The 61581-nt window shown below is 39.9% G+C and overlaps 3 protein-coding genes across 3 annotated transcripts; 2 read left to right on the top strand and 1 right to left on the bottom strand.

Moving 5' to 3' along the window:
• Nucleotides 1–1182: 1182 nt before the first annotated feature.
• Nucleotides 1183–29768, top strand: pcsk2 (proprotein convertase subtilisin/kexin type 2). Its single transcript, XM_030771754.1, has 12 exons — nucleotides 1183–1365; nucleotides 4115–4219; nucleotides 8717–8830; nucleotides 9273–9381; nucleotides 9598–9635; nucleotides 14539–14615; nucleotides 15799–15887; nucleotides 17224–17399; nucleotides 19893–20108; nucleotides 23310–23410; nucleotides 25081–25308; nucleotides 29282–29768. The coding sequence occupies exons 1-12, from the start codon at nucleotides 1183–1185 to the stop codon at nucleotides 29766–29768; spliced, it is 1923 nt and encodes a 640-aa protein (XP_030627614.1).
• A 1825-nt stretch (nucleotides 29769–31593) lies between these two features.
• bfsp1 (beaded filament structural protein 1) lies at nucleotides 31594–40951 on the bottom strand. The gene is made up of 8 exons (XM_030772900.1): nucleotides 40581–40951; nucleotides 39648–39708; nucleotides 39077–39172; nucleotides 35400–35492; nucleotides 34581–34694; nucleotides 33498–33718; nucleotides 32888–32979; nucleotides 31594–32591 (listed from the first exon to the last, which is right to left on the bottom strand). Exons 1-8 carry the CDS (start codon nucleotides 40949–40951, stop codon nucleotides 31594–31596), a joined length of 2046 nt encoding a protein of 681 aa, XP_030628760.1.
• Nucleotides 40952–46869: 5918 nt separating this feature from the next.
• On the top strand, nucleotides 46870–49265 carry prokr1b (prokineticin receptor 1b). Its single transcript, XM_030772917.1, has 2 exons — nucleotides 46870–47330; nucleotides 48566–49265. The coding sequence occupies exons 1-2, from the start codon at nucleotides 46870–46872 to the stop codon at nucleotides 49263–49265; spliced, it is 1161 nt and encodes a 386-aa protein (XP_030628777.1).
• The last annotated feature ends 12316 nt before the right edge of the window (nucleotides 49266–61581 follow it).

The following is a 61581-nucleotide window of genomic DNA, read 5'->3' as shown; positions in this document are numbered from 1 at the left end:
AAATGCAATGTTTCCTGAAGACAAGAGGGTAGAGCTCCGTAAACAACATCTCCCTGTTCATCATTAGTGCTTAAAGCTAAAACAATGTTACTGAATGTCTTTCTCACCACATACATACAGAAACACCTTATCATTTACCCATTCTGATGTATGGCAAAACTTTTATCACTTCATTTTTGGAGGCTGGTATCAAGGTACGAATGGAGCTGAAACCTGTTCACCTCAGCGAGTTGAATGCACAGCTGAAAATCAGGCAACAATCCACGTTGTCAGTTTGTGTAGCCACATCTTACTACTGATTGGTTCAATTTGAGTAACAATGTTAATGCTTTTTTTAATGTTATATTGCAGAAGTTTGCTTGAAATTTAGTTGAACTGAGCATGAATATGAATTTAATCGTTGTTCTTTATCCCCTGTTCAGCCAAAGGAGGACTGTTTTAACACGGTATCAGTTAAAGCCTCCTGCACTGTTCCTTCCTCTGAGCAGCTTAGTTAAGTGGAGTATTTGAAAACTTACCATGTTCTAAGTGTCATTAAAGTCTGCATGACACTGCCTCTATAAAACGTAGCACAAAAGGTGTTACACAACTCTCTCTCTCTCTCTCTCTCTCTCTCACACACACACTATGTGCGTGTGCGCGCTCGTGCGTGCGTGAGCAAGGGGGAAAGGGGCGGAGGGCGCTAAAAATAATGACCGAGAAAATCTCTATTAGTGATACAGGTCCCCTTATCGCAAAAGGAGATTGATTTTTAGAGCGGCTGATAACTAGTTGGTTGAGTTAGATGAAGGAATTCTCCAGGGTGCTGAAAGTACCTCTCCACGGCATCCAGGACGATGGCTTAATGCACCCGACAATCGAAAAGAGGAGGGGGCGGCCGTGAGCGGCCACACCCGCCAGAGCTTATTGGGCATCACTCTGTGGAACGTCACATGGACAGGACCCACACGTTTATCCCAATGAATTATAGATGAAAGGGTAGCTAAAAATGCAGATTTGGTCCCGTACATCAACCCTGAACCGCCTGCAACGCTTGTCCAACGGACAGTCTGTCGGTCTTCACTTAGCCCCATTCCTTGACAATGAGATGAATCCACAAAAACCTTGATCAAGTCACCTCATATTTGGAGTATCCCGTTTCGCAGAATTCACTCAACAGCGCATCGACACAACAGAGACACGATGCTTGGATTGTTAAAATATGGGACGACAATCGTTTTGATACTACTTAATGCGTTGGTTCTTATTACTGGCATCGAAGAGGAGGGAATCTTGACCAATCATTTCTTGGTTCAGTTGCACGAAGGTACAAATGAAAAAGCCCAACAACTTGCAAAGGAGCACGGGTTTGAGAGTGCCAGGAAGGTAAGCAATAATCCGACAAAAAGTCCAGCAAAATGCACTGGTTTGGCATAATTAATCGAGGGTCTGGAAATTTCTGATAGAAGAAGAAGAAGAAGATATGTAACATTACTGAAAAGCGCAGTTCGAGTAGTTTTAATACTAAAGCCATTGGTTCTCTTGTGCTGAGCTCGTGTGAACATTTAAGAATATTTTTCATTATTTTCGTGAAGCTATGTATGGTTTGAAAATTAATAAAAACCTTCATGAGTTTAAATATGGAGGTAAAAGAATAATGTCGCGCTAGCCTAATAAGATAACATAGGCCCTCATAAAAAACACAGTTGTGTAAACGGAAGAAGCAAGTGTTTATTAATTGCTTACTGCGACCTTAGATCACTTTGTAATGTATGTCGTTATTGTCACGATTATTTCCGATATCAACGGCTTCAATGAGACCTAAACGTTTCCAGCTCAGGAATTTCTTGTCTGTCAGCAAAATCATTCAAAACTGAATTAATTAAATTACAGACCAGACAATAGCACACTTCATCAAACAAATCTCCACAAGGCTCTACCCCTGACCCTCGGAGGACTTTGCCAGTTTCAAACGATCTTAGAAAATTTGAAGAACTTTACAGTGTTCTGTCTATTTTTCTATCGATATGTGGATGTATATGTCCATCTATCAATTATCTGAATCTATCTATCTATCTATCTATCTATCTATCTATCTATCTATCTATCTATCTATCTATCTATCTATCTATCGTGTCTTTTTGTGCATCTGTCTTTCTATTCTGAGGCTCATACGCTTGGCAGATTGGCTAGTGGTTAGTATCGTTGTTTTTGTTCCATATGGGAATGTAAATAGATTTGTATAGAAGCAGTGCCTTCTAAACAAGTTTTGTCTTCAAGACTCATATGCTGAGATGAAACCACTTGCTGAAAGGACAGAGAATAAATTTTTGGATCATAGTATTCTGAGAGGATCCCTTTGAAGTGTGAATATGATTACTGCCCTTGATATTTTTCTTACAGTCATTTCTTGCCTGCCCTCTGAGTCTTGTCAAGTGAACTGATGTCTCCTAAAATGAATGCACTGAAAATGGGACATCAGCCAGCTTGACTAAAATTACTCCTAATAAAAGTCTTTTTTAATGAGAGAGTGCCCTTGAATTCAACATGGTTTTCAAATTGTTGTCAAGAATATCATCCTTGATGTAAATCTTCTTAGATTTTTATAGAGACGGAGATTAATCCTCCACTGTCTTTTAAAAAGTGAACTTCTCGATTGAATACAGTGTGGACTCACAGATTCAGTCACATTATCAATAAAATATCTTTGATCAGTTTTTTCTTTTTTTGTTTGTTTTCCAGAGGAGGCAAGATATATGAAATTATCTTTGAAGAGAACAGCTGGTTATTTTGTGTTGTTTGCCTGTGTATAGACAAAGACAAGCTGTTTAAGACCTTAATATGTTCCCAGTATCTCACAGCGTGTCTGCTGGTAATGAATACGTCTCATACTTCAGCACACACTGTTTTCTGGCCTACATAAACAGCCGTTTATCCACAAACAGAACAAACCATTACTCCGATGTATCTGCATCATCAAATGTCAAAATCTGACTCTATGTGTGTAACTGGCTGTTGCTTCAATCACTGATGTGTAACAGGGATGAGCAAGACTGCATGTGTGTGGCCCAGCATTTCAAATTTCACCTAATTATGCAGTATGATAAGAGCTGTCTGGTCAGAATGCATAATCTGCTTTGTTTTTCATTTATTCATTTATTTATTTTGCATGCATGCACAGGAGATGGTCACTATAGAGCACTCTGACTTTGTACCTGCCACCTCGTGGACTGTAGTTATTCTCTCTGTTTCCAGAGGATTTTACTCCTTTCTCCTACAGCAGATTTAATTCATATATGTATACCTACACTTATGCCCACACACACACACACACACACACACACACACACACACACATATATATATATATATATATATATATATATATATATATATATATATATATATATACACATACATATATACACACTCACACACACATACATATACACTTACACATATACATACACACTTGTGCCCACACAGACATATACATATACACATACACACACACTCGTGCCCACACACACATATATATACCCGTACACATACACACTCGTGCCAACACACATCAATTTGCTATTCCTCTAGAGACATACTGTATGTCATAAAAGTTATGTAATCTTCTTTGGTTGCATTAAAAGAACACACCTCATTAAACAGTATACGAACTCTCCAATATTCAGTTAATTGGCTTCACCGGTTCACTTACACACAACAATGTAAAGGACTTCCCATTATTCGGGCTTCTGTAGTAGAGAGTATTCAACTCAATTCATGTCTCTTATGCCACACATTTGTTTTTTTTTCCCCCTCCCACTCAGGGCTCATTGTCATGACCAATCTCTGTTACAACCACTGGTGTATGTTTTAAGGGAAATGAACCATAGTAATTAGACATTTAGTCTCTCCCTCTGTCTACTGACTCATAAGGATGAGTGAATGTTGTATTAAAACCAGTGACCCAACATTCCGCTCCCTCATGGAAACATACGGAAAAAATTAGATATGTTCTAAAATGATCCTGCATGGAATACTTATTTTGTCAGTTTGACATGATTTGTTTGTTTGTTTGTTCTACATTTTCTCTGGATTATTCTGATTTGCTGAACTTTCTATCTGCCTTTGCTTGTAGCTTTCCTTTGGAGAGGGGCTTTTTCATTTCTACCCTCGGGACAGCCCTAAAAACAGAAGAAAACGCAGCTTGAAGCATCGCCAGCGTCTGGAGGAGGATCGTCGGGTAATACTACAATTTCACAATGTGTGGTTCCCATAGAAACCAGTCTGATTCCAGTCACTGAAAAACAATGCTTAATGTCAGGAATGATCCTTTATTTGTTTCCAGTGAGAGCATAAACCAGAGTTCAGAACCAGAGTGTAGTTCCTACAGGTTGCTGAGCTAGTTTGCTAGATAGTGCTTAAAACGTGTCAGAGTTCTTAGTTACCTGGAGTGGTATTTTCAGATAAATTTGTATCAGAGTTCTTAGATACCTAGAGTGGTATTTCCAGATCATTTTCACCATCTGTTAGTATGAATGTTTGTTGGAAACCTATTTTCTTTTTCTTTTTTTTTTTTTTGTGATGACTTACTCTGGGGACGCACTGCTGTACCCCTGAGAAAGAAAAATATTTGACTGGCCAAGCCAGTCTGCTTGAAGTTCATGAACGGAAGGAAGAGGCATGCATTTACAAAGCAATTAAAAAACAGCTTAGGAGGTGATTTAAATTTACCTTACCTAATTAATGAACCAGTGTTGTGTTATTACTTTCAAATAATTTGTCAGGGAAATTTGTACATTTGTTCTCTTTTTTTGTTTGTTTGTTTTGTTTTTTCAGCCATGCTGGAGATATTCAGTGGTTTGGCTGAAGGCAGGTAGCTTGCCTACATATAATGCAGACAGGAAAATGTAAAGTTTTTACTTTAATATTTTTTGATAATAGGTTTTAGAGCATTGTGTAGTGATTATTAGGTATGTCAAATCCTCTGGGGGGCGTGAGAGGGGGAGCAGGCGGAGAGGATAAGCAGGATGTGTTCTTTAGTTTTGTTTCAGGGAGGTGTCAATGACAATAAGAATAATCCACTTTGCAATGCTAATCGGGGTAATGGCTATAAAACAGTACAATGTAGAGGGGGGTCTTAACACAAAAAGAGTGTCAGTCATTTTACATAAAGTGTTTGCTTTATTCACATCTTTTACTGTTAGGGTTTTTTTTTACAGCCATCACACACCCTGAAATAATTTAATCTGAATAAGTATAAAACTGTCCAAGAAGATGCCTTTATCTCTGTTTATATCACAAAATCCTGTCATAATATCCCTCAGTATTTATCGATATCAACAACATACATTTGTCTTATTGATAGTTTTTTTTCCTTTGTAGTTTTCACTTGGATTGATTTGTTTCCATTCTTTTTTAATAGATTGCATATGTACTGTGGCTATTCTGATAATGGTTACTTCAATATGTCTACACGGTATTTTAGTGCTATTGACTACTTTATGTTTTTTTTATTTTATTCTATAAACCGCTTGTTTTGTTTCCCATGGTTTTACTGATTTCTGAGCATCAGTAGGAGCCATCATAGAGCTTTCAAATAGGTGGCATTCAGTTTGCTTTGGTGAGATTTCCAGAATCGATGTAAACGGTACAGGGAGCTGTGCACGCTCTCTCTAGCTCTGAAATGATATTCAAGTCAAGTGCTGTCTCAGAGCCAGGCGTATTGATCAGCTTCCTGTTTTCGTTCCCTACCTGGCCAGGTTCACACAGCCCTGTTTACTCTAGGCCGTGCAGAATGTTTGCTCTGCTCTTCATTTTGACGTGACTCTTCCTCTCTGTCCCTTTAAGCTGTTGCATAACCCAGCGTCAAATACGGAGTTTGTTTATGACCTTTTAAATATAAACACAAAGACATTACAGTGTATCCTTATACTCTGTAACGAAAATGTGTGAATGTGCATGTATAATACACATTGGGTTCCATCAGAGGGTGTGCGAATGAGGTTATTGTGTAATTTCTATGTACTTCTCGAGGAAGCGATCCATACGGGCGTTGGTAGACATTGAGTGAGGCACAGAAAGCCCTTTAATGGAGATCTGTTGCGAACATGTCTTTTGAAGCGTGGGGTGCCATTTTGAGCAGATGCGAGGGTCTGAGTCATGAGTGTCTCAGATGATAAGAGATATGACACTCCGCTCTCTGTACAGTCCTCAGTCCCACTGAGAACACCAGGGCGCACATCACGTGACAGATGATCTGAGACATGGGGGGGAGGGGGTTTGGGGGGTTGAGCTGGGAACACTGAAGGATGGTGTCTTAAAGACGGTACTCATCATTGGCTTCCTAATATCTTTCTGACGTTTTCACCTTCTGTCAGGCTTTATGGTTATGAAGCTGATAGTTTATGGAAATTCTTTTAATTTTGATTATGAAAAGCTCTGTCCATACTTTTCCTGTGATATTAAACAAGTGCTGGGAGAGAAATATTTCACTTGTACATTCAAGTCATACCATTCGGTCCAAATAGGAAAAACAGTCCAGACAGTATATTTCCATTTGCTGAGGGCTAATCACTGTAATATGTCATTCAAGTGGTGCTCTATGATTGGCAAATTATGTGAAATCATGGTCTTTATGAAATAAGTGCTGTAATCTGTAAACCCATGGACCTAATTCATATCCTGGGAGCATGGCTCATACCTATGAACTGTTTTTTCATGTTGTCACACAGTTCTGAATCATAATAAAACAGATTGGTTGATTCTGGATGGTATGCTATTCAAAACCTGCCAGCTAAATTGTTCTGTCCTTGAGAATTTAGTGCCATGAAGGACGTGATTTTCTTTTTCCTCTTTCTTTCTTTTTTTTTTTAATAATCAGGCACAGTTTGTGGATTTCTTGTTTCAGGTTTCACCAGAGTGAGAGTGAATCTTGATTACACAGGGAATATAGTTTTACACTGCTCAGAAGAGAGGATGGAAAGTCCATGGGCAATAAAAGTAGAAAGGCACATTTGTCATGAAGTGAAGTGAACTGTTTTTTTTTTTAAAGACAATTTGGGATATGTACATTTATGGCATTCAGAAACTCAAAATGGGTCTTATTTAGATCACTTTTCCAACCATTTGACTGATGCTTTTGTGAGAACATACCACAATTAAGGCTTGTTGTGCTTCCTACTTTTCATGTTCCTCAGAGGCCGTGGACCTCTGTAGGAGGTTTATCCTCAGGTGGCTTTGAACAGCACAGGAAACGACAGGCAGGACTCTCTAAGTGCGGCAGTCACAGATATGAATGCATCTGATTGTGTGACTATGGAGAAGAGTTCTGTATGTATTTGATAAATAATGGCGGTGCGACGAGGTCACTGCACTCATCCGTCTCGCCCCTCAGTCTGGGGTCAGCATGGAGTTTTCTCAGGGAGTTCAATTAATCACCATGGAGCTCCTGCCACTCTATTCTATTCCTCACGCAGCTCCTGTGTTCTGATTGGACGTGAGCATGAAGCAGATGTGATTCAAAGTGTTTTCTTGCTATGCACAATGGAGCTGATTGCGAATCGAAACTGTACCTTAGGTTTCTGTGTTCTTTGCTGTGTTTTATTGTGTCATTTAAAGACAAATAGATGGAGCTGAGAACACACAAAAAGCAATTTTTTCTTTGAGTAGCAGGGATAATGATGACTATGATGATGATGATGATGATGATGATGACGACGACGATGACTATGATGTCGACGATGATGATGATGATGATGATGATGAAAGGAAATTAGGTGTAGTCTTTTTTCTTGTGTCTGATGACTAGGAACACAGTTTATGGACTGCAAAAATAGTCAGGAAATTCAGTGGCTTACCTGGGGAAGCCATGTAAAATGTATTAAAATCCTTGGCTTAGTTCTCCAGGTCAAATAGTCAAGTATTAGGAAAGAAAATATAATTAGGTACTGTGAAAAAAATTGTACAATTAATGTACAAAATGCTCTAAAATTCAGGGCAAATAAGTACAAATATCCAAATAAATATATAAATGAATACTGGAAGGCTCAGGATAGAATACAAATGAGAGAAAGTAAATTGGTTCATTAATTAGTATTAGCATCTGCAGCAGCAAACACAACAAAAACGCCACACTACTGCCGCTCTCTGAACTGTTTTTCATTTCACTCAGAATTCAAATGTATTCTACCTCAATGTAAAGATTACACTTGTGTCCATTTGTGGAGCAGATCCTTCAGTTATGCTTTTACTTGTCAACAGATATTAAATTTAAGCATCCACTTATGTCTTTCCCTCCTGTAATCCTGAACAGACAATTACTGGATGAAATGATCAAAAGAGTATTCAAAACAACAGTCCACACCTTTGATCGGCACAATTTCATCTTTGGGATAAAAGAGAGCGAGAGAATATTCAAATTAAAATGAGTAATTTCAACATTCTTTATTTTAAAAAGTCTGCTGTTAAATGGGCTTATTACACTATACACTGTCTGCCACACACCTGCTTTTATGTTTAAGGTACTGGATACACCAGTGAAGTAAAAATACCAAGATTATTAACAACATCATACCAGTATTAGTATGGAAAAAATTCTCTCTGAGAATGGAAGGTTTCAAAATGAAACTCATCATATCAAAGTCCATTGAGAGGACATAACGGAGGATGCTGTATCTCAAATGTTTAAAAATGTGTTTTCGTTTTCTGTTTTTTTGTTTGTTTGGTTGTTTTTTTGTAGGTGAAAAATGTGTTTCAGCAGGAAGGCTTTGGTCGTCAGAAGAGGGGCTACAGGGATCTCTCTGACTTTGACATTAACATGAATGACCCTCTATTCACCAAGCAGTGGTATCTGGTGAGTAGAGAGTAATTACAGTCTCTGATGGCTGTGTGTTGTCTGACCTTCCATGCGGCAGACTTATTTGAAGGAATCAGATCAGCTGATACTTCTTTATTTGTTTTATTTTCTTCATTAGCAGCCAATGTCAACCTTAGACCTCAAACAGCCATTATCATGAAGTTCATTCAGTTTCCCCAGGGGCTAATCCAGACTGACATTCTTGTCCTTTTTTTTTCTTTCTTTTTTTTTTTGTATTATTTTCAGGGACACATCCTCTTATTTAGCTTGTCAGTTTAAACGCTCCACAGCAGGGTTTCGCCAAAGTGCGATATCAGTGACATTTATTATCCAACCCCCTCCGCCCTGTAAAGCCTCCCACGGGTTGACTAATTTTCTAATGTGTGCACGCCTGGGAACCGCCACTCACGTGACTTGTCCATATTGTCCGACCAAACAGATAAACACGGGCCAGGCTGATGGCACCCCTGGCCTGGACCTGAACGTGGCTGAAGCTTGGAAGTTGGGGTACACTGGGAAAGGAGTAACCATTGCCATCATGGATGATGGTGAGTATGGATCTGTGTCTCAGAGATTCTCTTTTGTTTTCTGTAACAGCTGAGTATGGCCAGCACTTTGCCGAATAGTTTATATCCTATCTATGATGTGATTTATTATGATTATTATGATTATTATTATTATTATTATTATTATTATTATTATTATTATTAATAAAGAGATTGGTCTCTTAAACATGCTGAGGTTATACTTTAATATCTTTTTAGGTATTGACTACTTGCATCCAGATTTGGCTGCAAATTACGTAAGTAACGGCTCTGCTTACTTCTTTTAGCATATCCTTACATTTTATTTTACTTTATTTTATTTTATTTTATTTTATTTTATTTTATTTTATTTTATTTTATTTTATGAAGTAAAAAGTAGTTGTGATGCCCTGGACAATGTCTGTATGCTGTCTGTCATATGCCAGATTCATTCTCTCAGCTGCCATGATGTTGTGTGTTGTGTTTTTTGTTTTTGTTTTTTTTCCTCTGTAAGACATAGCTGAGAAGGCTCTCTGGCAAGCAGGCTGTCTGAGGTTCATGTATACAGCTGGCTAACATCAAAGCTCCATCTGTCAAATTCTTTCTTTCCTTTTTACTAATTTTTGGGTTGTATGTATATATATATGTGTGTGCGTGTGTGTGTGTGTGTGTGTGTATGTATATATGTGTGTGTATATATATATTGTAAATCCATTTTGCTATTGGTTCTATTGGTAACTGATACTACTCTTTCATAGTAGGTAACTGTTTGTCATTCAGATGTGTCTTAACAGAAACGTATTATAACATACCATAGCATGAATTAATACAGAGGGTTTTTTTTTTTTCTCATTATAGGTGATACATTGTAGTTGTGCTCAGTCAAATAAGATGTTAATGAAGGGAGCAGGTTCCCCTGTGAGATGGGACTGTAGAGCACCATGGCAATTAAAACAGGCTGCTGTTCTTCCGTCACGTATTTCACTCTTTAGAGATTTCACAGCCATGCCCCTGTATTCATAATGCATACAATGAAAAACTAGGAATAGTCTCTCTTTCTCTCTCTCTCTCTCTCTCTCTCTCTCTCTCTCTCTCTCTCTCTGTGTCCCCACCTCTCTCTCTCACACACACACATACACACATATGCATGTACGCACACTAGGGAGGGAATGGGCAAACTGTTCAGATCTCAAAGAAAGAGGAAAAAAACCTCTTTTTTCGAGAGGGGAAAAGGAAATAACATCTGTGTTGCTCTGAAAGCATGATCTATGATTGGAGCTGTAATTGTCAGCGTGTGGGCTCAGACTCCCAGTGCCTTTGAACATAGATGTGTCTTAAAAACCCAAAAATAACTTCTCCTTATCTGCGGTAGCGGCTGATGCTTGTACACGCTCCACTGAGCTGATGTCTCCAGCCATGCTGTGAGAGGCAGGAACACTCATTTACTGGGCCCGGGCTTCCTCCTCTGTCCTAGCATACTGCTGCTTTATTCATCACTAAGTTCACCAAATTATGCAGTGCACAGTTTTGCAAAAGATTACAGAAATTTGGGCACAGACAGCAATGAGATAAATATGTTGTCTTGCTCCTCTGATACTGTGATGTGACAACAACATATGAAATATTTGGGGGGGGGGTTTTGTTTGTTTGTTTGTTTTAAATGGAGCTGGGATAATTTGCCAAATATTGGCTGGTGTCTAGGAAAAGAGTGAATTTGTATAATCATATGAAGGCTTTGAGATGGTTCTAGAATTTATTCATAGGCTGATAACTGCACTGCCAGGCAGCAGCCAAATGGAGGCCTGCCAAAAAAGGCTCTCTAATGAAGAACAGAAACGTGAACAAACACTTGGCTGCATAGGTATATAGTTGTTGTTGTTGTTATTGTTGTTGAAGTGCAAATCAAAAATTCAGAACAAATAAAAAATTCGTTCATCTTTATTAGAGTTGCCATGACAATGTTACAGTGTCATTTCGCCGTAATGTCTCTTTTCTAAAATGTCTTAGAAATATTGTAAAGCTCAGGTTTCACAGTTCCGCTACTTAAATGTTTTTCTTTTTTTTACCACTGCAAAAGCCACACAGTTCAGTGCTCTCAATGGATATGTTTTATATTTTAAGTGGGATCTAACTTTCAGTTGGCCAAAAGATTTGGACATGCGTAAGTTATGCGTAAGTGGCAGAGCCATAGATATTCTCTACATTCTATAAGTCTTTGACCACAATGTTTCTGACGAGCATTGCATAGACGTCTTAATGCATACATGAGTAAACATCTTCTTATTCATGTGATCTTAGCTATGATTTTTTTGGTGATCAGGGATTGTGATAATTGATTGTCAAAAAGGGGAAGGGTACGTAAGCATTGAAGACAGTGGTAGATCAGATATTATGAAAATGTATGTTCTTTTAACGGGTGTGCAAATCAAAACACCTTCAGGTACAATAGATGAGTGCTTTCAGTCTTCAGATCTCAACCAATACCCTTTGATTTTTTTATGAAATAGCCCTGGCCATGTCTGTGCATCTTACATGAATTTAAACATACACATTTCAAACAGATACACTGATAATGTCTCATGCTGTAGTGTGTTAGTAATAACCCATCAGTCATAATAAGGGCTCCCATCATACCTCACACAGACCATATCCGTAGGTGTCCATTATCTTTTTGGGAATGGTTGTCAATGGTAGCGAGGTAGCAGGTCCATGGCCAGAGCAGGGTAAAACGGAGCATTTCAGAGGAGCTGTGTGAAAAGAGGGACAGGGAGAAACACATTTCCACAGCTGTGCTGATGGATTACGGAGGGAGGCGTAAAGCACTAAAGCACAGCAAATTGATGTGTCATTTATTTCCATGCAGCACTAACAGACTCTCCACTCCTCACTCTCTGATGAGGGGAGAGTTAGAGGAGGAGAGCATGTTTCCAGCCTGCACTTTCTGATGGAGGGAGAGCTATAGGAGGAGAGCATTCATCTTTTCACTCTGTTCTTTCTGATGGAGGGAGAGTTATAGGAGGAGAGCATTCATCTTTTCACTCTGTTCTTTCTGATGGAGGGAGAGCTATAGGAGGAGAGCATGTTTCCAGCCTGCACTTTCTGATGGAGGGAGAGCTATAGGAGGAGAGCATTCATCTTTTCACTCTGTTCTTTCTGATGGAGGGAGAGCTAGAGGGAGTGAGCATGTTTTTCACACAGCACTTTCTGATAGAGGGAGATCTGGAGGAGGAGAGCATTTATCATCAGAGAGATCAGTTGTCATATACTCTCTCCCAAGCAAACATATCCAACATATCATAGTCCCGCCACTGTTTCACTGTTTTTACTCTCTCTCTCGCTCTCTTTTTTAAATTTTAGTGCTATGTGTTTCATTTTAATTCAATATTAATTCTCTTTCATTACTATGTGTTTCATTGTAATTCAGTATTTTGTCCAAAGCCAAGTGAGGGAAGAGTTGCCAGACACTCATAGTTCTTCATCAGCTGTGATCAGCTTGAGTAATCTGAGCCACTTGGACTGCGTTTCTTTTTGGAACTGTTCTTTTATGGCTGGCTTAATGGCAGCTGTAAGGCTGAACAAATTTCATGCTCCTAAAGCTATAAACACTGAGGATGCAAGGGACTGAATTTCACCAACAGAATTGAAATGACTGTTATTTCATTCCATGGTCTTACTTAACTGATGAGCTAAATTCAGGTTTTGAAATTCAAAACTGCTGATAATTTTTGTCAACAGATGGAGTGTGATTGGCTTAAAAGAAGCCTGGCTCTCTTTTTAAGAACAGCTGAGAGAAAGCACATTAATTGTGTGATAGCAGTACAGATTAACTCCAGTAACTTAATGGACAGTCGTAAAATGGTGATTATGGAACTTATGGTGGTGCTTAAGAATGTTTTTCTTTGAACCTAAAGAAGAGTAGTTAGATTTTTCTGCTGGCTACTGACATTTTGATCTAAAGAAATCTAATGCAGGTGCTTGTGAGTTTGGTTGAAAAGCTTCATCACAACTGGTTGATTAGATTTTGAAGCAAACTCTCCATTAGCTTCAGAGCTCACAAAATGTTTGATTCCTCAAAAAGAATGTCACATCTATCAAGTCTTCTAAACTCCACACTTCTAAACTGGGTGTTAGTGGTCAGTAGACAGAGAGAGACAAAGAGAGGGAGAGAGAGAGAATGGAAGAAAGAAACAGAGAGATCAAGACATACAGAGGTTCACCTCAGTTGCTCTTCGGTCTCGGTGATCAGCTTGTGACCCAGACTGCTTTGAGGAGCTCAGACGACTAGTGTCAATAGCTCTCAAAGCTGTTCCGTCCCCTGAGTTACCTGTTCAAAACATGTCATTACTTCATGATAAAAAGGACGAGGTGACACGGGACTGAGGCATTCCCTTTTGTTCCCCGCCCCCCCCCCCCCACCACCCACTGACTCATCTTGGTAAATGCCAAACGGCATGCTCATCAAGCTTCTGGCATTGACTGCTCCAATGAATGATCTTTTCAGCAGCAAGTTAACGAGCACAAATCCCTTTCAGTTTCTCTGAAAACCAATAAAGGTTTTGAGCCGACGCTCATATGACAGGCATAACATTTCACTTGGAACAGAGTGAGGCAAAAATAAGCAAATAAATAAATAAAAATAAAACCAACAGCACACAAACAAGTTAGTCAGAACTGCCTTGGTTGATGTGACCTGTAAAAAAAAGTGTGTGTGTGTGGGGGGGGGTATTGGAATCTTTGTTCTGATTACATTTGGTGAATTGATTATTCTCAGACAGGTGTTTACAGCTCCTGCATCTGTTTCTTTCTTTATTTTTTCCACTTTTTTTCAACTTTTGCTTCTTCTGCTTATTGGCACGCTGAAATTCAATTCTTCAAATAATTGGGGTGTCGGTGTCTGTGTTGACGCATCCTGCTGAGAATACACATTACCTCCAGAAGAAGGCTGATTTTTAATTAACAAACAGTTAGCAAGTCGTTAACTACAGACAGGACATACATAGACTTAGCCAACATGTGAGACAGAACATGAAAACCCTTAATTATTCAGTCAGATGGCTTAAGTCCACAGGCTGTGCAATCTGTCTATGATGTCTGAAATGATGTCACATGATGTAAATTCTTATTCGCTCCATAAATGTATCCATAACTCGTTTGAGAATGGCTCATATTTTCTCCTTTCAGAATGCAGAGGCCAGCTATGACTTTAGCAGCAACGACCCCTATCCTTATCCTCGCTACACAGATGACTGGTTTAACAGGTAATCCACAGCAGACAGGCTCTGAGAGCTACTGTGGTGTAAAACTGAGGTTTGTGTGTAATTGTGTGGGCATGAAGCTGGGTTTTTCTGGCAGATCAGTCAAAAGATTTTTTTTCCTTTCTCCATATTGATTTTCCTTACGTGTAGCACCATTAAGTCAAGTCTCTGGGCACTCAGACAGGCTGCATTAAAAGAGCGCGTGGTCCAGTTATTCCTCAGTTTGTTATCAGGCTTGGTGGAGGGTCATTGAGGGATAACCAAATAGGAGGTGAAGAGGACAAGGATGTGGTTTGTGTGTACCTTATGGTGGTGAAGACCATCAATTTGAATTTGAGCCAAAAGAAAGAAAGAAAGCCTCCAGCAGCAAGAAAGAGCTGAGTCTATTCTGGATTGTTTAGATGCGCTCCAGGACTGTTATTTGTAGTGGATTTTTACACAACATCGCCTGTCCTTATTAGAGAGAGTGAGCTCTTTCCTGGCTCCTTGCGATGTGAAATGGCGGCCAGAACATGCCCCGCGGGGTAGAGGGAAGCACAGATTGGCAGTCCTCCCATCTCCACACTGCAGTGCTCAAAGATTCGACCTTTCACTCTCCATCTCCTTATCTCAGCCGCATCATGGCCCGCAGCTGCATGATCCACTCCGTCCAAGGGCAGCTCAAAGACGACACAGACTGATCATGATAAGGGAAAAAAAAATAGAATCTCTCTCTTTTTTTCCTTTTTTTTTCCTCACTCCTGCCAACACACCTCCATGTTTCAGTCATTACCGAGCTGTTTCTGTGCTGAGAAGGAGTGTGTGAAATGAAGAGTAATATACTGACGCTCTGCTGTATGCTGCACTCAGGCTAATCAGCTGGTTATTTATAAATAGAGTGGTCTTGTCTGTCTGGAACCGAGACTGCTGGGAGGGGAGGGCATATCGTTGATGCCCGCTGTGGCACACGCTGGGTCTCTCCCGGCCATGCCAGCTGTGCCAGTCTAATCACATCCATCATTTGTATTAACCTGCACCTGTCATCAGCAGACAGAGGACAGACCACCTCTTCACTTCACACTTCATCATTAGAAAAAGTTCAAATTCAATTAAATATACGCATCTGTGTGTGTGTGTGTGTGTTTGTGTGTGTACAGATGGATTTATATCTTTAACATGTATTTTCTTTTTCTATGTACATGACCAGTCATGGAACTCGGTGTGCTGGTGAGGTGTCTGCCGCTGCCAATGACAACATCTGTGGTGTGGGCGTGGCATACAACTCCAAGGTGGCAGGTACATCTGTATGAGTGTGTGGAGATTGACCCTGATCATGATTGTGTTCTTGATGTAGGTGGTTTTGAGTTTTATGTCAATCTAGGAGGCGTTATGTAATTTAGCTTTCTCCAGCCGCATTCATTAATATATCTCACATGATCTACACGTACAGACATTGTTGCTGTTGTGATATTGTCTTTTAGTTATAAGTTCATAATTATGGAATTAGATTTATTTTATGCAGTTATCAGATTGATGTCTTACTTATATATTACTGCAGAATGTGTGAGTTTAATGTGGCTATGCCAAGCCTGTGCCAGAGCAGTAGCTTAACCGAGTAAAGTCCTTTGCTTTGTTATTACAGAAACATAGCCTGAGGCACATTAGCAACAACATGTCAGCATCAATGAAAAGACTGTCTCTGGTCTGGTGCACATTGATTTCTCTCTTAAAATGTTGTTCTGGAGGAAGGCAGTACCATCGATCAGTCGGTTCCTGTGGTGCAGCTTTTGTTTTTCCAAAAACAAGGCTTGTTGGTTTTGTCCTCTGATGAATTAATTTACCCGCATATCTGCAAACTGTTATATTTTTGGTGCTTTTAAGCTAATTTTAGAGTAAAGCTATTTTACCTTTCAAAGAAAACAATTAATGTAACCATTGTCAAACACTGAATATTTAATGTCATGTAAGTGTATTAAGCTCAGTTTTATCAGTGAGAAGCGGTTCATAGATATCGTTATCACAACATACATGAATATTTTTTCATACAGTTTATGACAGCTACGAGAGATGTGTGGTTGTGACTACAGTATGATATTGCAGAGCATATTAATACTATTATTAATCATGAGAGCACTGCAGTAGTCAGGCTTTTTTTTCATCCATTCCTGTTTTTTCGTAATCAACCATCAATTGGGAAAACAGAGTGGTTGCGTCTTATAGACTAGTTTTCTCAAGACGTCGTCAAGTGGAGAGAGAAAGTGGGAGAAAAGCATATGCAGATGGACTGTGTTAGTGTGTCGTGCTTTGTGAAGAGACTGGGTAATTATCAGTCAAACCTTTCATGAGCCCCGGAGATCTGGGCCGGATAGACTAGCTTCCCTATGTCTGCTCGATAGGGCTGGACCCGTTCAGAAGGTTTACAATGAAGGTGATATTTCATCATTCATCTGCATATTTACATTGTAGCATGTAGATTCACACATTTCTGTGTGTGTGTGTGTGTGTGTGTCTGTGCACGACATCAGTAAAACTGGGTAAAGTAAAGGTAATGAATAAGGAGAGGGAAAGGGAGGAGAAGAGGAGGAAACAGTGATGGATATGGAAAGGTGCTGAGACTCTCCTTCATCCTCAGGGATACGCATGCTGGACCAGCCCTTCATGACGGACATTATCGAAGCCTCATCCATCAGTCACATGCCTCAGGTCATTGACATCTACAGTGCCAGCTGGGGCCCCACGGATGACGGCAAAACGGTGGACGGACCACGGGAGCTAACCCTGCAGGCCATGGCCGACGGCGTCAACAAAGTAAGGCGAGACCTGTTGAATCATTTTCGCAACAAAACGGCTTTCCAGCCACTGCTTCGGTGTCACAACCCAAATTTTCCTTTCCTTGGCCGTTGCTTTGGTGAAATTTATACAGTCATAAACACTCTCCCTCCTTTTGTTGTGAGAGACGTATTTTACAGCTTGAACACCTGTGGTTTTTTTGTGGAAAAAGCCCTCGCGTGTTTAAAAAGGAACCAGGTGGTGCAGTCCCTTAACTGTCTCCAAAACACATCATTCTCCTGCTCACAACACTTGTTTAAATCAACTTGAATACTAACCAAATCCACAAATGAATTGTTTTTCCAGATGGAACTCTGAGAGCTCAAGTGTATTCAGAGTAATACGGAATACAAATTCATGATGTGTATAAACATTGTAGAGAACTCTCAAGCTGTCCACCTTTAATTTTACAGGCATGACTAACAAGGCTTGTGGTGACAATTTTAATTAACTGGTTGATTAATTAAAATGCTGTATGCAGACCACATAGCCGTCAACTCAGATCCAGGGAAACGGAGGAGAATATGCCATGCTGCAGTTTAAAAGGGAACAGAATAAACAGAACTAATCAAGCTATTTTCCTTTCAACCACTCAAGGCTAATGATCGCTTACGTAAGTTATTGCATGTGCACTCAATAAAAAAAAAAAAAAATTCCAAGGGGAGGGAAAAAATAGTTCAATTATAAATTTCTATTCAATAGGTATGTTTTCTTAATTCTCTCCTGGAGTCCACTTGTTAACCTCACAGAGACCAATCACTTCAGACTTAAACATGTGGCTTAGTTTGCATCTCTTGACCATGGCTCAGGCTGTGTGAATTGCACTGGTTGATGGTAATAAGTCGGTCAGCTTTTCTTTCATGCTCCGGGTCTCCACTTGTGAAACCCGAGCATCGCACAAGGTAATCTCTCCCCCTCCCTCCCCATAACCACCCCCCCACCCCATGCCCGCTCCCTCTATTTTAAACAGCACTTTTACAATTTAAACGGGGGGGTCAGGAACAGCGGTGGCAGCTGAAGGCTGGCGCTGCACTAAAGCTCTGTACAGCCTGACTCTGTTTGTCAGGGAAAGAGAGGAGAGTTTAGTTGTGCCGTCTGCGGTGGGAGGTGTAGAGTGGCGGTTAATTACGATGGGGGTCAGGTGGCACGCTCTCTGTGTATTCTTCATTTATTTATTTGTAGGGCGGCTTTGTGAATCCTAATCAGATGATAGCACTGGTCATAATTTTATTATTTGAAATAACAAGGAGTTGATTAGAAGAGGGGGGAAAGTGCCAAGCCTTCACAATACAGCTATTCAGCAAATTGCCAAACAAGATATTGTCATATATCTCTTTTTTACTGGCTCAAGATAGCCAAATGGAGAGAAAGAGAGAGAGAGAGAGAGAGAGAGAGAGAGAGAGAGAGAGAGAAAATGGGAAAGGAAAAAGAGGAAGAGAGAGGTCTATAGTGTCAGTTCTGATTCCAACTGTGGTCCTCCCACACTTTCAAGATTCTCCTTTTACCAACCTGTTCTCTGAGACTGGGCCTGGTTACAAAACCAGGCGTTCTTGAAGTGCAAACATTTGTTTATAGCCTGTTACAACAGAGAAGATCTGATGGGTTTCTGTGTAGCGCAAAAGACAGAGAGAGAGAGACAGACAGAGAGAGAGAGAGAGGGAGAAAGTGGGAGAAAGAGAAAGACAGATTGGTAACACTTTACTTGGATAGTCTGCCCACAAAGGGTTTACGGCGTATTTGTAACAGTTCAACATGTTGAATAAGCTGCAGCTTAGTTGAGATCCAACCATCCGTATATACATTCTTGAACATTAGTTGAACATTAGAATGTTCAACAAAATTAACGAAATGATTTACTTGTTTGTTGAATATGTACATATACATTAGACTATTGAACATTTGTATAGCATAGGTTAACCCTAACCCTAACTGTAGTCGAAGATCAATTAATTTATTCTCAGAATATGTAGGTATGTTCATTAATCGTCACATGCACTCTATAAACCCCCTTTGGGCAAATTATCCAAGTAAAGTGTAACCGAGAGCTTTAATGGAATCACAACTGTTGTTTAGTGGTTGATAATGTTGCATTCTATTGTGTACTCCAGGGGGTCTTAAAATGACAATAATCAAGCCCAATGTTTTAGGACTACATTTCTCATTTTTATTTCCCACTTTGTCATTTTCTGATAGTTTAATATCAGAGAAAGTTGATGTTTGTGTTATTTCTAAATTAGATTTCGACACTTCCAACTGCATTTTGCTGGTTTGCTGCTTGACTTTCTTTTCTTAAGTTGGAAATAAGTCAGACAAATCATTAAGAAATCACTGTTTGTTCACCATTTAGTCACCAGTCTCCATCTCACTGCTGGTGAAACAGCAGGTCTAATGGCTTGTCAGGAAATGGAGTGTTGCTTCGTGTTCGTTTGGACTGAGCCGCTCTTGAACATGGTGGTTTTGATTGTTTGGCAGGGCCGTGGTGGAAAAGGCAGCATCTATGTGTGGGCCTCTGGAGACGGTGGTAGCTATGACGACTGTAACTGTGACGGCTATGCCTCCAGTATGTGGACTATTTCCATTAACTCGGCCATCAACGACGGTCGCACTGCTCTGTATGACGAGAGCTGCTCCTCCACCCTAGCCTCCACCTTCAGCAACGGACGAAAGAGGAACCCAGAAGCAGGGGTGGTAAGTGAGTGTGTCCGTGTGTGTGAGTGTGTGCGTGTGAGAGAGAGAGAGAGAGAGAGAGAGAGAGAGAGAGAGAGAGAGAGAGAGAGAAAAACCTCCATACACATCAGGTATATGGTATCTATTATTTCAATGTACATTTGCACATGTGTAAGAGACTGAATGTCAACTTTTCTGACATTTTTGCGAAGATAATGTCTAGAGATTTCCAAGTCAGTGATTTCAAGAGATGAAGACCATTTATGCAAGTGAAAATGTCTAACATTTTTTACTGGTTTTTTTGTCTGATTTTTAACAGGAAATTAAAAGCAGAATTGCCAAGTGAGAAGATAAACACTTGGGATGCTGTGTGCTTTGTTCTATGCAGTCCAGATTCGTGATACAAAGTTTTAGGAGTTGTATTAAGTCTTTTGTGAATGTGATGCCTTCGTTATGTCTATTATTAGGAGTGTCAGAATGACGAAGAGATAGAGAGAGTTAATAGTTTCATCCATTCTCTTGGAGAACAATAATGTGAAAATGGAAATGGATGGATACATTCAGTGTGGAGTCCCATCTACCCACACTCCACAGATCACTGGAGAGAGAGAGAGAATGAGATGAACACTGATGAAAGAGAGAGAGACAGAGAGAGAGAGAGAGAGAGAGAGAGAGAGAAGTATGCAGTTTCAGGGTTGAGGTTGCCAGACTGGTAGAAAACTACACGCATACACATATCTGCATCTTTACCTATACATGCATACAAACTAGAGATGTACAAAGACATCATTATCTCTATCTGTATCTGTATCTGTTCAACCAACAAAAATATATGTCTCTGTATCTGTACTCAGACAGTAGGCCAGAAGTGGGGGTGGTTTATACCAGAAGTTGCGCTAAAACGTGCAAATGTTGTATTTTCCAACCTAATATTCATTGGCAATGCAATTTTGGTGCCTTCAAAACATCAAATTGATTTAATATTGGCATACAATTAATTATTAAATATATTTTCACATCCTCATACTATACTTTTCATCCCTCTTTATTTTAATTTTAATTTTAATTTTAACTAAACTAAGTTAGACTGTCTCAACACTACTACTACCACCCCTTCAACTGGGAGACATTGTAAAATCGGAAACTGAAAAAAAGTGTTTTAGAAATTGAAAGATTCTGTTTTGCATTGGAAATAGAAACTATTTACAGTAAAGATATAGGCTACAGAAAAATATCCTTCAGTTGAAGGCAATAAGTTCCAATGAGGCTGCATTCGTAATTCTTGATGTTAACATTAATGTTACTGCAGTTCGCTAGGGAAACGTGAATTACTATTTTACAACAGTGATTTGCGCTGACTCGGTGAGGGCGACAGCAGAGTATAGCAATCACTTTTCAGTAATGTGTAGTAAATAAAAAGCCTTTCGACTGTTTTTTTTTGGGGAGGGGGGGGGGGGGGGGGGTGAACACATAAAGCATAAAACTACAGGTAGCGGGGGTAAACCAGCTGCCACCAGGCTTGTCTCGCTATAGCTCCCACACCTGACTTGGAGGGGGTGACTACAGAATGGCGATCACCTTTCAATAATGTGCAAGTATATTAAACGACTAGTGAAATCAAAGTCCTATGTTGCAGACAGAATGGGCATTATTATCTTGCGGACATCCACAATGGTATGAATCGATCTGAAGAAACATAATGGCTGATGCAGACACGTCAACCATGGGTTTTTTCCCGTATAATAATAATCAGCCTTGGGTAGAAGAAATATCTATTTCCATCACATTATTTGTGCTTTCCCAAATAACATATTCAGACACACACTCACTCACACACACACACACACTCTATTCATCTACTCATTCATACATACATACATACATGCACACACACACACACACACACACACACACACATACATACACACACAGAGAATGATCTATTCATTCATACATATATACACACATAGATAAAATCACACATACACACACACACACACACACACACACACACACACACATATATATATATATATATATATACACACACATATACACATACATATACACATACATATACACATGCATGTGTACTTACACACATAGAACTGGTATGGTGCTTAATGTACCTATCAGTGGCAGTACCAGTAGTAAAATTGTTCTGAGTGAGTTTTATATGTAAGTGCTTTATACAGCTTTGCTGTGTGTGGATGTAATTGAAAAGGCATGTAGGTACAGAACAGACTGTGGTACATTACAATCATGCCATCAAAGCGACTAATAAAACACACAGATGCTGCTTTTATTTTGATAAATCACCTGTAAATGTCTGATTCACTGTTTTATCTCATATTTCCTGTAGATGTAATGTCATCCTTAAGGGCATAATCAGACATAGCAAAGAAAAAAAACCCTCTGAGAACATTACCAATGTAGAGGATAGATTGGGTAGATCCTCAGAGATGGACAAACACCTGCTCGTGATTCACAGAGGACCACATTTGATTTGATATGAGGCTGGCTTTGCTCTGAGGTAGCAGATAAAATGGTTATATTTCTTGTATCTCAAAGCTTTGACTGGGCATGGTACTTGGCAGCCAAAAATCAAAGGCTAGATGACATGAGATTGTTTTGTTAGGGCTTTGACTGATGTATCTGGGAAAGAAAAAAAACAACAACATTCTTTCATCTTAAGGCTTTTGAGATTCAATGAAACATGAATGATTGGGTAAACCTGAACCTGCTCTTGGAACAGTCATCCAGTAAGCCCATCATTTTATAGCCCTGATCAAACAGTCCTTGATTTGATTGGATGTGTGAGTATTGAATTGTGTCCTAAATGTAAGCCTCATCATATGAGTGTACAATGAATGTACAATTTTGTCAATAGGGTTGATTTTTTTTTTTTTTAATAAATATAATCCCATAGATAGGATTTTGTTTAAAAAAGAAATCAACCCAATTGACAAAAGGCTTCATCACTCTCCTGATAAATGTGTTTTGAGTTTATGGAATTGAAATGGAATTGGATACTGGGACTCAGGGTTTAGGTGACCTGTTTTGGGATAACTATGTCAGTGAATGTGTTAAGAGTTATTGATGCCATTCTAATTCCATTTGAGTGTTAGTGAAGGCAGCTGTGTTATTGGCATCGGTACTGTTTGTTGTTGTTCAAGTGACTTCCTTCTCTGTTTCCCTTTGTTTCTCTCACTGTCTCGACAGGCCACCACGGACCTGTACGGAAACTGTACCCTGCGTCACTCTGGCACGTCTGCCGCGGCTCCGGAGGCAGCTGGTGTGTTTGCCTTGGCGCTGGAGGCCAAGTAAGTACACCTCCGTTTTCCACGCCACGGCACAGATGAACGAGATGCTTCTTCTTAAAAGATTTATGACGCTGTGAGTCAGGCCTTACTCACAGCAGAGAGATGTAGTTGGCTTCACTGTTTTTTTGTTTGTTTATTTGTTTGGGGTTTTTTACATTTGCAGGGATGTGGTGAGGTGTTTTGTAAGAGAGCACATTTTCCTCCGTTCTTGCTCTGTCTGTAAGCAGCATCCCTTTGTTTTAGGCTCTCGCTGGTCGCTATTTCCAGGACTTTTGCCTTTTTGGGATTCTCAGCAGACAATTTTAGATCTAGACTCTCTGAGGAAAATTAGGAAAATGGTTGTTCAGTGTGTGTTGGCATTATAGACATGCCAGATTGCTTGATGACTATCAAAACAGAGCTGTTTGTTCTTTTAGGCAATAATTATCAGCTCTCTCTCTCTCTGGGTGCCAGAGAACAAATCTTGTTTGGCCTCAGGCTTGTCTTTATACCTCATTATATGGGTATATTGCCCAGAGTTTGGAAAGCCACGTTGGCTTTGAGGGCTCCTTTGATGTGAAAGACTGAATGTGTTGAACTCTGATCATGTATTGTAACAGTAAGCTGGATGCTTCAGCTGAAAAGGCATTCTTGTGAGGGACCATACCACTGACCTTTCTTGTTATGCGACACATAGACAGATAGACAAATGTGTGTGTGTGTGTGTGTGTGTGTGTGTGTGTATGAGAGAGAGAGAGAGAGAGAGAGAGAGAGATTTCAATAGCAGAGGTCATAAACCACGTCCCTCAGGCACAAATATACACCTATGATATATCGCCTTTACAATACAAATAAAATAATCAAAGATATAGATGGTGCTTTCCAATGCGTACAACACCTATATAACAGTGTTTTTCCCTTTCATTCATGTTTTTTTTTCTGTCCAGCCACATTAAGAAGACTTATGTTAATGAATGTTGACATGGCTGTACCTTTACACAGCAGCTCTGTTTGCTCAGAGTGGAATAATGATGTTTCTGTCAGGAGAGCTGGACGCTTGGGCTAGCTCAGGGTAAACAGTCTGAACCTCGCCTCTGTTTTTTCACTGCCCAAACACACTTGAACCACTGTAATTGTATGAGCCGTCAACTCAATGGAGAAAAAAGGAGTCATTTCTCATTGTGAAAGGAGAAAAAAAGCAATGCAGTCCGTGCCCTTTCAAAAGGCACTGAGTTGAGATTTCATTTGCAGATTTAGACGAATATTGCAGTTAAGCAAATGGCCCACAACACGTTGCCTCTTTATACAAAACAGAGAGCCCTTCAGAGCTCATATATTCCCATAATGCTTTGGGTGTGTGTGTGTGTGTGTGTGTGTGTGTGTGTGTGTGTGTATGTGTGTGTGAATGCATGTGTGGTGTGAGTGTGTGTGTGTTGTGTGAGTGAGGTGAAAACAGACATATCGTCTGTCATGCATCAAACTATTTTTGTAATGTTTTTCCCTGGTCTCAGTCATCAAGGTGTCTGGTTGATGGTCGCTGTTTTCTCTATATGTGGTTGGTTGACTGAAAGTGAAGGCAAAGAGTCAAGCATTTTTTTATGAAATTGACTTTATCATATATAAATGTGTGTGTGTGTGTGTGTGTGTGTGTGTGTGTGTGTGTGTGTGTGCGCGCGCGTGCATGCGCACAGCCCGAACCTGACCTGGAGGGATATGCAGCATTTGACCGTGCTGACTTCCAAGCGGAACAAGTTGCATGATGAAGTTCACCAGTGGAGGAGGAACGGCGTAGGGCTGGAGTTTAACCACCTGTTTGGATACGGTGTACTGGACGCTGGAGGGATGGTTAAAATGGCCAAGGAATGGAAAACAGTGCCAGAGCGTTTCCACTGTGTAGCAGGATCAGTCCAGGAGACCCAGTAAGTGTGAACTGTAATCCCATACTTCACACATATATTAATTAATATATGAGGAACAGTACATGACATACGTTACATTACATTTGCATTTACATTCACATTCATTTAGCAGACACTTTTAGCCAAAGCGACTTCCAAGACAGACAGAATACAAAACAAACACATGGCCATTAGAGAAGGTGCAAGACTTCCCAAAGTGCAGTAAAGTAAAGTGGAGGAATTAGTGTTTGCATGCATAGTTCAGACATGAGTATCCTACATTATTGTCCATGTACTCTATGCATTATGATGGGTCAATAGATTTTGAGCCTATTACGTGGTCATTTTGTTACATACATGTAATTTACATTTTTGCTGCATTATATAATGGTTGAGCTTTCATGTAATGAGGGTTTTTTTTGTGAGACTCAGGTTGATGTGCTTAAATGAATTGGAGGGACAATATTACCATTTTTCATCCCGTTCTGTGTGTCTGTGAGAGTGCATATGGCTTCTATCAGTTCAAGTCTCCACATGGAGACAGTGGGAATGCCTCTCTCTTTCCTTCCCCTTTCTCTCTCTCTCTCTCTCTCTCTCTCTGTCTCGCTCTCTTTTCTCTCTCTCTGTCTCTCTCTCTGTCTTTCTCTCTCTCCTCTCTTCCCTTTGCTCCCCTCTGGCCCTCATTCTCACAGCTGCTATAATTAGTCCTCTCCCACTCACTGCTGGGCATGCTATGGCAACAGCTTCAATTAGACAGAGTTTGATTGGCATTCAGGGATTTGTTCAGTATTTGTTTGTGTGTGTGTGTGTGTGTGTGTGTGTGTGTGTGTGTGTGTGTTCCTCTGTTTGTGTGTGTGTGTGTGTGTGTGTGTGTGTGTGTGTGTCTGTGCTTGTGGGTATTTGTGCTTGCAGCCCATGCTGACAAAATACAATAGTTCATATCTTACCTAATAGTGTGTCAGTAGGAGTGTCAGCTGAGTCAATATGTAAGACTGTCAATTAAGCAACGGCAGGCTGAGAGATATGTTTCTAAATCCTAATGAGCAGAGACATGCAGAGCCTTGGCTTTGTGATAAGGCCACATACATTCTCCGCTAATGAATCCTCTCATAACCTTTATGGAGTCGCCCGTGCAACACTGTTATCACTCTTTGGCAAACAAAGATGTCATGCAGTTCAGTCTCACTGTATGGAAAAAAAACCCTGATCATACAGACAGAGGAACCAACATCCTCATTACGATCTAATTATTCATATACACAATAAACAGAGCGAGAGAGAGAGGAGAAAGAGAAAGAGAATATGTGTATCTGTGTTTGTATGTGTGGGATTGTGTGCACGCCTGTGGGTTTGTATGCAAACACTTACGATGAAATATCAAACATATCCAAGGCTCCTTTGTGTTAATATTATAGTATAATCATGAAACTCTCCACTGGACAGTAATAGTCCAGCAGCGCTGAACAGAGCAAAACATTTGTTCCACGACACTGATTAAAACAGAAGTATCAGCTGTTTGGGTTTTCTGCTGCAAGCTAGGCTATTAATATTGTGTGCATTACTGGAATGAAAAAAAAAAAATCAGAGAGCCTCATTAAGCTCTTTTTTTGGTCACGCCTGGTACTCTGTATTTTTTTTTTTTTTGTCATGCCTGGTAGCCTGTTTTTTTTTCTGATCTTACAGTTTCTCCCTCTGATCAGTTTCTACCTTTGATTCTAATGGCTGAAAGCTTTAATTAAATTCACACATTGTCTGATTGATCGCTGCACCTGCTGTTTAGGAAATCAGTTTTTTTGGGACCAAATTAAATTTCTCTCTCTCTCTCATGTCATCCCATAGTCAGCACAGTTCTTATGGTCAGCAGCTGATTTGGAAAGGGCAGTCCAAACACCAATTATATGCAGTATCTGTTACCTAACTGTTTATAATCTTAGAAATTATTTGAGCCATCTCTTAAATTGGAGACTAAATAAAAAGCCAACTGTTTTGTGAGAAATTTGTATGGACTGTGCTTGTCCTAGATCTGATCTGGATGTGCTGCCAGTGCAATTGAGAGTTTCCTACTCATAAACTAGACCTTTTTTAACAACCTTGACACTGCAATATACATTCTGCTTTGCTTTTGGTTTAGTGAAGAGGTTTTAGGTTATGCTTGCTCTTTGTGTTTTTTTGTGTTTAATGCCTACAGAGACATATTAAGTTGTCTTTACCTCATGTTCTGTTTATTGTGCTCCATGGTGGAACAAAATATTTTGATTTGTTTCTTTATGTGGCAACTCAATCAATGAGGCAGATTTTTCCCCCTGAAAAGATACATAATGTAATATGTAATTTTGTGTGAAATGGAAAACTGCCCTTAGACTGGAAATCACACTTGCTGCTTCTTTTTTTTCCCATTCCTTTTTTTTTTCTTTTCTTTTTTTTTTGTAAATAGCCAGTTATGTACATCATGTCAGAAATTTGCTCACATGGGCTGTGCATTCATGAGGTGCTGGTCTGGTCAACCTTTTGCCTTATGTTCCATACTTCAGTGATTTTAATAATACTGCATTTTATACGGCCTGCTTTAGCTGACCAACTAAGCATGTCTGCACTCCAGCACTCTCCCACCAGCCCTCTGAATATTTCTGTGAATTAGTTTCCCAGGAAACAGTATTCCCTCCCTCCCTGTCTCTCCATCTCTCTCTCTCTCTCTCTCTCTCTCTCTCTCTGTCTCTGTCCCTTTCTCTTTCTCCCTCTCTCTCTCCCTCCCTTTCTCTCTCTGCCTCTCTTCCTCCCCCCTTTCAACGTTAATCTACAGTAATGGCCCAAGCACAGAAACCTGCCTCTGGTAATACCATTACGTCCATTTTATGACCACTCACTCCAGCCTGTTGGCATTATCATCCTACCACCATAGAGCAGGGAGTCAGCAGTCTTCCTTTGTGTTTGCCACACAACAAAGCAACCCACCTCCTACTACACACACACAATCCCCTAATCTTGCCAAAGCAATTTGTTGGGACCGGTGTGCTACATTATTGAAAGGAGGCACATAGTACAATCTTTTTGTTATGGCCCAGTTCTTACTTATTGTTATCAAAACTCAGATAGCCTTAAATGTTGAGCTCGGGAAAAAAAAAAAAAAATACAAAAAACAACACACTCATTTTCGTTTTAGAAAAAATGGCACTTTTATTAATTAGCTCTGTTATTATTAAAAAAAAATAGAGGATGAAAGAGAGTAAAAAGACCTGGTTTCATTCAAGCAATGAAAATGTATTTGTGTTGAAAGACAATTTAACATTTCAGTTTGTACAGGAAAGCGCATTTGTCTTGTGCGTGCTTGTAGAATGTATGATGTATTTATGATGAACAAATTAGACATTTGTCTGTACGTTACTTAAATCACATGAGGCACAATCCCTGTAAATGTCATCTCATTACACAGAGACAGTAATGGGTAGAGACGCGTCTTATTTGATACTAGCTAACTGAGTTATGTTTTTGTTCACGCTAAATCTTTACCTATGAATCTTTCTTAGCACGTTAACAGCGCAATAATTCATTGTGCTTCTAACCATAAGGTAATTAAGGAAGAAGATGTTTTCTTCTATCTACGATCCTGGTCTTCATTAAAGGCTGTCAGCTTACTTGTTGGGCTTGCAATGGAATTTTACTCTTGTTCATAGCGGTATCTTTTATTCAGTTGTGAGCATTTTAGCAGTACTCTCTCTGCGGTTCATTAAATACCAAGCCTATTTAGAACATCAAAGAGATACATTTATTAATTACTTGAACAAGTTGCCACAAATATTTTGACCAAACACAGGGTTTGTCTCTGTGGTTTGGCTTGACATTCTAAATTTTGGAAGGTATTCATACTGTTCAGGATGATGTCTCCTCTTTCTGTCTCTGTCTCTCTAATTCACTCTCTGTTTCTCTGTGTTCCTTACCTTCTCTCTCTCTCTCTCTCGTTCTCTCTCTCTCTCTCTCTCTCGTTCTCTCTCTGCAGTCAAATCCAATCTGGTGATAAGTTGGTGCTAGCCATCACCACCGATGCCTGCCAGGGGAAAGAAAACTTTGTGCGGTACCTAGAGCACGTGCAAGCTGTTATCACTGTCAACTCCAGTCGTCGTGGCGATCTCAACATTAACATGACCTCTCCCATGGGTACCAAGTCCATCCTGCTCAGCCGCCGGCCCCGTGACGACGATGCCAAGGTGGGCTTTGACAAGTGGCCCTTCATGACCACTCACACCTGGGGAGAAGACCCCCGTGGCACCTGGGTACTGGAGGTGGGTTTCCAGGGGGAGGTCCAGCAGAAAGGTGTCCTGAAAGAGTGGACTCTCATGCTCCATGGAACACAAAGTGCCCCTTACATAGACCAGGTCGTACGTGATTACCAGTCCAAACTGGCTATGTCCAAGAAGGAGGAGCTCGAGGAGGAGCTGGACGAGGCTGTGGAGAGGAGCCTGAAAAGCTTGCTGAGTAAAAACTAGCCCCTCTGCATGAAGCTGGGCCTCTCATTCTCTCTCTCTCTCCCTCTTTCTTTTGTGCTATTTTTTCCTTCCTTCTCTCTCTCTCTCTCACTCTATATAAATACATATATATATATATATACTCTATTTCTCTGTCATATAACGTAATACTCTCCTTGTTTCTCATTTCCTTTTTTTCTTTTTCTCTGTGGTTTCTTGCCCCTACTATAATGAATGTTAGTTGTAACCCAATCATAATAAAAATATCCTCTAAAATGATACGTTCTAGAGAGAAAAGATTATATCTTGCTTTTTGTTCAATTTTTTTTTTCTTTTTTTTAACTTTCAAAAATGTATATATCTATTATGCAATATTCTTGCTTACCTTGCTGTTCTCCACCTCTTAAAAGAGCAACTGTTGTACAGTTTGTGACTATAAATGATTTTCTGTGTCTACTTAAAGTTTAATATCTTGCAAACAGAGCAGTGATACTTCTTTCTGTTATATTTTTGTGAAGAAGAAGTTTATATACATATATCTATATCTATATCTATATAAATGAGGAAAAACAACGTGTGAGTCATTTGACAGCTTCTGGCTAACAGAACGTATTTCATAACCTTCAGAAAACTTAATAAATCCATTCAGGTGTTTGGTAAAACACCTGACATTTAGGGAGGCGACAGTGAGCCTCAGACAGGCCGTAAGATGGGAATGGAACCTGTCAATCATAAGTATCAGTTATGAAATGTGGGTTCTCATTTAAAGGCTGCACAACCATAGTTACATAACAGATTCCCACTTTATGGAAATTGATCTTTTTCTATCAAACTGACCAGTAAATATATAAAAAATTTAAATATATAAAAATACCACTATGCATTGGGACAAAGAGAACAAAATATATAATTAGAATAAGGTCTGACATTTTAAAAAAATCTAGAGAAATATTAAACTGATGGATTTGTTTGCCTTCTTTCTGCTCTCTAACTCTCAGTCTTACTCTCTCTCTTTCTCTCTTGTTCTCATTGTCCGTTTTGCTGAAAGATAGTCTGGGAGAGTAGATTATGCAGGGGGCAGGTTTGTACTTCAGCAGGTCACTTTCATGAAAAATGGATGAGTCTCCACCAGCAGCTGGTTCATATTAAAGCACACCTTCACCCAGAGGTGCTGGGCATGTGAGGACGACCAGAGTGACGTATAAACCTTTACACCCTATACACCCTAACTTAACCATTATCTCTGCTCTCTTCCTCCTCTAACAGGTCAGGTTTAAAATGCATGGGCAGAATGAGCAGTGGCAAAGACAATGACGTGACACTTGTGCATTTATCTCCTACATTCTGGGGTGTGTACAAAAAAATTCAATTAAAGAGAGACGGAAAAATGTTTTTTGGAGGTTTTTTTGAATTTTATTCTCAAAGCAATGAATACACAGCAAAACTGTGCGATAGGCAATTGCTGGCATCCGAATTGAACAAATTATAGCGACAAAATCTTCAAACTGAGGGCTTGCTGGACTTGTGAGGTGGAGGATGGAGGTGATTCAACATTCAAGAAGGTAGCAGAACTTCTTCCAATTCTATATCAGCTTTCTAGGATTTTTAACATTAACGTTTTCAAAATTAGAGGGGGGGTGGGATGGGGGGGCAGGGGCAGGTTATGAGGAATAATAATAATAATAAAAAAAAATTTTTTCAAATTCCCAAGTTTTCAGACAGTAAAGGTGAAAAGTGTGTGCACAGGGAAGTACGGCAGCACTATAAAAACCATGTAATCTCTGTGAAATGCTAAACTGGAGCAGAAATGGCAGGAAAAGTGGAATGTATGTTGGACAGGTGCTTTTTAAGATGGTCTCTCTCCATGTTTTTTCTTGCTTGTCTTCTCAATCATGGTCTCCACGACCATAGAGGTCTCTTCATAGCCCCTGATCTTGTTATCAGGAGACAACCTCTCCACAGACTCCACCACCTCCACCTTCTCATAGCTCATGGAGTCAGGGGGGGTGTCGGACACAGTGGATGGCATGAGGGGTGGTCCCCTTTGGTGGCGCCCGTCCTCGGAGACCTTGTCCTTGTCGCTGTTCAGGTGTCCGTCACGGCCTGGAGCAGGGCTTGGCCCAGATGAAGGGCTAGGTTCTGGGGCTGGGCCAGGGGTGGGGCCTTGGCCTTTACCTTTAGGATGGGTGTCTCCGTTTTTGTACTTCTGATTTCCCTTCCCATTGTCCCCCTCTTTCTTGGATTTTCCCCTCTCGTCATCCGTCCCTTTGCCTTTGTCGTCTTCCCCGTCGTCTGTGGGCAGGGTGGGAGATAAGGGAATGGGGCCAGGTGGGGGTGGAGGTGGAGGGCTTGGGGTTGGGGAGGGTGTGCCACGCCCGTATGGAAGGTATGGGGGCATCATGCCATCTTCAATAGTGACATAAATGTGGCCAGCAGATGGGGTAGATGTGTAAAAGCAAGGGTCCAGGTAGCTGGATTCTCCGGTCACCAGCACGTAGCGGCCCTTAGTGTAAAAGTCCGCGATGGGTTCAGGCCTCCTGTACTTCCTCATGCGGTCTCTGACGATGTTACAGAGCGTGTCAAATGCCTTGCTAATCTGTGCACCGTCAGGAACGTCCTCACGATTCACACTCTTGAACAGAGAGGGATGTTCCTCTTTCCTTACCTCGCCCTCTTGTTCCATCTCTCTCGACTTCTCTTCCTCGCCGGGGTCCCCTTGGCTTTTCTCCTCTTGCCCGTTGTCTGTCAAGTCTTTGGAGGTGATCTCTTTCTTTTTGATCACTTTCTTTTGGTTCTTCTGACGTGGTTTGACGTTGGTAATGTCTTGTATAGCTTGGGTAATATCTGCAAAGAAAATAGCAATTATACGAGTGATACACACAGTGTGGTGTTGTATTAAGAGAACAGTTGAAAAGGTCATACTCATGTATCATTCTCAGCAGCACTGGGATGGGTTCCAGTGAATGTGCTGTCTCTTTAGGTGCACAAAACCACCACAGCAAAGACAGTGGACATTTACAGACTATTAGCAACTGATAAATGGCAGCTTTGAGCAGTTTGTTTTCTCTCTGTTTGGCCTGTGTGTGTGATGCAACTGTGTCATATGTCATAGTCTTCCCCATTCACCCCTGTGTTCTCACCTTTTCCTCTGTGAATCATAGTAGGGCTTGGAGTGTATCTGTAATTAGTTGTGAACAAGGTAATAGGTGTCCCAATTATGGCTGAGTTCAGTCTGCAAGAGACAACATCACAGAACCATGAAGTGAATACTGTTGATCTCTGTTTTTGTTAAGATATGTGTATACACATGTACACACGCTCACACACACACGCTCACACGCACACATACACACACACACACACACACACAAAAGCATATATATATATATATATATATATATATATATATATATATATATATATATATATAAAATAGGACACAAGTCCCCCATGTGCCTAATCGTAGACACTTAAATCTTTTAGCCACCTGTGACAATGCCACAGAAACTGTAGATTTACTCTGTGTGTGGAATAACATTGCCATCAGGTGGATGATTTATCCATTACAGGTGTTAAGAGGAAAGGGAGTGAGCTGAACACTGAACAGAACAGAACTGAACAGATCTTCTTCTTTTATCCAGCCACGTAGATCAGTGTTTGATTTAGAGCTGTGCATGTGTGGCAGGAATGAGAATGGAAAACGACCAGTGAGCAGTGAGTGGATCCTTTAATTACGCCGGTGAGACTGACCTGTGATCTTCGTTCTCAATGATCCTCTTATACCTTTCCAGCTCATTCTCCAGAGAAGTCTGGTACACGGCCAGGTGTCGGCACTGGTCGGTGTATTTCTCCAGCGATCGCTCGGCTTCCTCGATTTCCTTCCTCAGTGACTCGATCTGCTCATTATACAGCTGGATCTCGTCATCGTAGCTGTCCTGCGTGGTCTTGATCGTCTGCTCCAGCGCTGAGGTCTGACAGATTAACACATGGAGATGTATACTCTTCAAAGAATAGCATTTTTAGTGGGACAAAAAAAAAGTAAAAATAACAATAATAATGACAAAGGTCTGGTCAGCACAAGCTGGTGTCAGGGGAATTCTTACAACTACAACATATGCTTATTACTGAGACCCAGCTGAACAAACAAGAATATGTTAGAAATTCAGAGGTGATGTTAATTTTTTTCTGATTGACCTTGTTTATTTTTTTTTTAATACAGATCATAACCACACTTTACAGGGCTGAAATCTGGTTGAAATTCAAGTATTTCAGTGCAACTGTAAAGGCTTCGGAGTAGGAAAAGTTACGGATAATACTGGCAAACAGATGGTTTATTTATTCATTTATAAATTATTCTTACTGAAAAAATATTGACTTCTACACACATAAAAGATTCACACTCAATATTAAATGAGCTTAATTACTCATCCAAGGGTTGATATAAATTATACAAATATAAATAACATAAATGGCCATGAAAAGGAAATAAAAAAATTAATATTATGAAAAATAACATTTGTTTGGACAGCCAAGGTTTGTCTTTTGTCAAAACCTGCAGGAATAAAACAAATTTAGAGTAAACAACTTTTATCCAAGTGAAAAAAAAAACCCTTGGCAAATGTCCTTCCTTTTTTAGAGAAACCTTTTTTTACATTTAATGAAAATTAACTCTAGAAACTGTGACTGCACACATGAAGCAGAGCGTAATAATCTCTCCACAATGGTGAAAAAGAGAGTAAAAGAGTGGGAAAAGGTCATGTGTGGTATTTCTGGTGATGAATCATAAAGATTCCAGACTCAAATTCACGCTTTTGCTCTTCCATGGCCACTGACCTCAGCCTGCAGCCGCTGTTTTTGCGCCTGGAGTTGGCAGAGGGCGCTCTTGTACTCCTCTAGCTGGCTCTGCAAAGCCGGCACACGTCTCTGAGCAATAAGTCTCTCCTGTTCCTAAACACCCGTGAGGAGAGAGAGAGAAAGAGAGAGAGAGAGGGAGGGAGAGAGAGTGAGAGAAAGCAGGAGAGAGAGAGAGAGAGAGAGAGAGAGAGAGAGAGAGAGAGAGCACAATGTTGATGCAATAAAACAGTGACAAATACCCTGTCAATTAAAAAAAAAAGAGTGGAACACATTACATCGTTTCCATAGTAACAAGTACTGTATGAGCTGAATGAGAACACTACACATAGTACGCTGACTGTTACACAAATTTGAAATTGTGTTTAAATTATATTAGAGTTACATTCATTGACATGTGCGCTAATGTTATGAAAAGTCAAGCACTAATACATTGGCGCTGGTCATGATTCAGTATTTTCCTCTGATCTAACAGTAAAAATTGCAGTCTGATAAATCGCACAGAGAGGAAAATCCTTGAAGTGTAGCAATGTTGTGATGTTTTCATGGAGCCTGATATTAAGACCACATGTGTCTACTCCTACACATACAACATCATCGCCGGCTCTGCACTTGATCAAAGAAAACGGCAGAGCCAGGAGAAAATGTCATCACGACAAGAATAAAATCAGGCGGGGCACACTTCAGAGCGTCTGGCTAATCTCGGTGGCACCGCGGCAGCACCGTCCTTATTCCATCTGACACGGCCCGCTCCGGCACGATCTGACTGAGTCATGAGAATGGCCGAAGGTCATCCCTTACCTCTGAGAAACCCACAGACATGTTAGGCATGAGAGGAGTGGACTGGTTTATCTGGTTCAGGATGTTAACATAGGTCTGGATCTCGGCAAGGTTCTGTAGGAGAGAGAGAGGGAGGGAGAGAGGGGGAGAGAGAGAGAGAGAGAGAGAGAGAGAGAGAGAGAGAGAGAGAGAGATTGATAATGGTAATAAGGTCCTGTAGAATGCAGCAGACTATGAAAAGGTCAACGTCATTAGAGACTCACACAACTTTTTTCTGTGTAGTTGTGTGTGTGTGTGTGTGTGTGGGTTGCATTAAGATGAGTAAAAGACAATTGCATTTGTCTTATTGGCCCAATAAAAGAAAAAATGCACAAAGACACTGTTTATGTTATTCCACCCAACACAATGACAGTCCACAAAGGAAATGGGCTCCATTTTCCCATGCGGAGTTCTATGCTAAAGTAACGTTCACTGATTCAACATGACGACAGATTGGATTCCTGCTCTTCAATACACTCTCTCATCACTGTCAAAAATAATGTAATGTACATTCACACTTTTTCTAAATGTCTTCCTGTATCTCTTTTATTAATATATGTGTGTGCCTGGCTCTGTGTATGTTTGTGTGTATGCAAGTGTGTCTGAGTGTGTGTGAGTGTGTATGTGAGTGTGAGAGAAAGTGTGGGAGAGTGTGTGTGTGTTTGTGTGTATGCAAGTGTGGGACAGTGTATGTGTGTGTGTGTGTGTGTGCGCGCGTGTGTGCGCATGCACTCAAGCTTACTGCTGAACTGAGCTGTTTTTGTGAAGTTTTTTTTTTCTCTATTATGCAGTGTTAGGAGCAGACAGACAGTCCCACCCCTTCTGAAACACACAAATAAACCTCTGCACTTCTGTGCTTCTCTGTGCGTCTCCTGTGTTCTCACTGTTGATTGAACACTGTTTAGCCTGGGATGTTTTCAATCACGGGTCATAAACTCCCTGAAATATGTCATGTTTAATCTGCCCCTCTCCTCTGTGTGTCACATTAACTAAATACCAGGGCACTATCAGGGTGTGACAGGATATGCTAGCTCCCATACCTTAGCCTGCAGGTCAAAATCATTTTGCTTTTATTAGCGTTGGCATACATGTCTGGGATCCCCTTACAAGACTTCATAAGTTGCTGCATGCAGGAACACTCTCTGATTAAATATATTTCCTGTTGAAAATTCAGATAAAATATTAATCTTATTGATAGTAGATGTGTTGCCATGTTGCTGTGACATACTACATTGCAGCATAGTGATCAGTCAGCAAAACTAAATGCCACATGACTGTGGCACAGACTGAAGAAGAGTGTCGGTCTGGGAAACCACAAAAACCTGCCCAGAGACAACTGTGTGCTATTAACACTGTAAAACCTAACAAAAAACTGTCTGCAACTGTCTGCTAACACTGCAAACAGTTGTATGCATTCCTGACATTGACACTGCTGAGCAGTCATTCACTTAAGTCATCTAGACACGTAGAATTAACTCTCTCAACTCTTTCATACACACTGCCTGGCCAAAAAAAGTCGCCATCTGGATTTTGAGCCTCTGAAGGCAGTGTTATGACCTAGGGTTGCTTCAATTGGTCAGGTCTAGGCTCAGCAATGTTATATGGCCATAAAAGGAAGTCAGCTGAGTACTTGAATGTACTGAATGACTAGGTTATCCCATCAATGGATTTTTTCTTCCCTGATGGCACAGGCATATTCCAGGACGACAATGCAAAGATTCATCGGGCTCAAATTGTGAAAGAGTGGTTCAGGGAGCATGAGGAATCATTTTCACAAATGAACTGGCCACCTCAGAGTCCTGACCTTGACCCCATTGAAAGTCTTTGGGGTGTGCTGGAGAAGCCTTTACGGAGTGGTTAGACTCTCTTGTCAAAAAGATCTCGGCCGAAAATTAATGCAACGCTGGACGGAAACAAATGTGACATTGTATAAGGTTGTCGAAACAATGCAATGGTGTATGTGTACTGTAATCAAAGCTAAAGGCAGTCCAACAAAAGATTAGAGTGTAAAACTTTTTTTTGGCCAGACTGTGTATATGCTTCCTGTCTTCTTCTTCTTGTTCTCTTCTTTTTCATGTTCTTCTTCTCCTTTTTAAGGAACTTTCATGTTATAGAACAACTAGAAATCATGAGCTGAGCTTATATCATTCAAATAAAGTACAGAAAACAGACTCAAACAATACTGTTCAAACAATATTTGGTAATGTTGGAAACCTATCTATTTCTTGCATTTTGCTCTCTCACTACTTTACTGGCTGAGGAAGAAGGGAGTCCAGAGATAAATGCTATTTATCAGTCTTATGTGTTGCGGTCCACTTCTTAAATGACTGCAACAGACGTCTACACTACTTACAAAGTTGTTACATAAGCATCTGTACAATGAGCCAATGCAACCTTTTTGCAGTTATAACTAGTTTCATTACAGCCCGTGAAACACAAAATCACAAAGTCTGCATTATTGTGTTGCGATCATGAGCAGAACTAAGCTTAGTTTTTTCTGAGGCTAACTTTGTGAATTATTGGACAAGAGGGACAGATATGATAACTAAATTCAGTTAAACTGGGAAAAAAGACACTGTTTTACGTCCACTTCATCTTTCTGTTATTATCTGTTATGAAATTTTATATCATTCCTAGCGCTTTGCCAAAACAATGCTGGTTGGCTCATATCCTCTAAAATCACAGCACACAACAAACCGGTAAGGGAGTCGTATAGGTCAGTGATCGAGGTGTGACTTTACTGTCTGTTTCAGATGTGCTTGGATCATAATTTAAAGCTGACACGGTTAGACAATACACATTTGTCAACACTACAAAGGTTTTTTTGGGGGGTTTATATTATATTTGTCTCACTGTTTTGCGCTAGTAACTACCCCTGGTTTTGCTTTTACCAGCTATCATTTGTCTCTGGTTGACACACACCTTGCTTGTCTTAAGATTTACGGCACACCTCATTTATTTAGTTATTTCAATTTTTTTTTTCTTCACTTTGTCGCGGGGTGAGGTAGAGATTGCCTATTGATTGGTGACATCAGAAAGAAGTTTTACAGCGTCCCGTGACTTCTTCCATTTCAATCTAACTACTGCTGTCAAGTCTATTCTGACTGGGCCCTATCTGAGCCTCTCTTTCACAGAATCTGCTGATGAAACAATGCTAATGCGTTTGTTGGCATTATGCTGAGGGCTTCTCACTAAAAGATGGACATGTTTTCTCTTTGTTTCTCTCAGGCCGTAGCCAATACTGCCAACTAAGCAAGAAAAAAAAAAAAAAAGGGAAACAGTTTCTAGCCCCTTGTTAACTTACACAGTCACTGTACATAGTTCTACAAAGACCCGTCTGATATGTTTAAGAAGTGAACAAACTAAAACAGAGTGATGTAAAAAAAAAAAAACAGACTGACTGAGGGTAACCCGATGAAAAGAGAGCAACTACTTTCCTTTCATTCTTGTTTAGATATCAGTATTTCCAGAACATATTCTGTCTCATATTTGCTTTAAACTATATCTTACAAATACCTGGTTCAATCAGACAAGTGCACTTTCATTCACAGTAAGCAAGGATCCGAGTGTATGTGTGAGAGTGTGTGTGTGTGTGTGTGTGTGTGTGTGTGTGTGGGAGACTCAGTGATCTGTACTTGCTGGATAGTCAGTCAGCCTACCTTTTTATGTCTGTCTTTAGTAGAGCTGATGTCATCTTGTAGGAACTGAGATTGTATCTGATACTCAAGATTTCTCAACAACGCAGTGTCAGCTTCCTGTTGGGACAAGAGGAAATGGAATCAGTGGGACATCACAGGCAATTGGTTGAAAGAGATACTCACTCTCTCTCTCACTCTCTCTCACTCTCTCTCACACTCTCACTCTCACTCTCACACTCACTCTCACACTCACTCTCACACTCACTCTCACACTCACTCTCACACTCACTCTCACACTCACTCACTCTCTCTCTCAAAAAGAAGGAGAGAAAGAAAAAGGCTCTGCTGACTTAACTAAGAAAAAGTGGATAGGAAGCAGTATGATTTTCTGAAGTAATTAACACATCCAGAAAACTGATGGGTCACTGATCTACCCTACACTTCAGTAAGAGTTATAAACTAACGTTACATTATTATTTCATCTGTCTGGATGAACAGATATATCAAACTGAATATTGTGGAGAATTATGTAACATGTTACAACACCTAAAACACACTATATTACGTGTGCGCACATAGCATTGTCGTATACCTTGTTGAGTTGTTCCAGAGTTCCTCGCAGCTTTTCCTGATATTCACACTCGTTTCTGTATCTTTAAACAGAGTCACGACATGAAACAGTGTAACTATAAATCAACCTCTTACACTACTGAGCACTTATTGTCATATTAACACACATCAGTAGGTGCCTGGACAGTTATCGGTCTCACAGTCATTATGATGACGGCGTTTCTGTGTTGGTCACAGGTGCATGCACTCCAGGCTGGCTTTTCCCATTCATGACAGACAATATCTAATCAGAGGCATGTTGCCTTTAAAAGGCCCAGTTTTTATTCTGTGTGCACAGGGCAAGTTTCAGAGCAAGTTCTGGGGGATACAAACTGTATCTAAGAGACTATGAGATACAGTAGAATGGCAAGAGTCATTACATCTGACTGGTGCAGCATAAGTTCAGAACCGTCATTACTCTAGTCTGACGAGATCAGACCGGACAAATGCTTTTCTATGGAATATTATTTTAGTTGATATTAGTTTGTGGTCTCATAATGGTTATGCACATCTATTGATCACACTGGTTAGAGTTGAACATACTTCATTCCTTATGCCGTCAGGTAAATGGTTTTAATGGTGAAGCAGCAATCATTAAAACGTTATGATCACAGTGCGAATTATACAATGACAATTGGGGTGGGGGGTGTCAACTTTTTCTCCAGGGCTATGTAGCATAGGATATATACATTTTTTGAACCCCCCGAACTGCTGTTTTTACCTCTTTTGGGCGGGGGGGGTCCAAGTCTTAATTAGGAGGGCCAGACCCCCCCCCCCCAATCCCTCCTGTAATTCGAACCCTGGTTATGATAACACTGTCAGAATGATGTCCAAGTTAATGACAGTCATTTGATGTTACTAATGGTCATTTGTGTTGAACGGTGCCATTGGCTGTCCCACTTGTTCAGCCTGTTACCTGTTGTTAAACTCATCCAGCATGCGCTCGGCATCCTTCAGCTCCCGCTCGAGCTTGGCCCGCTCGGACTGCAGCTCACGGATGCGCTGACGGTTCACGCTGATCTGCTCGCTGAAGGCCTCCTCCAGGCCGGAGGGTTCTTCCATGCGTTGTAGCGTTTCTAGCTGTTTTCGGAACACGGCATTGCGCTGCTCCAGTACTCGTGCTCGGTTAATGTAGCGTGCAAAGCGGCTGTTGAGCTCCTGTAGGCTCTCCCAACCCTTGTCGGCCGAGTGCCCGGAGGTAGCATCTGGGCTGCTCGGTTCCTCGAGAACATCGGAGCGCTCGTACTTCTCCTTGCGCACCTCGCGCAGGTATGTGGTCTTGAACATGTTGCAACACGCTGATCTCTTCTGCCCTTTGTTGGTTATGCTTGTCCCCTTTAGCACCTTTACTGCGTGAAAACTAGGGTGCTCACCCTCTGCTGTCTCATGCTGCTCTGAGCACTTCTCAGCTCTGTCGTGCATCGAAAAAGCCTAAAAGTTTTCACGTCCTCGTGACGCTGTAGCGTGTTTGGCCTGTTCCAGAGTGTTGGTCAGTCATTGTGACCGGCGCCAATAAAAAACGCTGACATTATTCAAAACGGAATGCGGGGAAAGCGGGCTCTGCTGTGTCAAGCAAACTATTATCAGTCTGCTAGGCTTTGTTTTCAGCTCAGCTGTTTCCATTTGAGGGGCTATATACGAAAATCTCAGGCTAGGCACTTTTCAAAAATAGAAACAAGTCGACATTGACAACGTGCGATCTAGTAAAGTCTGAGTCCTTTTTTGGTACCAGCTGCACACACAGCGCCAATGAAATCAGACTAATGCACGGTTAAATCAGTTCCCTCTTTACTCAGACAGACTGTTCAAATAGAAGGGAATAAAAAGATCACAGAGAAAGGTCTAGATCATTCATGTGTATTAGATTCTGCTGGGTTCATTGTTTGACCTGGCCCTTTGTTTACAAGGGCTCGCAATGACGTTTGCGAGAAATTATGTAGTGTCACGACGTGGGATTTCAGCTCTCATTGGTCAAAATAAATTTAAGGTATGAGCTCGTGATATTTATCTTGTTACTGACTGATTAATTGAATTGGTTTTGAATACAACGTATTCTGTTCGATAGTGGTTGGTATTACGTAGAAATCAAGGTGCTTTATTAGCAAGTGTGTCATGTATCAGTAATGCGTGCTTTGAAAATAGCACGTTTCATTTTGATCTCCCTCTTTCTGAAACACTGACTGTGCCTTTGATTACACCTGTCATTTCAATAAAGGCGTGGAACAAAACACAGAGAAAGAGAAGGACACCCACAACGTTACATAGGTACAAGAAGATTAATTTGCTGATGTATAAATAAATGCGATCAGAGGAAAAAGGGCAATGAATGGTGTTTTGTAATAAGACGAACCGAGCCGTTTGTGTTCCACCGTAATTAAAACAGTGACGCATATCGGAGGCAGTGCAGAGGTGTACAATAAGTGGGGACTCTGAGGTAATGACTCTGGATGTAAAAGGAGAACTTCTTTGTCCTGCATCATTATGATTTGGTAAGACACACAGATAAACACAGAGAGAGAGAGAGAGAGAGAGAGAGAGTTATCGCAGCTTTGTGTACACCCGAGGTATGTGTAACTGGGAGCTCTCAGTTCTCAGTCACACTGAATATTGCTGCGAGTGTGTGGAAGTTGGGCATGCCGCAGCATTGCAGGAAACGACATCTCAAACCCATCAGCTGTGTCTGAGCGCTTTCTTCCTATTACTCTGTGTGTCCTTGTACCAGTTAAGTAAGTACATATTTCCATTTACCTGCTACTTTTCTCCAGTGTGGCTTATTTTCCCTGACAGAGGTTGCACACCCCCTGAGAGACCATAGGGTTGAAGATTTTTCCTAATGACAACAGATCAGCAGACTGTGATCATGCTCAGAAGTTTCAACAACAGCCCTCCAGTTCCTCTGCTGTTTCCTGACGCCAGGCCATACACATCGTCGTAATTTCAAGTGCAAAATGAGCAAAATAAAAGAGAAATAAACCAGTACCTACAGTATGACTGATGTATTTATTTGTGTTCGTAGTATATTGTTGGTAGTAGTAGTAGCAGTAGTAGTAGTGGTAGAAGTAGTATTGCTGTTGTTTTGCTTGAATTACTTACACACTTGTTTGTAACCGTTAGCACCATTCACATTTGATTTTTTCCAGCATGATGCTTAATGCTTTTCAAGGACCTTGAAAGCACATTTACTGTGTAGCTATTTAATAAGATCGGAATTGTTAAATGTGAAATGTGTGAAACTATTCAACCAGTAACAGTCTTTTCAGAAGTTCTTTTAGTCTGGTGTTCATCTGATCACTCTGGTTAATGTCAACAGATGGCATTGTTACATTTGTATTTGGTTCTCTTTTGCTCTTCCGTGGGCTCTCTTTGACTCTGTATTGTTCAGGCAGCAGTGCCGTTGTGTCATTGCCCTGTAAGCTAAAAGATAACTGACAACATCTTGACCACCCTCTGTGTTATAAAACTAGGTACAGACTAGGTACAAAACTAGGAAATAGGTACAGGGTCAACCAGTGAATCCCCAATCCCTGGACTCCCCAGGTCCCCATATGTCTTCATGACCTTTCCCCACATGTGAGTTATGAGAGCAGAGCACAAACACACACCAACACACACATGTACACCAACACACACAGTAAACAATGCGTAGAAGGATGCTTAAAACATTCCGATCACGAGTCTTTAAGGTTTTTCTTTTTTCTCTGGTGCTTCATTGCAAATAAAACTACAATAGACCAAGCGCTTTTTCCACCCCATTTATTTGTGACAACTGGTGATAAATGCGTGGTCATGCTGTGATAGGGGGACTGTCAGTGGCTGAAAATGAAGCTTTGGGTGCATCCTGGTGGCTAAGGCCACTCCAAGTCACTGATTCACAGCCAGTGGCCCTGAGCTATGTTTGTGTGTGACTCAATGGGTAATATACAACGTGTGGAAAAAGCAAAGAGCTCCTTCCTTTTTTATTTTTTTTTTGGCTGGTGAACTGCCTAGCTGGCCAGAGGCTGCTGCTAAAACAGGCACAGTGCAGGTAGGTTATGAATATCTTAGATACCTGTACAGTTTATTTTATAGCAGACGTGATACAATGCCCTCTGCTGTGTATGAGGCTTGAGGTAAATGATAAGAAAAAAAGAAAAATGGCTGTAGGCTTTGCTGATGAAAATTTGATAATGGAAAGTAGCAGCCGTGAACGGGTGACAATTGATCAGGTTAACAAGTCAGATTGATTGTTGAATGCCTGTAGCTCTGTGTTTTGACCATTTGGTCATTAAGATTTCTTGACAGAGGATCAGTGGTGTTACCAGTATTGAATTTCTCATAATGAACAAAAAAGATGTGTTTTTGAAAGTTCAGATTAGACAGAAAAAACAGTTGATTGGAAAAGGAAAATACACCTATCAATAAGTGCAAAGATTTGATATTGTACACTTCTATATCTATCTATCTATCTATCTATCTATCTATCTATCTATCTATCTATCTATCTATCTATCTATCTATCTATCTATCTCTGTTTTCTAAGAAGTATTTGGATTAGTAGTCTGCATTTTTTCACCTCAAGAAAAATTAACCTTTCTTTGAAAGTAATATTAAAAAAACCTCTGTAGAGCATTGGCATTAGGTCTGGACTTAAGTGTATGGATCAGGGCAGGGGTTTCGTGAAGCCCCAGAGTGTGCCCTAGAGAATATGGATCTTAGCTGGCCTACAACAGGACTGATGATGTGATCCAGCCTTGTTTTGTCACCTGCTGTTCACTCTCTGCCCACATCACTCAACAACTTTCTGCTGAATCAATACCTTATCAGAGGAGCTGACAACTACTATTGAACAGAATCGTGAAAGTGACATGAACTGTCTTTTTTACACATTCACATCTTCTGGATATACTGTACTTAAATACCAAACTGCCACATTCAGTATCATATCAGACTTCTGGCAGCCTGGTAAATAATTGGAACTTGTTGGACAGAGCTGTTAAATGTGCTGTGGTGCCACATTCTGTACATATTACTATAGCTGTTATGACTAGAACCAGCACACATCTCCACAGTAGTGAAACTGCTTAAAAAATCAATGAGGACTGATGATGGATGTAAAGGGTGAAGGTGTCGTGTCCAGTGAGAGCAGTTTCAGGAGGGTAGAGGCTGAACCAGCAACAGGCTAAATGAGCCAAAGGACAGAGATTTAGTCTTTAACAACCCTGGTTAGGACTAGATATCATATAACGATTTTTTCTTGTTGTTGTTTGAGTCAAACATCTCTTTGTCCACTTTCATGCACATTTTATCTTTCTAAAATCTGTTTGACACTCATTAATATATATATATATATATATATATATATATATATATATATATATATATATATCAGTAGGAATTTCTCGCTCGTTCGCTCTCTCCCTCTCTCTCTCACCGAGTCGTGCTTTAACTTGCAAAATACCTAACAGGTGGGTGGCGTGTACAATTCTAATGGACAATGTTAATCGGTTGTCAAAGTTCGTCCTCTGTCACCACAAGGGGGAGAGAAGGAGAGGAGACTCCCCAACCCAACTGGAGTCTAAGGCACTGGAGTGGTTTCGATGTGTGAACAGCCCACAATTTTTCTTCTTTTCTTCAGTGAAAGAAGATATATGAGAATGGATGTTGAAAAAGCGACATATCATTCAGAACAACATGCGTTTTTGAATAAGACTACATAACGAAATCCACGGACATTTATGGTGAGTAATAAACAATTACGCAGAATACTGCACGGGACCACAAAACTTAAACCTGAATATGTAGCCTTAAATATGATTAATGAATACATGTGGGTTTCCTCAGCGCTGCACGTTTTTGAGGAAAGATGCATAATACAATATCCGACAAAACGAATAACATACATTTGAGTGATGACTTTGTGAAGTTGCATGCCTATAGCCACTATGATGGTATTAAGTCTAAAGAAGAGGAAATGTGTATGATAATTTGCCGAAACTTGTGTACAAAAATGTAAGCAAGACATTTACTTAAGGATGTCTTGACATCTTGAGGTTTATGGCTCTTTTAACTGCCTATTCTCTTTGTAATGTTCAGTTCGCAGAGTAATGTTTGACGGGTCTCATGTTCTCTAAATGATTTCGAGACACTGAGTACCGTTACCCTCGTGTCTTGTTCCAGTTAAGTAAGTGTTTCATGTTCGTTAATGTCACTACAAAGCCTTATATTTAGGATTTAACTTCTGCACAGTTAGTTCAGAGTGAACGTATGAATATCAAATACGACTATCAAATTAGTTTCAAATCTACATTGTTCGAGTATCCCCACAACAAAGACACGCTAATTATACAACCGAACGATTGTTTTGCCCAGGGGTTACGGAACACGGAGTTCAGTTGCGCATCGAGCCTTTGACATTTAGAGTAAAATACTTTAGAGTGTTTACATAATTCTAAAGTGAATCCAGTATTTTGTTTTTCATGTAAATTAGTTTTTGGAAAGGTACACAGGAGGTACCGTAAGTTTGCGACTGCAGAGACGGAGATGTTTCAGTTGGATGATATGTGCGTAAATGCGCATAGAAAAGGGGCGTAAGATTTGTGTGCGCGTTGTTCTCGATGACTCTACTGAATTTATTGTTAACCTAACATGTTTTCCAATGCTGTGTCACATTCACTGTAGCTTTTGACAAAAGATCACTTTGTCATAAACCTCATTAATGTGTAAAGTTAGACTAATCTGATGTCTAGTAAGCTGCACAGTCATTAGATTTATAACCTCTTTCTCAAAGGAAAGCAGTGAGCGGGAGATATTTATCAGAGGATCCTTCATCACAGAAAAATACAACAGCAATAACCGAGATAAATAAATGCCACAGTTGTCATTTATTGCTCATCTTTTTTTTTTTTTCAAACAATCTGATAATTAACTTGCGATGCTATTAGTACTAGACGGCTGAATCTTAATATCCGTTTACACTCCTTTTCCCAAATTGTCTCCATCCCTCTAAGTTGTGAACTTTATGTTCCAGATGTGATGTGTCCTCTCCTGACTGTGATGTGATGTTGGATTTGATGAAAACACAACAGGATTTCCACCCACAACAACTGGTATGACACCTCATCCTTTATGAACCTTGTCTGAAAAAAAAAAAAAATCAAATTCATAAAGTAAACTGAGGACGTCTTAAAAAAACAGCAACAAAAGACCCCAGTCTTTCATCTTTTGCCATGGGAGAAAAAAACATCAGTAACTTGGCAGCAATTTTTGCAGAGACTCATGATCAAGTGCCACTCTTTGATCATGATTTGCATTTCTATGAGACTGACTATGGCGTGCCAGCTGACGAGATGCCAGACACCACACAGGGTCAGGCTTTCTTTGTGGCCACCATTGTTATCGGCGTGGTGCTCTTCTGCATCATGCTGGTGTGTGGCGTGGGTAACTTCCTCTTCATCGCTACCTTAGCACGCTACAAAAAACTGAGAAACCTCACCAACCTCCTGATTGCAAATCTAGCCATTTCTGACTTCATTGTGGCCATAGTGTGTTGTCCCTTCCTGCTAGATTACTACGTGGTGAAGCAGCTCTCTTGGGACCATGGGCTCTTGCTCTGCGCATCTGTCAATTACCTCAGAACTGTGTCCTTGTACGTGTCAACCAATGCCTTGCTGGCTATCGCTGTTGACAGGTGAGTGTGATGAGCTTGCCTCTGCATATTCGATTTCTGGTGGAAGACAGAAAAAAACCGTGGGCATAATAATCACTGTGTGTGTGTGTGTGTGTGTGTGTGTGTGTGTGTGTGTGTGTGTGCACTTATCAGAGTAAATGTTTTTCTCTCAGCTGTCCTATTCTATTTGCAGATGACATTTCACCATCAAAACACATTGAGAAAACTGGCACTGATTTACACACAGACAAACGCGTTACTTCTCTCTCTGGGGCTATTTGAAACCATTTAGGATAAAGATATTTTTAGAAAATATTCAAAATAATTTCTGCTGAACTCATGCCTTCATAAATTGAATCTATATTGTATACACTATGAAAAATATATCTATATTGAGTAACAACTAGTAGGAATACCGTAATGTTTTTTGTTTTGTTTTGATTTGTTTTGTTTTTAAAGTTCATCAGCTACATAGTTAAGCAATATGCAACCCTAAGCATTGCTGGGGGAAAAAAAATTCCTAGCCAGTACTTTTGGGGGGATGCATTAAACAGTCGGACATTATTCCATTTTTTTTTTCCTTTTAAATGAGATTGTAACACAGGAGTTATTGGAGACACAGTGAATTTAAAATCTTAAAATTAAAAGATATTGAACACTGTGCATTGATTTAGTCTCTTATTTTTGTATTTCACACCAGATGATTCTTATTGTCCTGTTACTTTTAAATTAAAAGTGACGCTAAGGGAAGATGGAAAGGGGTGGAGATTTCCACATATTAAACTAAAAATTGTCCTTTTAAAAAGTTATTACATTCAATAAACAAACTTCTGGTCAGTTTGAAGATATCACCATTCTCTTAAACCCTTTAATGCAAGAATCCTTTTCATGTCAGAGACATGTGTGTGATCGTCTTCATCTTTGCCCCTCCATGGTTTGTCTTTGCTACTTTAATATTATAATAGCATCATTAGCACTTTTAGGCACTCACAGTTTACTTCCAATAAACGACATACATAACATACAGAGGAGTGTAATCAAATGCTACCAACAGTTCAGGGCTCAATGACAAAAGATTGCACTCCATTACAACAGAGTCTCCTTAACTGATACTCTCAATCTCATTACAACAACGCAAATGTTCAATGAGTCATTTTAATTAAGCTTTGAAGGGATGGAATCAGTCAGTTAATCATTAATGATTCATTAAGTGATGCAACACCATCATTTTAAGCATTTGTTTCCCTTCTGTTTAGGTATATGGCCATAGTTCATCCACTAAAGCCCAGGATGAAGTACCAGACAGCCTACTGCATGATTACTGGTGTATGGATTGTCCCAGCACTAATATCTATTCCCTCTGCATACTTTGCCTCTGAAACCATGTATCCACATGTAAACAACCTCAGCAACAAGATCTTTTGCGCTCAGATCTGGCCAGTGGACCAGCAGCTCTACTACCGCTCTTATTTTATGTTCATCTTTGCTGTGGAGTTCCTAGGTCCAGTCCTGATTATGGCTCTGTGTTACATTCGCATCTCCAGGGAGCTGTGGTTCAAAAACGTGCCTGGCTTTCAGACTGAGCAAATCCGTAAACGTCTACGCTGCCGGAGAAAAACCGTCATGGTTCTCATCGGCATCCTTACTGCTTACATCCTTTGCTGGGCACCATATTACGGCTTCACCATCTTACGTGACTTCCACCCGACAGTCATCTCCAGGGAGAGGAACTCTCTGGTGGCCTTCTACATTATAGAGTGCATCGCTATGGGCAACAGCATGATCAACACCTTCTGCTTTGTCAGTGTCAAGAACAACACCGTGAAGTATCTCAAGAGGATTGTGCTGTTCCGTTGGAGGTCTACCTACACTTCCAGAAAGACTGTGGAGGAGACAGACATGAGGACATTATCAGTTCCGGTGACGGAGGTGATTGACTGTATGCGCCTGAGGTGAATTGAGAGATGTTTTCGCAATCAGACATTTCAGCTGCTGCATGTACCCTTATCAAAACCAAATGAAAGCTGGACCTATGTTGTATTCTATCATGTACAGTCATGGTAATTGGCTTTAGAGGCACAAACATTGTCTGTTTGTTTTAGCTTGATAGGTTGTTTTGGTTTTAGTATTCACAAGGGAGGCTTTTTACTGTCATAAAATGTGAATTGTTTTACCCTTGAATTATGTTGTCGGAGTGGAGACACATTTTAAAGCAATGTTCAGTGTAAATCCACTTTGAATGTTAAAATGTAGCATCTTTTATCACTGTTTTTTTTTGTCCCTCTTTAGAGGGCTGAAAATCTTGTTAACCTCAGTAAGAGCACAGCATTGTAAAAGCTTCTTTTTAGATAGCTGGACGAGAACACAGCATATTGTCCTGAAAAATAACAAGTCCCAAAGTGTTTCTAGTCCCTTGTCTGCTTTTGTTTGATTAATGCAAAATGAAAATAATGATCTATCCCAGAATCAGAGACTGAGACAGGAAAGCCTTAGCATATGCTAGTGTCTTCACCAAGCACCCCTGGAACGCAGGAGTATCCAAGGAGATCAGACATTTGTTATTATAATACAGTGTTGAAATGTGTTCTGCATTCTTCAGTTCTGGGTAGTGCACAAAAGAAAAAACAAACAAAAAATAGTCTTTTGTGATTATTCTATTGGTGCAATATAGTTTCATGGAGTATTTGTCATTCAGTGTTGACTTAAGTATGTGTATATATGTGTGCTCAATAAAAATTGGTCAAAAAATCACAATGTAATTTTGAGAACATGAAGATATTCAAATTGCAATTCCTTGAAGGAGTCATTCATCACATAGTTAAGTGCCATGTTACTAACTGACGACTAACAAAACCTTTTTAAGTAGATCAAGTTTTTACTGAAACTGAAAATAATAAAATTGAATTTCAGACTTCTTCTAATTCAAAATATTCATTAATCCAAGCTCTTTAATGATAATGTGCTGGATTTTTAATGCATACTTCACCTCAGGCAAAACCCAGTAGTTATAGTAATATGTTTCAATCCATTTTCCCCCACATTTTCACATGTGCTTATCCTGCAGATGTGTGCACCAGAGTGTCTTTGTGGAGATAAATCAGCAATATTCATTTTGCTCTTCCACTGACGTTCAAGCAGAGCCCTGGAGAAATCTCAACCATGAAAAAGAAAACAGTCTGAAAAATCCTGCAAAATCTATTTGGTTATGTAATACACAGTGTGAGGACGAATCAGCCCCAGATCAGTGCTGAAGAAGTTGGGTTATTTTGAGGCATGATTTTTACTCAAAATATTTTCATTTGAATTCATGTGAATGATTACAGGGAATATCAGTTATCTAACTGGACTAATTTTGACTCGATTTTATTTGAACTTCTTCAACACAAGTGACAACTGATGCAATGGGCTGACTAGGAAATGAAGCATATTTTTTTTAATAGTTATATATATAATTAACTGCTGTCTATCTGTCTGAATTCTCTGGTGTGTCACCAGCCTGACTTTGCCCTGTTTGCATTTATGGTGTTTTTTCTGATGTTGCATATATGTCTAAATAGATCAACATGGCTTAAAATGAGGCCATTCTGGGCCTCTGACCTTGGCCATCTCTGCACTCATCTTTTCTGTAGAGACCTATGGCGACATAGAACACCAGACTCCCATCCCAGGAGAGAGTGACGCCGCCTTTTGGGAAATAACTCAGTGAACCCAGATATAAGACCGACAAAGACCACCTGTGATCTTAGGTCTGCCTTTCAGAGTATGCACATTCAAAGATTATTTAAAGATATCAGCTATATCTCTCATGGTTATGAAAGCTAATTCAGTGGAATGTTGCAGTGAATATCAAGCTGGAAATCTTTAGCTGCCATAAAAGAGACCTCAGTCTCCACGGGTAACGTAATTTCAGATCAAAATAGTATTTTGTCCTCTTAGAAGTATTGTTTGCAAAGATAATTATTTTAAAGATCGTGTTCTCTGGATAAAAATGCTTGAAAATGAGTTTTAATGTTTTTTTAATGGTTAGACAAATCTTAACCTGAAGTCCACTAATCTAAAAAATCTTGTAATTGCAAATAACATAACAAAACATATTTATAGTCCTGGTTTTATTAATTCATTCACCTGCTGAAATTAAATTTAACCTGATAGTTAAGAGGGTAAACCTGAATTAAAGCGGGCAGAGACTCTCTGTGCCAAGTTTAGAAACACTTCTTTTGAAAACTGTCCCCACAAAACTTCATCACTCTGTCTTAAGATGCTTATGATGCGAGTCGTCCTGGATGACTCACATTTTAAATATCTCTGGGCAATGTGTACTTCTTCACCAAATGTAATAACAAGACACATTTCTGCAGAAGCAAGTATATCAGTGGATATATTAGCGAGTGAAAACAACCCTTACTAAATTAGATTACTAGACATTAGGAGAGGAGAAGATAATATTTAAAAAGCAGTGCCCTTCCCGCAGTGAGATGTTCGCTCGCCCTTTGGCTGCTTTTGCAATCCCGAATTTTGTCTGACCCTTCATTCATATTTTTGAAAGTGACACAATTCATCCTCAAGTGGCGAATTTGCAATGATGACGTCTGTGACTTCGTTGTACTTCCACTGACATGTAGGCCTACTCTCCCTGTTATTCTTTTATATTTTCTGTGGTTAAACCAACACAGAATTGTGACGATACTGTGGCGAAAAAAATGAAAAATTTAAGATTGAAAAATTATTCGGACTACGTGCACCATTGAAAAATATTTAAGATTGCTTTCATATAATATTTATTTGAGACAATACAGATGAAGGATGGGAATTGCACAAATCACCATCAAATACAGAACAGAGTATTATAACTCTGAAAACAAACAAGCAAACAAACAAAAAAAATCAGCATTAGCAACTAAACTAACTTCGCAAAGTTAACAAACCTTAACAAGGTCAAGGTTCCTTGTTAAAGTTCCCCCGTAACAAACAAACAAACAAGCAAAAACAGACATAAAGACATGTCAGTAAGGTCCTCACTGTTTACTCTCACTTCCATTTTATTAATTGTATTGTATTACCGAGAGACTGGTCAATGACCATAACAATGAAGACCACAATATGAAAAGTAGGCCTTTTTTATTTGTATTTTTTCCCCCTGAGCCCAAACAAGCCAGCATTGACCTTTCCATCCTCAAATCACAATGACAAGCGGTAGTGGGATTAATGTTTCTCATTTATTTAAAGATGCTTATTCACTCTTACTTAATGGCTTTTGCAGCTTGTTATGTTCATTTATTATTAAACAATTGAGAGAATCTCTGAGCTGTTATTTGGCCATTATCACGAGTGCTGTTTATATTGCTCTCATTTGTCTTGGAGCCTGGCTCTCTCTCTTTCTCTCTCTCTCTCTCTCTCTCTCTCTGTTGAACAGCTAATTAAATGTGATCTGGATATCCTGAGTTCTCAGATGCTCTAGCCCCATGCACTCTTTCATTCACAGGCAAAAGTATGTTTACAGTTAACCCAATCAGTGAAAAGAAAAAACATCAGCCCCAGGAGACAGGAAGCCGGGGGGGGGGGGGGGGGGGGGGGGGTTCACCCTAATCATCATTAGAGAATACCAAAGCATGGGCAGGGGAGTGAATAACAGAAGCCCTGGACACTACCTTAATCATCCATTCAGTCTATGAGAGTTTTTCATATGGGTTACAAAAAAAATCTTCCCAGAGTTTCAGGCGGAGAACGGTGCTCTGTTCCCTGTTCACTGTCTCCAGTCAATGACCCACCATGCTCTTCTCAGTGGCAATGGTAGTTCAGCTCTATTGTTAAACATCAGCCAAACAAGTCTGTATTCTTCTTAAAGTCATGAACCTATAGTCTGTTTCATTATCTTTATTGCATGTGTGTGTGTGTGTGTGTGTGTGTGTGTGTTTCACCATTGTGATACGATCTAATAAACCAAAACCTCTGTGCATACTATAAGCTTAACATTGCTAACCTTGTTGGTAAGCTTCCTTGGACTGCAACCCTACCTGCAAAAGAGTAAGGTTAACAAGGGGACCAATACAATGAATAAAAACTGTAAAATACAACAAATAAAAATATGTTTGAATACTTCACATTGGTTGGAACACACCAGAACACCACGTACACCCCAATTTACCATCCAAACAACCAACACCTGTTAGATGGACCTACAGTATGAGATTAAAAACATGCTAGTAAATTCCATATAAGACTTTAGAGTTGTGGGGTATAAACTGTCTGAGCATGTAAGCAACCTCACACGCGAGCTGTTGAGAAGCACGCAGCTTCAGAGGAACAAAGAATATTTAGTCCCCTGACACGCTTATTTCATAAAAACGTCATCTATCGGTAGACATCAACAACATGTCAGTACTGAACAGCAAACCATTAAAAGGGCATACCTGTAACACACACACACACACACACACACAGCGAGTGTAAGGATCCATTTGTTTGAAAATATTTTAAATCTGTGTTAATGGTGTAATTTAAATGAAAAGTCTTCTCTCTCACAGCAAAGTATTTCCTTTCTCATGAGGAACAAAGCATTTGTTTGGGAAGAGAAGCAAAAAAACAAATAAATATATTTTTTTTAGTCCTAATGACTGGTAATCATATATTGTGATTGTGATTGAAATTCTTTCATTATAGTTATTTGATCTAATACAATAATGGCGTTGTCTTAGCGGGAAATGTGAATCATTCCACCTTCAAACATTTAGATGGTACAGACCCCTTAGACATCACTCATGACCCCATGCTGTATGAAGCCTTTCATCTGACAGCAGTTAAACCTTTCCTGTGTCCATCATAAATTCTGTGCCTCCGCTACAGGCATATAGATTCTATGCTTGTAATACTTGTGTGTCAAAGAGGGGAAGCAAAGCATGAAGGCTGAGGGGCTGGTGCAGAAACTGACTAATTACACAGATCTGTTTTCAAAACATCTTTGACCTTTGGAGTTATGTAGAAAACAGGTTATTGTGCTTCATCCAACAACACATATTTAATTCACCACATGCCATGTCACCAATCAGCTGTGTTCTGTGCATCATCTCAGGCATATTTCACTTTTTGTCACCAGTCAGACGCCACTTGTGGTATCTGTCTGTGTACTGAGTCAAAACATGCTTCTGTCCATTGCAGAAATGTGAGAGCGTTATGAGAGTAAATATAATTTTCATGAAAAGATGATTTATTATAGTATATTATGTGAGTATAGGAGTGATAAATAATTAAGACTTGTAGAATATTTGCCCTCAGAGAGAATCATTATTTATATGTGGTGGTGATAAAAACGGCAACAGCCATGATTCTTTTATCTACGGTGTCTGTTTGAGACCACTGTGACCACCATGTGCTCCTATTATATTAACTCATTGTTCTTTCAGTCAAGAGCATCTGCAATCATTTGTAATAAATCAACACAATGGGAATGTGTCCCTCTGCTGTCTTATTATGCCAGTCCAGATGGCAAATCTGCCCAAATTTAATTTAACTTCAGTATCTGAAACTTTACAAAACCATTTCGTGCACATCTTTGAATGAAACCCTTTTTTAGGGACAATTTGCATACAGAGAATGGAATGGGGAAAGAAAAGAGCTTTGTTCAGTTCTGCTCAGTGGCTTAACCCCTCTGTCATAACACCCAGCCAATCTACAGAAGCTAATGAACCAGTGGACAAGGATATAAATAAATTCAGTTCAATAATAATAATAAAACAAAAGTTCTTAATTAATAGTATTGTATTTGAAGATATAGCCTATGTTTCTCATAACATCAATGTAGTCTGTTGCCAACGTACATAGATCTGAATATGTAATATGTTCAGTTCTACATTTGTGTCAAACGACATGTTTTGTTGTTTGTCAGTTTGAGTTAGTTCAATGCGGCACACAATCTCAATTTAACTATGAACATAGAATAGTCATTTTCAACAAATGTACTCACTGAAGAGTTGGTTGATGTTTACATGATAAATGCACATACATTATGGAGTTGAGTGTGTGAGTAGTTTCATGATTATGCAAAGATGTTTAAACACACTCTACACTGATTGGAGCACATGTTGTGTGCTGGTTCTATGGAGCCGATTCTGTGGTTACCATGTAAATCTGTACATACTTACCAGAATTACATGAACCGGGATCAGCAAGCTGGAAGATGTGTTTTTGAATAGGATAATGGACAAAGCTGAAGCATTCATAAATGCTTTTAAAGTGATGTTGACAGAATATGGCTTGCAGTAAATAAAAGGTCTGTAATGAGCGATGTTTGACAGAGAGATGAAGACTGAGGATTACTGCATGACTAGAATGACTGTCATTCTTAGCCCCAACTCGTTTAATGTCAAACAGTAAATCTTTATGACTATGCTGAAGAAACATGAGAAAATCTACGTGTGTATGTGTCTGACATCGTGAGTCAAAACCCATGCAGTTAATGAATGATTCTGGGCGTGAACAAATGGAAAAACTGGGCCAGTCTGTTTTAGTGTGCCGCAGGCTACCGCAGTATGTAATGTAATCTACCATGTAAATGTAATTCGAGTTTGACCACTTTTGAGAGAGACCCTCTCCCTGACTCATTTTGAGAGTCGATCCTCACTGACTTCTCTCTTTGTTGAGCAGTTAAGGACCAGCCAAACAAAAGAGTGATAAAGTCTCAATAACACTGGCTGAATAATTCTTTTAAACAGTTCATTAAATTCCCTCTCACACCACACTCTTGGCTGACAGTCAGGTTTGTCTGTTCCTAAAGTAGTCCCCCTTGTCTCAGACCACTCCTCCCCTCATCCACGCACAGAAGGTCTCCTCCTGCAGCACTGTGGAGACACACAGTCCAGCCCACTCAGAGCTGTCTCACTGAAAACATTACTGTCAGATTAGGTCAAGCCCTGCCGCAATTGCATATGTGCATTCAGGATAATCCGTCTTAAAGCTCAGGCCACAGGTGTGAGAATCTGGAGGTAAAACAAAAGCGTGACACAGCTGAAAGGAGAGTCTGCTCGTTAGACTGTGGGAAATCAATGACAAGCTGTCTCGAAAGCCTGTTCTATGACGCAAGTGTATTTTGTGTCCTGGGAAAGGCAGAGGGAGTGGAGGAGGATCAACTGAGAGTAGTGATTAAGCATCTCTGTGCCAAGACAACAAAGTCATGTCGGAATAAATTCATTAATGCATATTGATATTTTAACCTTGTGTTTCTTCTGTCTGATGCATAGAGGATAAGGACATGGAAATGAGCTAATATGAGTAACATGGAGATGAGCTATCAGTGAGTAGGAGAGAATGGAGTAAATAACAGAATAGACATGTGCAAAAAGAGAGAGACTGGTGGAGGCACTGCTCATGGAATATCGAATGACTGCAGACCGTTATGGCTTGGAGAACAGAGAACTCTTTAACAGAGTCAAGCGTCCATCTCTGACGAAGGAGAGGTGCATTAAAAAAATCTCTTGAAGCCTACAGAACACAATAATTCAAAATTGACATTGGCCACATTTGAGCTTGTGACGCAGGAACCGTCCAGATTTTCTGATGTAATATGGATCCCAGTGGTGCTGGGCAACCCTGGATTCAGTTCACGGACACAGAGTCACACCAGGTCAGAGGTCGTTTGGACAAATGTGGGTATGGCTAAGAAAAGGTGTGATGGTACATGGCACCACAGCATTAATGAACACGGCCTGTAAACATCCACAGATAACCCTTCCAGCTTCTGTTTCATGAGCCAACACACTGATTCAGCTCCTGTGGTCAGATGAACAACTTATGAAAGAGTAAGAAAAAAAAAAAAGCTAAGCCCAGATGCAGAATCTTTTTTCGACCAGGCATGTGGTACCGTCTGGGGATGTCCTCCCAAGCCCTGCCAAGGTCCAGTGCCTACTTCTTATAATGAAAAATTCATCTTTACACTTACCCGATTTCAAAGTAAGGCTCCGATATTAAGTGAGAAATGCAAGGCCATTTGCTCTCTTTTGTTTCATGGAAAGACTGAAACAAATGTGTTCATAAAATATTGTTATTTTTATCACTTTTGTTTTTGTTACTATTTTGTTGTTGTTACTATTAGTATTTGTCGTACTAACAACAGCAACAACAACAACAATAATGGTAATAATCATCATCATCATTGTCATCATCATCATCATCATCCTCATCCTCATCCTCATCCTCATCATCATCATCATGAAATGAGCTCCACCTCTGCAACCTTTTGTGTTTACAGCTTTTCATGGTCAAGCTAAGAGGGTGGATGCAGGATACAGACTTGATGCCATAAATAAATAAATAAATAAATAAATAAAAACAATATCTAATGAAAAAAGCAAATAATTTAAATAATTGGCACACCTGAATTCCCCTGAATGTTCTTCCAAGATCTGCCCTTAATTTTACTATTTCAGTTACTTTAAATTCACAACACAGCAGTTAAAAATGCATCTAAAAACTATGTGAGGGTGTGTTTTCCCAGTAGCCATCCTTGCCCCCTGCCCTGATGCCCTGCTTTGGTGCTCTAAGTAGCTGGCTCTTCTTTTTTTTCAGCATAGCAGACCTCAGTTTAGAACCCCTTTAAATACTGTTTTTAACAGACATCTGTATATAGACCTTTGACCTGAGAGCACAGGGAATTCTGTTTTTATCGAGCTCTAGAATAGACTTGTTGCAGTGGACTTCTATGGAGTTTAGTTTTTACCATGCAACTGTCTATTAGCCATTTTTGCATCATTTTACCTGTGATTTCAAGGACCATTTTTTACCACATGATCCCTCCTGTAGCCTGTTTAGCCCTAACCCACAAATAAAAACAGATAAGAAACAAACGAAATGAAAAATCTGTTTTGTTTGACGGAGTTGATCAACTTGGGATTTAAACCTGTGCAACTTTTGAGTTCAAGGTAAGGAGATGACGAAAACAAAAAAACTCTCAGTGCTACTGTTTACGCAAGATTACCTCAAGACAAACAGACAAACAATGAACAGTGAAGCACTGGGGAAAGACTGTAGCAACTGCAGTAACACAAACCTCAATGATTTGATGCGCTCAGCACACCAAAGCAAAGCAACTGAGGTTCGCATTCTGCCAACACTTCAGTAAACGTGTGTATGTGTTTGTCATTCAGCTGGTGTTGTGTTCTGCCATGGACAACGTAGAGCTTCCTTGTAGTCCTTCTTTGTAATATCATGCTGCAAGACATATTGTTCTTGTGACCTTTGAACTTGGTGTGATACGTTATTGTTTTAGTAAACAGAGATGTGTGGCTGAATCCATTCTGAAGGACTTGAGAATCTTATTGATTTCCCTTTAGACTGTAACAGTATTTCCAAGAGAACTGAGACGCTGCAGACATCTCCATTCAGATGTACAATATAAAAAAGCAGGATTACTTTCAATATCTGGGTAAGACATTAAAGAAAAAGAGTCGCAAGATAATAGGAGTATAGAATGATTTTAATTATTTGTGAAGTTTGGACAACATGTAGGTAATATTTTTCTTATTGCATTTCATATTGTGATCATATTTGTGTTTCACACTTGAAACTGAGAAAGATGGGTTCTTAAGTTTTGCTGTTGGTAACCCTAGACCACTGTGATATCAGCTTTCAACAAACTTAGAAAAACAAACTCATCACAAAACACCAAATTTACATTTTTTATTGTTCTGTTTTAGACAAGACAGGGTAAATTATTTCAGTTTCTTTTCAGTTCTGCATCTCAGCAAAGTTGCTGGTGAATTACATAGTCACACTACACACTGCGTTTCTGCAACTGTGCTGCAGAGTCTGGAGTTTCTTCCTTCTATCCTTCCTTCCCTAAGCAAACATCAGTGAGGATGCTAACATGGCCTCTGTGAGCTAGACTAACTTACCTTCTCTCTGATGGTGGTTACTGAAAATCAAGATAAGTGAAGGGAGGGGGGCACAATGTAACCCCCAGAGTCATAAATGTAGTGTTCTGCTCTGCCGCCCTGCCGCCTTTGCTTTTAACACAATAAATCAGGCCAGCGCTGTCCCATGTTCCCTGGAGGAACAGGAGAATGCTTCTTATCCACCTCCTCCTTTTCGTCCATCAGAGGAGCTGCTGTGGGAATCTGAAAGCACGCTGACAGTCACCAGTGTCAGTCAAAAATTAAGCTTTGGGGGATTTGCCTTGGAAACAGGGCTCCTTTGCCTTTGAAGAATTTCAAACCAAATAAACAAGAAAATATATAAATGACAGCACTGTGATTTGGAATTGATCAAAGGATCAAACATGTCCTGTTCAGCCTAAACACTCTGAGATGTCGGCACGTTCATTAACATGATTTTGCTACTGTTACAATATGTGGCCAAGGTTCCAACAAAATGTGCAGACACTCTGAAGTCCTCTAAAGAAATCTTCTCCATTTTTGCATTACCAGCATGCAAGTTTATCTTGCTCACATTTTTCAAAACTAAGGAGTCTTAACACCCACTATAAAAATCCACAGAACATTTCTGTGGATAAGCTTGCCAGCAGTGCATCAAAGACAACGTCCTGGTTGAGATGTAGGCTGGCCAGTGCTGCACCTGAATAATAGCCATGGAATTGTATATAATGAAAACTAAGAGGAGAAATGAGATGCTCCCCATAGCACAATTCTGATACATATATGTTTGTATACGAATGTATGTGTGAATACATTTGCAATAGTGCAAACCCACTTGGAGTTAAGTCATTAAATATGTATGCATATTTGCATGCTGTACTTCACAAGAAAATTTTTACAGCCGAAACAAATACATGTATTTATTTAACAGCTTGGACTAGTGGTATCATACTTTGGATCATTCAGGATGTCTGTGCAGTACTTAAAAGATCATGCCTCCAGACATACTGTTCTTATGATCTCTGTGATTAGGGAAGTTGCTGGTTTAAAGTCCAGTCATGTATGCATAGCTGGTATGTATCAGAAAATTAGATTTTAAAGGCATTTTGAATCACTCTCATTGACCTTCAGACTTTGGAAGCACTGCCAAGAAAACTGACATGCTCCAATAGTCAACATATCGCATTGCATGCTTTAAAGTGGAAGAATGTTATTATTATTATCAAAAGAACTACATGTCCCTGTGGTTTCACTGTTATTTTTTTTTTTAATATCCTTGGCAAACAATCCAATAGTAATACATCTGAACAAAAATCCTCACTCTGAAGGAATGCTATTGCCTTAGACAGAGACAAACAGTTCCAGGAACAGGATCTTACATCTTCATATCTAAAAATGCACATCAGGTTTATTGATCAAAAGATGTGATCCCTGGTCTTTTTTTTTTTTGGTAACATATATTTCATTGGCTTGTCACAAAAGCCTCAGAGGTTTGTGGCAAATTTACTGGTCTATTTCCATGTCTGTACTATTTTTCAGAAAAACGTGTTTATTCTAGTTTTGGTGCACTTCAAATTAACAAATTACTAAAATACAAGTTTGAACTATATTTGTACTGGAACATCAAGGATAACTCAGTGTTTGTGAATGGTTCTTTCTGGGATTTGTAAAATCAGTGAACAACACTATACAGTTATTTGGAGAGATACATCATCATCCAAAAGATACATGCACATGTCTGGCTCCTAAAGCTGGATAATCAGTGAGTCACTGATATATTTCGACAAATCAGATGAGAAAGCAAAGTTAATCTGAAAGATCATATCCTATTATAGTCTCCTCTAGACCTTAGGCTAAGTGAATCTTTACACCAGCCTGTGCAACTGAGGCAACCACATGGGGAAGATGAGATGCTATTGGCTGTTTCACTAAGGTGCATCAGTGCTGTCAGTTCACCTATCTGCCATGTTAGTTAGCTGTATGCTGTGGTGAAATATCTGCAGCAGAGACTTTTAAAAGGGTGTTATCCATGTATGAAGAAATGTAGAAATGTCTTGGGCATGGGAACTGCATTAAAGAACTTGCAGTTTCTTGAATTTGCAAGATTCTTCTTGATTAAATGGGGCAACTGTGAAGAAGATGATAGAAATCTCTGCCTGCTCCCCTACTACAGTCTAAAGCATGACTGTCAGTCAGAAGCCCTGCAGCTGGACTGTGACACAAAGCTTGAACCACTGAGATAAAACTCGTCGAAAACCAAACGTTCCAGAACCTGCCACGAATAGCTACACTCTGATCTGTTTAGAGCTTTTTCTGCATCAATACACATAGCAGCACAGGCCTATAGTATGGTATCAGCTATACCCCTGATACATGGCAAACTGCACACACTGTGCTCACGCAAATCTTGC

The sequence above is a fragment of the Chanos chanos genome, chromosome 4 (genome assembly GCF_902362185.1).
Source record: "Chanos chanos chromosome 4, fChaCha1.1, whole genome shotgun sequence".
In the NCBI taxonomy this organism is placed as follows: Eukaryota; Metazoa; Chordata; class Actinopteri; order Gonorynchiformes; family Chanidae; genus Chanos; species Chanos chanos.
This window is presented reverse-complemented; position numbering and strand designations above follow the sequence as displayed.

Bases quoted from the DNA above. Each gene is read 5' to 3' on its own strand.
- bfsp1 (XM_030772900.1), bottom strand. From the start codon at position 40,951: ATGTTCAAGACCACATACCTGCGCGAGGTGCGCAAGGAGAAGTACGAG. The intron at 39,173-39,647 runs GTATACGACAAT...TTGTCCCAACAG, and splicing joins CTCTGGAACAACTCAACAAG to GAAGCTGACACTGCGTTGTT. The intron at 32,980-33,497 runs GTCAGTCTCACC...TGTCTCTTGCAG, and splicing joins ATTGAGAACGAAGATCACAG to ACTGAACTCAGCCATAATTG.
- prokr1b (XM_030772917.1), top strand. From the start codon at position 46,870: ATGGGAGAAAAAAACATCAGTAACTTGGCAGCAATTTTTGCAGAGACT. The intron at 47,331-48,565 runs GTGAGTGTGATG...CCTTCTGTTTAG, and splicing joins CTGGCTATCGCTGTTGACAG to GTATATGGCCATAGTTCATC.
- pcsk2 (XM_030771754.1), top strand. From the start codon at position 1,183: ATGCTTGGATTGTTAAAATATGGGACGACAATCGTTTTGATACTACTT. The intron at 1,366-4,114 runs GTAAGCAATAAT...CTTTGCTTGTAG, and splicing joins GGTTTGAGAGTGCCAGGAAG to CTTTCCTTTGGAGAGGGGCT. The intron at 15,888-17,223 runs GTACATCTGTAT...CTTCATCCTCAG, and splicing joins ATACAACTCCAAGGTGGCAG to GGATACGCATGCTGGACCAG.